Source organism: Ranitomeya variabilis, chromosome 2 (assembly GCF_051348905.1).
Source record: "Ranitomeya variabilis isolate aRanVar5 chromosome 2, aRanVar5.hap1, whole genome shotgun sequence".
Lineage (NCBI taxonomy): Eukaryota > Metazoa > Chordata > Amphibia > Anura > Dendrobatidae > Ranitomeya > Ranitomeya variabilis.
The window spans coordinates 697,725,975-697,798,063 of record NC_135233.1 but is presented as its reverse complement, the minus strand read 5'-3'; the positions used below and the strand labels follow the sequence as shown (position 1 = coordinate 697,798,063).

At 42.3% G+C, this 72,089-nt stretch overlaps 1 protein-coding gene across 2 annotated transcripts; it reads left to right on the top strand.

Annotated features, from left to right (window-relative positions):
• Positions 1-25,503: 25,503 nt before the first annotated feature.
• Positions 25,504-69,587, top strand: HEY2 (hes related family bHLH transcription factor with YRPW motif 2). Of its 2 annotated transcripts, none has more exons than XM_077289433.1 (5): positions 25,504-25,810; positions 30,845-30,923; positions 36,225-36,308; positions 48,353-48,428; positions 68,834-69,587. In XM_077289433.1, the coding sequence occupies exons 1-5, from the start codon at positions 25,614-25,616 to the stop codon at positions 69,502-69,504; spliced, it is 1,107 nt and encodes a 368-aa protein (XP_077145548.1). In that variant the 5' UTR covers positions 25,504-25,613; the 3' UTR covers positions 69,505-69,587. The 2 variants fall into 2 exon arrangements, with proteins under 2 accessions (XP_077145548.1, XP_077145547.1); XM_077289432.1 differs by having other exon boundaries at positions 25,507-25,810; positions 48,353-48,434.
• The last annotated feature ends 2,502 nt before the right edge of the window (positions 69,588-72,089 follow it).

Here is a 72,089-nt window from a genome sequence, read left to right as displayed (position 1 = left end):
TGCTGAGGGGTGCCAGGCCTTTTGCTGAGCTTCGCAGACCCACCTGCTCTGCAAGTTTGCAAACCAAGACTGACACACCCAGCGCTTTGCTGCAGGGTTTTTAAATGTTTGAAATGAAATTTGTGGCCATGGGCCACTTTTAAGACCTGACCAGGAGGGAGAAACTGTGCCATTACCATCCTGTAGTTACTCCAAAAATAAAAGCCCATGCCGGGTTTTCTTAAATCTGCCTTGGGCAAATAGATTGCTCAAGGCCCACCTTCTTTTATTTTGCACTGCAATCACAGCTATGCCTGTGACTGCAATGCACTCCATAAGTGTTAATATGCTTCTATGCGCATCCTGGGGAACACATAGCGACCCTCGCATAAAACACCTGTCACTTCCTCACAGCATATACTGGGCTGGCAAAAAAAAACAATCTGTGCACTTTCAATTAAACCACAAGATCTTAACATTCAAGTGTTTTATTGTGGATATTTCATTAGCATTTTATCATATCACCCTTATATTACCTTTACCCTTACTGGCAACTAAGCCAGTTTTGCTATTAGACTGTTTTTGATTATCTTCCCCATTGTGTACACTTTTAAGAAGTGAAATCATGACACATATTTTATATGTAAAGGGGTTTTTTTTGCCACACAAGTGGCACTGTAACAATTGTGGTAGATAGACTCACTTAGTTGCTTAAAGAGATAATCACAGGAACACTTTTGTTTAAGTTTTCAACTGGTTTATTAAAAAATGTCCTGCATGGACCAGTCAAAAATTAGGTAAACAAACACAGCCCTTCTGGCATAACGGGAACACCAAAATAGCATACAGTAAGTCTGTGTGGCTGTAGTGACCTGCACGTTCAGGTAAACAAAAACAAGGTTCAGTTCTCTTTAGCACAAGCACAGCTCTGGAGATCTCATCTCCAGACATACTGAAAACTAAGTGAGACCAAAGGCTCCACATATACCTTCCGCATCACACCCTGGGGGTGGAGATATGGTGGACAGCCTCCCACCCACTCTTCAGCTGTCCACAAAAACCTAGCCCTTAATATGGCCAATTAGACCCCTCTCAGCTTAAAGTGTGCTAAAGCATTTTCCCAGGTTCATATCACTGAGGCTAACATCCTCAGTGACACATATCTCCCCTCCAGTATTTTACCAATGACTTTGGTACACACTCCATACCTTGTAAGATTATGTGATACATGGCCATGTTAATAAAGCATTATGGCATCTGATAAGTTAAGGATTTGCTACATTTGTATTTATGTTAGGAGTATTTAAGGGGCTGTCAGGTTTGTGATGAAAGTTTGTAGTCATTCTTTGCCACCGTATATTTCTGAATCCCCATAGCACACGCACTACAAGCTATCAGGATTCTACGCCACTGGTGGTGAGAGCAAATCACACAACTGCAAATATGTGATTTGCACACATGCGGTCACTAGACGTTTGCTTCTTTTCTGAATTCACTAGTATTAAGTGAGACCGCACACGTCTAGTTGGAATGTGGCTGTAAATATGGAAAATGCATAATTTCAGTCACATGACTGTCCGTTCTTGCCATAGGCACGAGAGAGTTCTGACAGTATGTGATGTGTGTGTGCTATAAGGATTTAAAATTCTGCATTTTCATAGAGTGACTACGGAAATTCATCACAAACCTGAAAAAGCTCTTTAATTATAACATTAAAGGGAACTGTTCACGTCCCAAAACGCTATTAAGCTGCAGTGTTCCAAAATTAAACTAAAAGCCAGCTACCTGGAGAAAATTAACTTTATTCCTCCCGGCAGCCTTCCGCTTTCAGTAAAGGAGGTGCGGCCAGCATGGTTTTAGTTACCACTCAGTACATAGTGAGACGTCACTGTAACTATGCCCTTAAAGGGAACCTTGTTGTGAACTCTATTTTTGGGCTCCCTCTAGTGGTCACAAGCGGTACTGTGTAGTGTTGTCTTTCTGCAGGTTGGCTTCATCACCTGGTTTGTTATCCTTGGTTGGTTTCCTATTTAACTCACCTGGATACTCAGTTCCTTGCCTGCTATCAATGTATTCAGTGCTCTTCAGATTCCTGGTGTCTACCTTGTTCCCAGTCTCTCCAAGACAAGCTAAGTTTTTGTTGATCATTTTTTGATTATCAGTGTTCATTATGTTTTTTAGTCCAGCTCGCTAAAATGTGATTTCCTCACTTGCTGGTTGCTCTAGGGGACTGAGTTTCTCCCCCCACACCGTTAGTTGGTGCGGGGGTTCTTGAAATCTCAGAGTGGATATTTTGTAAGGGTTTTTTACTGACCGCATAGATTCCCTTTTCTATTTTCTGCTATCTAGTATTAGTGGGCCTCATTTGCTGAATCTGCTTTCACCCCTGTGTATGTGCCTTCCTCTTACCTCACCATTATTATTTGTTGGGGGCTTCTATATCTTTGGGGATTATTTCTCTGGAGGCAAGAGAGGTCTTTCTTTCTCTCTAGGGGTAGTTAGTTCCTTAGGCTGGCTCGAGACGTCTAGGATTTTTTAGGCACGTTCACCGGCTACTTCTAGTGTGTTTGGATAGGTTCAGATTTGCGGTCAGTCCAGTTTGCCACCTCCCTAGAGCTTGTCCTATGTTTGTTACTTAGCTGGAGTAATTTGTGATCCTCAACCACTAAGGATCATAACAGAACCTGTCACCCCGTTTTTTGAAGATGAGCTAAAAATACCGTTAAATAGGGGCAGAGCTGGGCGTTACATTAGTGTCTTTGTGTGCCTTTATAACCTACCTAAGCTGCCGAAATACCTTTGTAAAGTCACCGTTTTCTGCTGTTACTCACGCTGGTCTGGTCATATGGGTGTGGTGACAGCGCTGTTTCTCCCCCAGAAACCTGCTCATCATTACGTTGGTGGCGTAGTGGTGTGCGCATGTCCAAAGCGAAGATCCACTGCCCAGGAGATTCAAAACAGCGCGGTCTTCGCTATTCGCCGTTTACCGGTGGGCGCGGCCATCTTTCCTGTGGCTGCGCGTGCGCAGATGGAGCGCTCTGCTGCCCGGGGCTTCAGGAAAATGGCCGCCGCGATCTCCATCTGCGCACGCGCGGAATCCCGCGGCCATTTTCCTGAAGCCCCGGGCAGCAGAACGCTCCATCTGCGCATGCGCGGCCACAGGAAAGATGGCCGCGCCCACCGGTAAACGGCAAATAGCGAAGACCGCGCTGTTTTGAATCTCCTGGGCAGTGGATCTTCGCTTTGGACATGCGCACACCACTACGCCACCAACGTAATGATGAGCAGGTTTCTGGGGGAGAAACAGCGCTGTCACCACGCCCATATGACCAGACCAGCATGAGTGACAGCAGAAAACGGCGACTTTACAAAGGTATTTCGGCAGCTTAGGTAGGTAATAAAGGCACACAAAAGACACTAATGTAACGCCCAGCTCTGCCCCTATTTAACGGTATTTTTAGCTCATCTTCAAAAAACGGGGTGACAGGTTCCCTTTAACATTGATGCACTGTTGACAGAGCTGCTACTCAGCGCCAGGACGTGGTTACAGCTGCCCTTCATGATAGATAGATATAGATAGATAGATAGATAGATAGATAGATAGATAGATAGATAGATAGATAGATATGGCATAGATACGATGCGAGATAGATGCGAGCAAGCAAATCACATATGAGTGGTCACATAAAGACTTCTGAAACCGATACAGCTGTACATAATAGCAGGCACCAAACTGAATTTTTGCCTCGGGTGCTGGAAAACTTAGATCCTCAACTGTGTCAATACTGTTGAAAAATAATATTCCATGCCAGTTGTCTCCAACTCTCTTCACCAATGAGGTTTCACTTGGTTTTTGGTGAGGGACAGCTACAAAAGTCATACGTTGGCAAGATCTTTCCTTCAGTGCACTAATCTCCAGTTTACAAATGTACCTAATTTCTCTTGTGTTTCTATTACTGGGTTGAAGAGGAAATTGAAGGGTTGATTTAGAAATATTTTTCATTTCGGTATAAATCTTGAACACTTTCCCAGCATTATAGTGCTGAGAAGCCCTGATTTACTCTATGGCGACATCTGTCCTCCTGTCACTATATACCGTATGTTGTGACTAGCAAATTAAACTTGTGTTAATTACTGTTGTTTAATGTATGTGGCAAATTATAGATTCAACTGAAGACTTACCAGAATCTTTCCCAAAGAATTCAGCTGTATATTTTTAGTTAAGAGAGACACTTGTTCACATCTTTATGTTCTGCACATTTGAAACATCCTAGTTCTAGATTTCTCCTGCAGTCATTCTGGAGATGTCACAAAACATTCTCTCATTATTCTGGCATTTGTCAAATATTAATAATTATGGTAATCCTAATTGACCTAAAATGGGTAAGGTTTATTCTGTTTCATGTCAGATATTGAGAAAAACATGCAGATGTGTCTTTTTATATAGTGTATGTAAACTTCTGGTTTCAACTGTATATAATACACATGTACTGTAGGCTCAGATAGGCTTGGAACGGGTCATTAAATTTAATAACTAATATAATAAAATAAATTCATATGCAATGCTATAGTAATAATTATAGCTAAAAATAATATAATACATATAATAAATAAATTGCATAAAATGGAAATTCAGAGTAGCCATGATACTTATGGCTCCATCTTGGCATCTTAACCCCTTTATGATCAATGACAGACATAGCACGTCATGAGCAGGTGTCAGGTATCTTCCTCTCCCTTCGGATCGGCACCCCCACGACATCAACGCAGGGATTTGATGAATGCCATGGTGACCAGGAGTCGTCATGACGATCCCCGGGTCACTAAGCTACGGAAAACCTCTTAGACTATGCTCAGAGCATGGACTGAGCACCTTCTGCACAGGTATAATGCATTGCAATACTGCATTTAACCTGTGATCAAAGTAAAAAAATAAAACAAAAAGTGAAAATTAAAAAAAATAAAAAATAAATATCTACATAAATAAAAATATTATACTAATAATCACACATTTTTGTGTAAAAATAAAAAAAACAAAACCGTACACATATTTGGTATTGTCGCGTCCGGAACAACCCGATATATAAACTGTCACATTAGTTAACTCCTTTGGTGACACCTGTAAAAACAAAAAAATGTAACAAACTATGGTTTTTAGCAAATTATGGTTTTTCATCATACTGCTGGAAAAAAAGGGGAATAAGATGCAATGAAAAAAACAAATGTAAATAAGAATGGTATTGTTGAAAATGTCATCTTGTCCCTCAAAAAACAAGCCATCATACAGCTCCATCAGAGGAAAAATTAAAAAGTTTTTTTGTGTGAAAGCACCAAAACATAAAAAAATGACATAAATGTGGTATCGCTGTATGCGTACTGACCCGATGAATAAAGCTGCCTTATCAATTTTGCTACATGCAAAACAACATTATAAACAAAAACAATTCCTGAAATGCTGGATTTTGTTCATTCTGCCTCCCAAAAATCAGAATAGAAAATGATCAAAAAATGTTATGTGAGCAAAAATGGTACCAATAAAAATGTCAACTCGTCCCACAAAAAACAAGCCTTCACATGACTCTGTTGGCAGAAATATAGGAAAATTATAGCTCTCAAAATATGGCAATGCAAATAGCAGCCAAACAGAAAAAAATTATATAAATCTGGTATCGTTGTGATCGCACCGACCCAAAGAATAAAGTTGTCTAGTCCCTTATACCGCACAAGGAATGGCATAAAAAATGAATAAAACCAACTATTCACCTGCTGTTGATTTGTTTATTCTCACTAAGGCTCGACTCACATTTATCCCGGGCTCTACGCTGAGCTCTTACAGCTTGGTTCCATGTAAATCTCTGATTTACGTGATTAAGACGAAACCCCAACTTTAAGGATTACCTATAATAAGGCAGATAGAGGCACTGTGGATGCCATCTGACTTGTGAGCTTTCGGTCTGTGTCTTTTTAGGCGTGCATAAAAGCGCGGTCGGCCACAGTTCACTTCTGAAAAGAAGAACACCGCTAAACAGAAGCCAGGCAGAGTCTAAAGTAACTCTTCTGCCTCATTATAGTGAATGGATCTCTCAGGGGTTTCATCTGAATCACGTCACTGGGAAATTTAGATGGAAACCCCGATGTAACTGCTCAGCGTAGAGCACCAGATAAATGTGATCCCAAATGTTGTGTAAAATATTCCCAACAAAAGCTTCAACTCAATCCACAAAATAGCAATCTCCACTCAGGTCCTTCATCTGTCAATGGAAATATAGGGACCTTACATGTTACTGGTAGTACAAATATGCTAGAAAAACACTATGGCTGTTCACCCCTAAAAAGAAATCCAGAAAATTCATTAATTGAGAGGTGAAGTTTGTAAAATGGGGTCACTTATTCAGGGGTTCTGCCAATGTGACATGGCACCGTCACACCATTCCAGCAAAATCTGAACTCCAATATGCTGCTTCTTCCCTTCTGAGCTTTGCACTGTGCCTCAAAAGTAGTTTTTGACCACTTATGGGGCATTAGTGCACTCAGGAGAAATTGCAGAACAAATTCACTATGCATTTTCTCCCATTACCCTTGGGAAAATAAAAAATTTGAGGATCAAATAACATTTTTGTGAGAAAAATGTGTTTTTTCTCTCTCTGTTATAAACTTCTGTGAAGCATATAGGGATTCAAGGTGCTCACCACACATCTATATACATTCCTTGAGGGGTCTAGTTTCCAAAATGGGGTCGCTTGTGGGGGGTTTCCACTGTTTAGGCAAATCAGGGCCTCTCCAAACGCGACATGGCGTCAGATCTCGATTCCAGCAATTTTTGCTCTCATAAAATAAGATGGTGCTCCTTCCCTTCCCTTGCACCCAAACAGTAATTTTCCCCTACATATGGGGTATCAGCATATTCAGGAGAAATTGCACAACAAATTTTGAGGTGCATTTTCTCCTGTTACCAGTATGAAAATTAAAAATTTGGAGCTAAAGTAAAATTTTGGGGGAAAAAAGCTAAATGTTAATTTTTTCCCTCAGCATTGCATTAATTCCTATGGAGCACCTCAAGGGTTAATAAACTTCTTGAATGTAGTTTTGAGGACTTGGAGGAGTGCAGTTTTTAGAATAGTGCCACTTTTGGGTATTTTCTGTAATATAGGCCCCCACAAAGTCACTTCAAATGTGATGTGGTTCCTAAAAAAATGGTTTTGTAAATTTTGTTGGAAAAATTAGAAATTGCTGATCAAATGTTAACCCTTCTAAATTCCTACTCCCACAAAATTATGTTTCAAAAATTGTGCTGATGTAAAGTAGACATGTGGGAAATGTTATTTATTAATTATTTTTTTGAGACATAACGCTCTGGTTTAGGGGCATTAAAATTAAAAGTTTGAAAATTTTGAAATTTTCAACATTTTTGTCAAATTTCAGATATTTTTACATATCGAACAAATTTTACCACTGTCATGAAGCACAATATGTCAAGAGAAAAGATTCTCAGAATCACTGTGATCTGTTGAAGCGGGCCAGAATTATTATCTCATATTGTTACGCTGATCTGATTTAAAAAATGAGGCTTGGTCATTAACGTACAAAGGGTCTCAGGCATTAAAGGGTTAAAAAAAAATCCTCGCTTTTAGGAAGGCTTTCTTACAAGAATTTAGAGTGTGTCTCTTTTGGATGAATGAGCAAAAAAAATTCCACATATTCCAAAGTCTTGTAGAAAACTTTCTGAGAAGAATGGAGGCGTGCCCCCCAGACAGACTAAAGGTATGGCGCGCAAATTATAAAAAGTTATATTGCAGCGCTGGAAGGGACAACAAAAATAAGAGCCACCTTCACAGAATGCTGCATTAGGGCTGCACAAGTGGCTCTTTTAGTTAAAAACGCCAGGGGGGGTGATAGGTTCCCTTTAAGAAAGATATACCAAATTTGGAGCATTTTTTACACCAGCTTACAGATTTCTGATATCAAAGTTTTACATTTTGTACGGCGTTCCCAACCAATTATTTTAGCAACTGCCAAGTCACAATTTTTATACAAAGCACGATTATGTAAAAATGTATGATTTTTTTCGGCAAGAAATATAGTGCACAAGGGATTTTTAATTCCGTCTGTGTTTGTAGGTATTTTTCTTTGGTTTACATTCTAGAAAAGCTCTTAAGTAGAATTTCATTAAAAAAAGTTAAAATTTTGATTGCAGCCTAGCGGATAGTAGGAGGATAGTGACGGTAATAAAAGAGTGAATGCTTTCCATCACACACAACATGCTACTTGCTACTCAGCTGGGCAAGTTCTGCTGCTTCTCCAAACATTTCATTCTGCGGCTAATGAATGAAGGTATTTACCACCCCATGAATATTGATATATGATCCATATATTGGCAGTGCAATCAACGAAATTCCCTAAGCAAAGAAACCTAATTGAGTGCGCTCTATGATTCTCTGCATACATTCATCTGAAAGGCCGCCATGTAATACCGCATTTGCCTTGTAGTGACCACTGGTGGGGAAATGCTTCTTAGACATAATAAGGCTAACAATTCCATCAACAGTCAGATGGTTTCCAATTAGCAAGTGCTACACAGAATAAATAGAGTCACTGTTAATCATATGTGGAGCGTCACTCTGAAAAGCACAGACAGACACAATCTCTCAGGAAGAAGGATGTACTACTGTCCACCACTATGTGCCATTCTTTACATTCATGACAGTGTCCTCTTTTGGTCACTTCCTGCTAAAGGAAGAACTCCAGACTTTATTTCTGGAAACGTGTTGACAGCCATACTGTATATATATATAGACATACAATACCAAGCACCTGAAACTGTGGATATAAAGGTGGCATCTAGTAATTCTTCCAGTGTTCTAGCACTTTTGGAGAACTTCGAAGGCCGATTCATCAAAGTGTTTATGCCAGTTCTCTGTCATAAAACACTTAGAAAAGTTGCAAATTTTTTAGCAAAGTTTTGGCAAAGTTTCGAGACTTTTGGTGCTTTCATTCCAGTACTCCAGTAGAAATATATTGCAACACAATGGCTAAATAGTTTTGGAAAGGCTGACACTTTCTAAGTTTGAGAAAGTACTGAAATTATTAAATATATATACTGAACAGTAGAATTTCTTTGATTTAGCTCAGGCCTATTTGGCAGCTAGCCAGACTTAGTGGTCTTCTGCCACCTAAACTGGCCTTACCTGTGAGCCCTGTGATTGGCTGTAGTAGTCATGTGCTATAGCCGTAGTTGTAGTTACAACAGCAAAGAGGCAGCTCTGCAACAGCAGGGGCAGAATAAAACTAATATTGTTTTATTTGCACAGAGTAAGCCTGTAGATGAAAAAAAAAGTTGTATGTAGAAAACCCTTTATCTTATCTGCTCTATTTGTATCATTTTCCAGTTTCCATAAGTAGCTACTTAGCTCCTGCGCTGCTGTGTTCAATGTGTAGCATCCGCTGCTGAGTACAGCAGAACTGCTCTTATTCATGGCAAGTGGCCGCTACACACTGTTCACTGTTGTCATCTGACCACCACAGGAGCTTCTAAGAGCTGATCAGTGAGGGTGCCGAGTGTCAGACTCCCACCAACCTGATATTGATGACATATTCAAAGGTTAAATCATCAATATCAAATGTCCAGAGAACCCGTTTAAATATGCTCAGCTTCCTACTTCTGGTTTTCTGAATTTCTATAATAGTTTTGTGCAAGACGTTAGAGGTAGATCATTAGAATGAACTCTTGGATGCCGGATTCAAGCAAGATAGGCAGACAAATAGTCAGTGCTTACGTCTGACAACGGCTGGTGTTGCAAACAGTGATAGAGGTGACGTGTTGGACACCTACCAATTTAAGACCAAAAGTAGCCATTCATATCAAGTAAGCATCAATTTAAAAGTGGGAGACAACCCCTTTAAGCAGGGAATATGGTGGCTTTATAAGAAGAGAATGGAAGAGAAAACCACTCTGCTGTATAAGGTAAATCCAGGACATCGCATAGATGTGGGAGCACTCGCAATGTAAGGCTTCAGTCCGCCAGCCCCGATAATGCGCCAAAAACATAGAAAGGACCGCAGCACTTCAATGGGTATAGTATCAAAAATGAATTTTCTGTATTAATCAAATACCATAAAAGTTCGCTAACCATTATTTATGGTATTTTATTAATAAAGATTTCCTTTTGATATAATATTCATTGAAGTGCTACTGTCCTTTCTATAATTTTGTAGCCATACTGGTAATCACCCAGCTTTCATCTCAATGGAGAATACTATAATTTACTAAATAAATATTGTGCATTTTAGATAGATAGAAACAAAAAAGGGGAAGCAGCACTCCAATAGTTAACAAGGGTTATGGTGGCAAGGAAGCAGGGAGGAGTTGGAAGCACAGCCATCCAGGTAAAATAAAAAAAAGGTTTTGCTTAGATCTCAAAAAAAACATAAAAAGGTGAAGGTTTAAAAAGAACCTGGCGTGTTTCTGGCACATCATTAACCTTAGTCATAGGTATATGGGCCATGTGGGGCAAATAAAGTCCAGTATTACCTTTGGTAACTATTGGAGTGCTGATTCCCATTTTTTGCTTCTATATGTTTGGCAAATATACAGATAATTTGCTGAGGAGACCTGTGCACCCACTGATCTAATGGTGTGCTGTTCCATTTTCTTCTAAGAATAGATGGGTAGATATATGGATAGATAGATGATAGATTAAGGGTATGTGCACCCGTCCGGATTTCTTGCAGAAATTTCCTGAAGAAAACCGGAAATTTTCTGCAAGAAATCCGCATTCACAAGACAGTGACGTCATCACAGGTCCTGAACCACACCATCTATAGGAACGGAAGAGAGAGCATGCACCGGAGAGGTGGGAACACTTCGGGGGCCATCAGAGGGTGAGTATAGGACTATTTTTTATTTTAATTCTTTTTTTTTGACCAATTATATGGTGCCCAGTCCGTGGAGGAGAGTCTCCTCTCCTCCACCCTGGGTACCAACCGCACATGATCCGCTTACTTCCCGCATGGTGTGCACAGCCCCGTGCGGGATGTAAGCAGATCAATGCATTCCTAGGTGTGCGGAATCCCCGCAATTCCGCATTTTTAATGAACATGTTGCTTTTTTTTTCCGCGATGCGATTTTTTCGCGGAAAAAATCGCAACATTTGCACAAAAAATGCGGAATACCCTGTAAATAATAGGAGGCATATGTAAGCGTTTTTTTTCGCGTTTTTTTATCACGTTTTTATAGCGAAAAAAACGCGAAAAATCCTGAACGTGTGCACATGGCCTAATAGATAGATAGATATGGGAAGGATAGATAGACAGACAGACAGAGACAGATAGATGATAGATAGATAGATAGATAGATAGATAGATAGATAGATAGATAGATAGATAGATAGATAAATAGATAAATAGATAGATAGATAGATAGATAGATGGATGGATGGATAGATAGATAGATATGGGATAGATAAGATTCAGGGGCGGACACAGACAACTTGGGGCCCATGTGCAGGAAATGTGTCTGGGCCCCCCTCCTTTTAAGGCAACAAAGCTATATATCTATATATATAATTGTCTAAGGGTTTTTCCGTCTGTCTGTCTGTCTGTCTGTCTGTCCTGGAAATCCCGCGTCTCTGATTGGTCGAGGCCGCCAGGCCTCGACCAATCAGCGACAGGCACAGTATCGACGTAGATGTCATAATGGTTGCCATGGCGACGATGATGTCATAAAGGTTGCCTCGACCAATCAGCGACGGGCACAGTCTGCCGCGAATTCTGGAATATACTACGTAACTGGGCAATATACTACGTGGCTGGGCAATATACTACGTCACTGGGCAATATACTATGTCACTGGGCAATATACTACGTGGCTCTGTGCTGTATACTACGTCGCTGTGCAATATACTACGTGGCTCTGTGCTGTATACTACGTAACTGGGCAATATACTACGTGGCTGGGCAATATACTACATAACTGGGCAATATACTACGTTACTGGGCAATATACTAAGTGGCTCTGTGCTGTATACTACGTCGCTGTGCAATATACTACGTGGCTCTGTGCTGTATACTATGTAACTGGGCAATATACTATGTAACTAACTGGGTAATATACTACGTGGCTGGGCAATATACTACATAACTGGGCAATATACTACGTCACTGGGCAATATACTATGTCACTGGGCAATATACTACGTAACTGGGCAATATACTACGTCACTGGGCAATATACTACGTCACTGGGCAATATACTACGTAGCTGGGCAATATACTACGTGGACATGCATATTCTAGAATACCCCATGCGTTAGAATCTAGTATATATATACAGTATATATATATATATGTCATGATCTCTGCAGGCAGAGATCATAGCAAGCCTATAGAGGGACAAGCTCTCGGAAGATGGAACTATACTGACCATGAACTAAACCTGCCACGCAACTAGAAATAGCCAGGTAGCATTTCCTATTTATCGCTAGATGCCCAGCTCTGGCCTAAGACCTAAATAGCTAGCAGAGGGAAATATAAGACCTGGCTCACCTCTAGAGAAATATTCCAAAGAAGACAGTAGCCCCCCACATATAATGACGGTGAGTTCAGATGAAACAACAAACGCAGCAGGAAAATAGTCTTAGCAAATTTGAGGTCCGCTTACTAGATAGCAGAAGACAGATAGTATACTTTCATGGTCAGCAGAAAAACACTAACAAAACACCATCCAGAGATTACCTTAAACTCTGGCATTAACTCATAACGCCAGAGTAGCAATCCCTGATCAACGAGAGCTTTCCAGACACAGTAACAAAACTTCAGCTGTGAACTGGAACAAATAGGCAAAACAAAACATGGACAAAAGTCCAACTTATCTAGTAGTTGTCTAGAAGCAGGAACAAGCACTGAGAGGCATCAGATAACATTGTTGACCGGCAAGAAACCACCAGAGAAATGAGCTTAAATAGCGACACCCACTACTGATGGAACCAGGTGAAACAGGAAAGAGGATGACAAGTCCAATTCCACAAGCGGCCACCGGGGGAGCCCAGAATCCAAATTCACAACAGTACCCCCCCCTCAAGGAGGGGGCACCGAACCCTCACCAGATCCACCAGGGCGACCAGGATGAGCCCTATGGAAGGCACGAACAAGATCAGAAGCATGAACATCAGATGCATTGACCCAAGAATTATCCTCCTGGCCGTAACCCTTCCAGTTGACCAGATACTGGAGTCTCCGTCTGGAAACACGAGAGTCCAAAATTTTCTCCACAACGTACTCCAACTCACCCTCAACCAACACCGGAGCAGGAGGCTCAACTGAAGGCACAACAGGTACCTCATACCTGCGCAATAACGACCGATGAAAAACGTTATGAATGGAAAAGGACGCAGGGAGGTCCAAACGGAAAGAAACAGGATTAAGAATCTCCAATATTCTATAAGGGCCGATGAACCGAGGTTTAAACTTAGGAGAAGAGACCCTCATAGGGACAAAACGAGAAGACAACCACACCAAATCTCCAACACAAAGCCGAGAACCAACACGACGATGACGGTTGGCAAAACGCTGAGTCTTCTCCTGGGCCAACTTCAAATTGTCCATAACCTGCCCCCAGATGTGATGCAATCTCTCCACCACCGCATCCACTCCAGGACAATCCGAGGATTCCACCTGACCGGAGGAAAATCGAGGGTGAAACCCCGAATTACAGAAAAACGGGGACACCAAGGTGGAAGAGCTGGCCCGATTATTGAGGGCGAACTCTGCTAATGGCAAAAAAGCAACCCAATCATCCTGGTCGGCAGAGACGAAACACCTCAGATATGTCTCCAGGGTCTGATTAGTCCGCTCGGTCTGGCCATTAGTCTGAGGGTGAAAAGCAGATGAAAAAGACAAATCTATGCCCATCCTAGCACAGAATGCCCGCCAAAATCTAGACACAAATTGGGTACCTCTGTCAGAAACGATATTCTCAGGAATACCGTGCAATCGGACAACATTCTGAAAAAACAGAGGAACCAACTCAGAAGAAGAAGGCAACTTGGGCAGAGGAACCAAATGGACCATTTTAGAGAAACGGTCACAGACCACCCAGATGACAGACATCTTCTGGGAAACAGGCAGATCTGAAATAAAATCCATCGAGATGTGTGTCCAAGGCCTCTTAGGAATAGGCAAGGGCAACAGCAGTCCGCTAGCCCGAGAACTACAAGACTTGGCCCGAGCACAAATGTCACATGACTGCACAAAGACTCGCACATCTCGTGACAGGGAAGGCCACCAGAAGGATCTTGCCACCAAATCCCTGGTACCAAAAATTCCGGGATGACCTGCCAATGCAGAAGAATGTACCTCAGAGATGACTCTACTGGTCCAATCATCCGGAACAAACAGTCTATCAGGCGGACAACGATCCGGTCTATCCGCCTGAAACTCTTGCAAGGACCGCCGCAGATCAGGAGAAACGGCCGACAAAATTACTCCCTCCCTAAGGATACCTGTGGGTTCAGAATTACCAGGAGAGTCCGGGTCAAAACTCCTAGAAAGGGCATCTGCCTTAACATTCTTAGAACCCGGTAGGTATGACACCACAAAATTAAAGCGAGAAAAAAATAAAGACCAGCGCGCCTGTCTAGGATTCAGGCGCCTGGCAGTCTCAAGATAAATCAAATTTTTGTGGTCAGTCAATACCACCACCTGATGCCTAGCCCCCTCGAGCCAATGGCGCCACTCCTCAAACGCCCACTTCATGGCCAAAAGCTCCCGATTCCCAACATCATAATTCCGCTCTGCGGGCGAAAATTTGCGAGAAAAGAAGGCACAAGGCCTAATGACGGAGCAGTCGGAACCTTTCTGCGACAACACTGCCCCAGCTCCGATCTCCGAAGCGTCAACCTCAACCTGAAAAGGCAGATTCACATCAGGCTGACGCAACACAGGGGCAGAGGCAAAACGGCGCTTAAGCTCCTGAAAGGCCTCTACAGCATGAGGGGACCAATTAGCAACATCAGCGCCTTGTCTGGTCAAATCAGTCAGTGGTTTAACGACATCAGAAAAACCAGCAATAAATCGGCGGTAAAAATTGGCAAAGCCCAAAAATCTCTGAAGACCCTTAAGAGAGGAGGGCTGAGTCCAGTCACAAATAGCCTGCACCTTGACGGGATCCATCTCAATGGAAGAGGGAGAAAAAATATACCCCAAAAAGGAAATTTTCTGGACCCCAAAAACGCACTTAGACCCCTTCACACATAAAGAATTAGACCGCAGAACCTGAAAAACTCTCCTGACCTGCTGGACATGAGAGTCCCAGTCCTCAGAAAAAATCAGAATATCATCCAGATATATTATCATAAATTTATCCAGAAAATCGCGGAAAATATCATGCATAAAAGACTGGAAAACTGAAGGGGCATTAGAAAGACCAAAAGGCATGACCAAATACTCAAAGTGGCCCTCGGGCGTATTAAATGCGGTCTTCCACTCATCCCCCTGCCTGATCCGCACCAAATTATACGCCCCACGAAGATCAATTTTAGAGAACCACTTAGCCCCCTCTATACGAGCAAACAAATCAGTAAGCAATGGCAATGGGTATTGATACTTAACAGTGATCTTATTCAGAAGCCGATAATCAATACATGGTCTCAAAGAGCCGTCTTTTTTTGAGACAAAGAAAAACCCAGCTCCCAAGGGAGAAGAAGATGGACGAATATGTCCCTTTTCCAAAGACTCCTTTATATATTCCCGCATAGCAGCATGTTCCGGCACAGACAGATTAAACAAACGACCCTTTGGATATTTACAACCCGGTATCAAATCTATGGCACAATCGCACTCACGGTGCGGAGGTAACGACCCAAGCTTGGGTTCGTCAAAGACGTCTTGATAATCAGAGAGGAACTCAGGGACTTCAGAGGGAATGGACGAAGAAATAGAAACCAAAGGTAAGTCCCCATGAATACCCTTACATCCCCAGCTCAACACAGACATTGCTCTCCAGTCCAAGACTGGATTGTGAGACTGCAACCATGGCAATCCCAGTACCAAATCGTCATGTAAATTATACAGCACCAGGAAACGAATAATCTCCTGGTGATCCGGATTGATACGCATGGTTACTTGTGTCCAGTATTGTGGTTTATTATTAGCCAATGGGGTGGAGTCAATCCCCTTCAGAGGAATAAGAGTCTCCAAAGGCTCTAAATCAAAACCACAACGATTGGCAAAGGACCAATCCATAAGACTCAGAGCGGCGCCAGAGTCAACATAGGCGTCCGTAGCAATGGATGACAAAGAGCAAATCAGGGTTACAGACAAAATAAACTTAGACTGAATGGTGCCAATGGAAACAGACTTATCAAGCTTCTTTGTACGCCTAGAGCATGCTGATATAACATGAGTAGAATCCCCACAATAGAAACACAATCCATTCTTCCGTCTAAAATTCTGTCGCTCGCTCCTGGACAGAATTCTATCACACTGCATACTTTCTGGCGTCTTTTCCATAGACACCGCCAGATGGTGCACCGGTTTGCGCTCCCGCAGACGCCTATCAATCTGAATAGCCATTGTCATGGACTCATTCAGACCTGTAGGCACAGGGAACCCCACCATAACATCCTTAATGGCATCAGAGAGACCTTCTCTGAAAGTTGCCGCCAAGGCGCACTCATTCCACTGAGTCAGCACAGACCATTTACGGAATTTTTGGCAGTAAACTTCAGCTTCGTCTTGCCCCTGAGATAGTGCCATCAAAGTTTTTTCTGCCTGAAGTTCCAAATGAGGTTCCTCATAAAGCAAGCCCAAGGCCAGAAAAAACGCATCCACATCGCGCAACGCAGGATCCCCTGCTGGCAATGAGAAGGCCCAATCTTGAGGGTCACCCCTGAGCAAGGAAATCACAATCCTAACCTGCTGAGCAGGGTCTCCAGCTGAACGAGACCTCAGGGACAAATAAAGCTTACAATTATTTCGGAAATTCTGGAAGCTAGCTCTATTCCCTGTGAAAAACTCCGGCAAAGGAATTCTCGGCTCAGATACCGGAGCATGTACCACAAAATCTTGTAAATTTTGTACTTTCGTGATGAGATTATTCAAACCCGCAGTTACACTCTGAAGATCCATTATTGTCAGGTGCACACAGAGCCATACAGAGATTAGGAGGAGAGAGAGAGAAAAAAGACTGCAGCAAGGCAGACTGGAGGAAAAAAAAAAAAAAAAAAAAAAAATTCCAGCAGACTTCTTATAACTCTCCTTTCTCAAGCTGGGTCTTTAACACTTTTCGGGCCGGTCAAACTGTCATGATCTCTGCAGGCAGAGATCATAGCAAGCCTATAGAGGGACAAGCTCTCGGAAGATGGAACTATACTGACCATGAACTAAACCTGCCACGCAACTAGAAATAGCCAGGTAGCATTTCCTATTTATCGCTAGATGCCCAGCTCTGGCCTAAGACCTAAATAGCTAGCAGAGGGAAATATAAGACCTGGCTCACCTCTAGAGAAATATTCCAAAGAAGACAGTAGCCCCCCACATATAATGACGGTGAGTTCAGATGAAACAACAAACGCAGCAGGAAAATAGTCTTAGCAAATTTGAGGTCCGCTTACTAGATAGCAGAAGACAGATAGTATACTTTCATGGTCAGCAGAAAAACACTAACAAAACACCATCCAGAGATTACCTTAAACTCTGGCATTAACTCATAACGCCAGAGTAGCAATCCCTGATCAACGAGAGCTTTCCAGACACAGTAACAAAACTTCAGCTGTGAACTGGAACAAATAGGCAAAACAAAACATGGACAAAAGTCCAACTTATCTAGTAGTTGTCTAGAAGCAGGAACAAGCACTGAGAGGCATCAGATAACATTGTTGACCGGCAAGAAACCACCAGAGAAATGAGCTTAAATAGCGACACCCACTACTGATGGAACCAGGTGAAACAGGAAAGAGGATGACAAGTCCAATTCCACAAGCGGCCACCGGGGGAGCCCAGAATCCAAATTCACAACATATATATATATATATATATATATATATACTTACTTACTAAGGGACTGTGCTACACATAAGTGAGTATACTATATACTAAAGGACTGTGTTAGACATAATGATCGATAATAATAATGTCTTCCTCCACCTCCACCAATCCCCCACACACCCATCCCATGATTGCCCTCTTCACCACCTCCATTATTGCTTTCTCCCCCACCACCCCATTATTGCCCATTCACCAGCTCCATCATTTCCTCCTCCCCCACCACCCCAATCATTGCCTTCTGCCCCATCACCCCCATCATTGCCCTCTCCTCCACACACACAGACACACACAGCACCATTCACCTCTCTGCATACACACACACACTCACCTCACCTCTGCGCACGGTATCCTGAAGTCGCACCATCGCCGACAGCTTCCTGTCTCGCACAGCCGCGGCGCTGAATGATAATGTCATTCAGCCGCTGCTGTGTGAGACAGGAAGCGCGGCAGGAAGCAGGACGGATCCATTCCCTGCAGCTCCGCTCCGCTGCCATTTTCTCTTGCAAGCAGCGGAGCTGCAGGGATTGCTCACTGCCGGCCGCACATGAGGGCAATTTGGCCAGGGCCCCCCCCCCCCCCGAAGCCTCGGGGCTGGATAAACTGGCCAGATTGCCATCAATATTAGCAGCCCTGCTGGCAGGGCCAGTTTTAGGCAAAGTGGGACCCTAGCCAAAGTTTAAAATTGGGCCCCAAATGCTAACATATTGCACATCACACAGAAGCACGTTGGTTGTATTTACATGCGCTGAGTTCAGGCCACTAAACGAGTGTGATGACAATATTGAAGTCGTTCAACGCTTGTTTTCCGGCCTCTTTACACCAACTGAGAAAGAATGAAGGGAACAGAACAATCACAATTAGATCAATCTGTCCCCACACAGTATCATGTTATATCAGCAGCACATCTACAGTTTACACCGGCAATGTGCTGCTGAGAACAAGGATTTCTGTTTCGGCATAAACAATCCAATCACTCGATGAATAGGCAGCATTTTGCTTGTTTAGTATAATACACCCCATAGTCCTCCATATATTATAATGTGCACCACAGTCCTCCATATTGTAAAATGCACACCCCATAGTCCTCCATATAATATAAGCACCATAGTCCTCCACATAGTATAATACACACCTCATAGTCCTCCATATATTAAAATACACTGCTCAGCCCTCCACATAGTATAATACACTCCTCATAGTGCTCCATATAGTATATTGCACATAGTCATCAATGTAGTACAAGTCACTTCCCATAGTATAATGCACCACATAGTTCTTCATATAGTATAATGTATTCCCCATAGTCCTCGATACAGTATAATGCAGCCCACATATAGTATAATGCAGCCCACATATAGTATAATGCAGCCACTCCATAGAGCATAATGCAACCACCCCACAGAGTTTAATGTAACCCCCCTAAAATATAATGCATCCCCCTCATATAATGTAGCCCCCTCATAGAGTATGATGTAGTCACCCCTCATAGAATATAAATATAATACAGCACTCCATAGAATATAATTTAGCCCCAAATAGAATATAATACAGCCCACCTCCCCATAGAATATAATGTAGCCCCATCAAAGAGTATGATGCAATCCTCCCTCATAAAATCTAATACAGCCCCCATAGAATATAATGTAGCCCCCATAGAATATAATACAGCCCACCTCCCCATAGTATATAATGTAGCCCCCCCATAGAATATAATGTACCCCCATAGTATATAACACAGCCTCCCCCATAGAATATAATGTATAATGTACCACCCATAGTATATAACACAGCCACATAGTATATAACACAGCCTCCCCCATAGAATATAATATACACCCCAATAGTATATAACAGCCACATAGTATATAACACAGCCTCACCATAGAATATAATATACCCCTCATAGTATATAGCACAGCCCACGTAGTATATAGCACAGCCCACGTAGTATACAGCACAGCCCGCATAGTATATAGCACAGCCATGTAGTATATAACACAGCCCACGTAGTATATAGCACAGTCATGTAGCATATAACACAGCCCCCGTAGCATATAGCACAGCCCACGTAGTATATAACACAGCCCACGTAGTATATAACACAGCCCACGTAGTATAGAGCACAGCCACATAGTATAATACAGCCCCGTCTCATCTGCTCACCGGGCCCCTACCGGCAGGCTAAACCGGGCCCTTAGCGGCGCTGCGCCAACACTATTAACGTGCGGGTGCGGGCCCGCACGTCAATAGTTAACAGTCGCCAGCCAATCGGAGGCTGGCAGCTGACGTCAGCCGCAGCGCACACATTGCCGGCGTCTGACGTCAGTGTCAGTTGCCGGCAAGTGAGCACTGCGGCTGAGTGGAGGGAGCTTCGCCGCAGGAGCGCGGTCAGGTAAGAACTTCTTTTTTTTTAATTATTGAGAGAGGCGATCCGGGGGGCCCGAGGCTGATTGCTGGACACACTGGGGGCAGAGATGCTGGACACACGGGGCGGGGGCAGAATGCTAGACACACTGGAGGCAGAATGCTGGGGCAGAATGCTGGACACACTGGAGGCAGAATGCTGGACACAATGGAGGCAGAATGCTGGACACACTGGAGGCAGAATGCTGGGGCAGTATGCTGGACACACTGGAGGCAGAATGCTGGGGCAGAATGCTGGACACACTAGAGGCAGAATGCTGGGGCAGAATGCTGGACACACTGGAGGCAGAATGCTGGGGCAGAATGCTGGACACACTGGAGGCAGAATGCTGGGGCAGAATGCTGGACACACTAGAGGCAGAATGCTGGGGCAGAATGCTGGGCACACTGGAGGCAGAATGCTGGGGCAGAATGCTGGACACACTGGAGGCAGAATGCTGGGGCAGAATGCTGGACACACTGGAGGCAGAATGCTGGGGCAGAATGCTGGACACACTGGAGGCAGAATGCTGGACAGACTGGGGCAGCATGCTGGACACACTGGGGCAGAATGCTGGGACAGAATGCTGGACACACTGAGGCAGAATGCTGGACACACTGGGGCAGAATGCTGGACACACTGGAGGCAGAATGCTGGGGCAGAATGCTGGACACACTGGGGCAGAATGCTGGACGCACTGGGGCAGAATGGTGGACACACTGAGGGCAGAATGCTGGACACACTGAGGGCAGAATGGTGGACACACTGGGGCTAAATGCTGGACACACTGAGGGCAGAATGCTGGACACACTGGGGGAGAATGCTGGACACACTGAGGGCAGAATGCTGGACACACTGAAGGCAGAATGCTGGACACACTGAGGGCAGAATGCTGGACACACTGGGGCAGAATGCTGGACACACTGGGGCAGAATGCTGGACACACTGAAGCAGAATGCTGGAGCACTGAGGGCAGAATGCTGGACACACTGGGGGCAGGACTGGAGACAGGTGGGGCAAGAATGGAGATACAGGGCAGAATGAAAGACATGGGGGCAGGATTGGATCATGGGGCAGGATGGATACGATGGAGAAAGATGGGGCAGGATGGGGAGATCATATGGGGCAGAATGGATACTCATGAGGGCAGGATGGGAGAACATATGGCTGAAGCCAGGAACGAGACACACAGGGGCAGGATGGGGAATATTATTACCATTCGGGCTAATTAAGGGATATTATTACTGCAGTCATGTATTTATTTTATTTTTTGAGGATACTGTTTTAAATGGGGGGCGGTCCTGTTACTGTGTAGAGTGACAGTATGTCGCCTTTTTTTCTTCATGTGGTGTAATGTAGAAGTTGGGAAAAATTACCGGTAAGTAATGTGTTCTGCAAGCAGAGCTCGAGATAACTGTGTTATTTCCTGCAGAGACGAGTCCTGGCTGGAAGAACTGATGGCGGTCTGTGCTGGATGAAAGATGAAGGACTTCACCTAGAGACATCACTGGTGAGTCAGTGTGTTACCTATACACTGACACTATACACTGTATACTATATACAGAGCTCCTGTGTACAATGTCACCAGTGATCACTGTATTACCTGTACACAGACACAGCATACTAAGTACAGATCTCCTGTGTATAATGGCACTTATGATGATATTAGTATTGTGTTTTTTATTACTGATCAGTATTATAGTATTTAGTCACTATGTGGTGGTAATATGTGGTCTGGTCATGGTGTGGTGGTATTTGTTTCTTGTATGTGGTATTATGGGTCACTATGTGGTGGAAATATGTGATCTGGACGTGGTGTGGTGGTATTTGTCCACTGTATGTGATATTTGGTCACTTTGTGGTGGTAATATGTTGTCTGGTCATGGTGTTGTGCTATTTATTCCCTGTATTTGATATTATTCGATCACTGTGGTGGTAATATGGTGACTGATCATGGTGTAGCGGTATTTGTTCTTTGTATGTGATATTATTCGGTCACTGGTGGTAATATGTGGTCTGGACATGGTGTTGTGGTATTTGTTCGTTGTTTGTGATATTATTGGTCATTTTAAAAATTGAAAAATAAATAAAAATATACCTAAATTGTATGGAATATTTTAATAAATATTTAGTAGGTTACAGTAGAGTAGGGCCCGGCCAAAAGTGTCTACCGTGTTATGGTGGTGGCTTAAAAAATCTTTTGGCCAAATCAAAAGCTGCTGGCTATATGGTGATGGGAATTGTTAGGGTACGTGCCCACGTTCAGGATGGCCGGCGGTTTGGATGGAGCGGCAAACCCGCTCCGCCCCCTTCTGCAGACGAGATGATGCCGGATGTGTTTGCAGCGCCCCCACTGCCGCAGGGCCGAGGGGTACCCGGTACCGGGCCTCTGAGTCTCTGCTCTGGGATTGTCACGGCGGCTAGGCCCAGTCCGTGACCCTGCCGAGGGGCGCTCCAAATAAATGATAGGATGGTGAAGGTAGTGGTGATGTTAAAGTGCCGGTCGCAGTAAATAACGAGGACACCAGGTTGCAGTCTCTTTACCTCTTTACTGAAGGTCTCTGGGTCCTCAGTCCGGAATACGGTTCACCAGGCTGCGCAAGTCCGGCCGGTCCAATGGCACCTCCAGAGTTCTCTTTGCAGGTGGAAATCTGTGCCTTCCTGCTAGCGCTATGTGTTGTGGTCCTCCCCTGCTGTGCTTACGGGATAGTCCCCACAACTGTTGTGTCTGTTTCTCGTGTTCCCTCACAACTCGATTAGATGATGTTCTGCTAATCCACCGTCCCTCCCTGATGTTACGGTTGGGACGCACCCGTATGACGGGTAGGCTCGGAGATCTTCCGGGACCCTAGAGTCGCCCCTCTCCACAGGTTGCCCCCTATGTCTGCGTAGGTGATTTAGGTGAGACAGCCCGCCTGTGACTGACTGTCCTGCCGTTGGTTTGAAGTATGGCTTAGAGCTCTGTACTTCCTCGGCGTTCCGGCCGCCGGTTGTTTGCGCCTCAGTAGGATGTTGCCTTGATCTTACAGCACGACTCCTACTGGTATTCTCCTTCTTGCTTTGATCTCGTTTCTCACTCAGCACAATAAATCTCGCTTCTTATCCTTTCTTGGGGCACCGCCGCTATCCTGAGCAGGCACGGTCCCGTTGACGTTCTTTCTCGTTGCCAGGCCTCTGTCAGGATCCCACCCCTGACAGGGACCCTACCGAATCTTCCCCCACAACACCCTCTGCCACAAGGTGTTGCCTGGTTCCAACCCAGTCAGCTTTCTCCCTAACTTCCTGCCTGACCCCCAGTTTTACCAGACTGTGAGGAGTGGCCTAATGAATAGTACCCTTAGCTCCCCCTGGAGGCCAGACTGTGAAATGTATTGGTGTCTGTGATACCTGGTCAGATGAACTCCTTCAGTGCCATCAGACGTACCATAGCCCCCCTTAGCGGCGGAGCCACAGTACTGCAACGACCAGGACTCTGGGGCGCTGCATGTTCATTGCACACATCCGGCATCATCGCACCCCACACATAGGGCCCTGTGTTTTACCTTGCGGCGGCGCAGCGGTGCCGCAAGGTGAACGGACATGCTGCGATCTAAAAAGACGCGCTGCATGTCCGGAATCGCAGGGCCGCCGGATGCGTGTTACCACGCATAGTGGAGATGGGATTTCATAAAATCCCCTCACTATGCTGTAACATCTGGACGCTGCGTGTTTGACTCTGCGGCTCTATGCAGCGTCAAACACGCAGCGTTTCCTGAATGTGGAAACATACCCTTAATGTGTGAGCGGTGGGACTGTGGACAGTTCGAGGGGTGGAGGCGGGGCTGGGGAGGAGCTTGGGCGGAGTGTCAAGGGGGCCCCGAAAAATTTGCCAGTATGGGGCCCCGAAATTTCTAGTGGCAGCCCTGTGTAGCATAGCCATGTAGCATATAACACAGCCCACGCAGCATATAACACAGCCCACATAGTATATAACACAGCCCATGTAGTATATAGCACAGCCACGTAGTATGCAACAGCCTGCATCTCCCCCCTTTCAGAAAATGGCCCCACAGTCCAGTACTCACTGTTATAGTAAAAAAAAAACCACACTCCTCATCTCTCCTCGTGCCCGCGCTGCTCCCTGCTCCTGTCTCGGCAGCTGCTGCTGCACTGCCTGGCACACAGTGAGTGCGCGATGACGTCATCACGCACTCGCATTGTCAGAGGCAAAGTGGGGAATGATGGGAGAGGGAGTGTCAGGTGACGCTCTCTCCTTCATCATTGAACTGTACCGGCAGACGCCAATATAGTTCAATGCGGCGGGGGAGTCGGTGCTGGTGGAAGGCGGGCCCCCCTGCCTAACAGGGGCCCCATAGCGGCTGCGTGATGTGCCGCTAGCTGAGGGCCCCTTTTCGAGCGGTGGACCTATGCAGCTGCGTGCCCCTAACGCCGCCACTGCCTGCAGGGGCCCCCCGGAGCCTCCGGGCCCCGGTGCTGTTGCACTGGTTGAACCGCCCCTGTTGGAGCGGTGGACCTATGCAGCTGTGTGCCCCTAATGCAGGGGCCCCCCGGAGCCTCCGGGCCCCGGTGCTGTTGCACTGGTTGAACCGGCGGTATGTCCGCCCATGGATAGATAGATACAGATAAATAATAGATAGATAGACAGATAGATAGGAAAAAAGGAACAGCATATGCAATCAAGTGAGTGCACAGACCTCCTGGCAACTAATCCATATACTTGCCAAACATATTGGAATAAAAAAAAATGGAAGGCAGCACTCCAGACATGGCAAAAAATGTATAAGTGGACTTTATTGTACCTACATGGTGTGGTGCCACGCCATGTGGGCTCAATAAAGTCCACTTATATATATATATTTTTGCTATGCCTGGAGTGCTGCCTTCCATTTTTTTATTCCTAGATAGATAGATATAGATAAATAGATAATTAGTTATATGATAATTAGAAAAATAAACAGGCAAATAGATAATTAGACACAAATGACAAATAGAATTCTATCAGAATACATTGTTATTATTATTCCTGTTCTTCGTGGCACTGCCATCTTCCACAGTGGCCAGTGACGGGGGTGGCGGGGAGGCGTGTGCCGGTGCTGAGCCCGGTGACAGGGTGGGAGTGGCAGCCAGGGGGCGTGCTTGCTGCGGAGCTACAGGCTGAAGCGTGGGAAAGCAGCGCAGAGCGGGCGGCTAGATGCGGAGTGGCCGGCAGCTGCTCCCCACACCCGGGCACCGCTCTGCGCTGGACTCTGCCGGACTGTGCCGCCCTCCCTGTGGATACGGGATTCCCACCCGCTGGTCCCTGACCATGAAGAGGCCGTGCGAGGACAGCAGCTCTGACAGCGACCTGGATGAGACCATCGATGTGGGCAGTGAGAATAACTACTCCGGGTGAGTGCTCAGCAGTGAGGGGACTCGGGAGCGGAGGCTCTGCGCACAGACACGCGTGGGTGCTCCACGGGCAGACGGAGCAGTGCAGGACGTGGCCGAGATATCTCCTTATCACACATCACCCAGCTCAGACCGCATACTAGATTGCAGTCCCATGTAAAACCCTACAGTAACTATGGCACAATGAGTGGGTGGAAATAAATCTCAGCTCTGCTACATCTGCATGGATCAAGTCTGAGGCAACTTAGAAACCCAGATTGTTGCATTTAGTTGTTTTATGTGTTATTTACAGATTTTCTTTTTACTTTATGATAAAATAACATTCAGAAATATGACTTATTTATGAGGAAATGATAAAGTTCTGTGGTCACATCTCTACTGCGCAGATGAGGCAGCAGAGCTAAGATGCTGCATAGTGTGCAGAGAACGGTTTGGTGCTGACATTTAATGACAAGTTTACATCCTTTTCATGTATCTGATCATTGCTGAAACATTGAAGGGATGTAGATACAGTCCCTACACCTATTCCCTACTGCTTTGGCAAATCTAATGTGTGTTTGGTCCTGCCAATAAACTTTCTTTCAATTTGAATTTAGGTAGATAGTTACATAGAAGGATTTACAAGAGATAGATATGGGATTGATACAGATAGATAGATAGATAGATAGATGAAAGATATGGGATAGATAGATAGATAGATGAAAGATATGGGATAGATAGATAGATAGATGAAAGATATGAGATAGATAGATAGATAGATAGATAGATAGATAGATGAAAGATATGGGATAGATAGATAGATAGATAGATAGATAGATAGATAGACATGGGATAGATAGATAGATATGGGATAGATAGATAGATATGGGATAGATGATAGATAGATAGATAGATAGATAGATAGATATGGGATAGATAGATAGATATGAGATAGATAGATAGATGGATGGATAGATAGATAGATAGATAGATATGGGATAGATAGATAGATATGGGATAGATAGATAGATATGGGATAGATAGATAGATATGGGATAGATAGATAGATATGGGATAGATAGATAGATATGGGATAGATAGATAGATAGATATGGGATAGATAGATAGATAGATAGATATGGGATAGATAGATAGATAGATATGGGATAGATAGATAGACATGGGATAGATAGATAGATATGGGATAGATAGATATGGGATAGATAGATATGGGATAGATAGATAGATAGATAGATAGATAGATAGATAGATAGATAGATAGATAGATAGATGAAAGATATGGGATAGATAGATAGATAGATGAAAGATATGAGATAGATAGATAGATAGATAGATAGATAGATAGATAGATAGATGAAAGATATGGGATAGATAGATAGATAGATAGATAGATAGACATGGGATAGATAGATAGATATGGGATAGATAGATAGATATGGGATAGATAGATAGATATGGGATAGATAGATAGATATGGGATAGATAGATAGATATGGGATAGATAGATAGATAGATAGATATGGGATAGATAGATAGATATGGGATAGATAGATAGATAGATATGGGATAGATAGATAGATAGATATGGGATAGATAGATAGACATGGGATAGATAGATAGATATGGGATAGATAGATATGGGATAGATAGATAGATATGGGATAGATAGATAGATAGATAGATAGATAGATAGATAGATAGATAGATAGATAGATAGCAAATTTATTTGGTGCTTTTGGGACCTGACCTATTATATTATTCCAAAAAACCAGTTAGTTATGAAATGTTGCTGTGATTTGGGGATTGTGTATATTTAAAAAATAATTTTAGGATATGATCCTTCCATAGAATGTCACTAAATGCCGCTCATGAGTTTTTCATTTTCCATGTTCCACTTACATCATATGGTAAGTTAGTTCTTGCTGTAACCCTGGTGTGACAGAAGGGCACCTGTGCATGGCCACTTTTTACACTGACATATTTTGATCATTTTGTATCAGAGAGAAAAAAAAGCAATAAAGGAGCTATTCGCCCCTCGGTGTTGTGCAGCATCTTGTGGCTGTGACTTCTAAATGTCGATGCTAAATACTGCCGTGTGAATGAGGCGAAACCAGCACCGCCATATGACCGTCTGCTTGTGAGCTGTGCGCAGGGTTTCTTGCCAAAACCAGGCTCGGATCCCATGAGAGGAAAGCAGGGAATCCTGTCTCAGGCAGGTCTTTTGAGGAGGTTTCCCCTGCGCTCCTCTGATGGGATCCGATCCTGTGTTGGGCATATGAGACACTCGGGTCATTGTGATTACAGAAGCTACAATAGAAATGATTAGGAATTATTCAGGAAACGTATAATTAGCCCCTTTTCTGGTGTACAGATAATGGCTTACACTCTTAGTTCCTGACGTTACATGATCGGGCTGCATTCACATATAATGTGTTATAGCAGTGTTTTTTTCTCCCATATCCAGGATCCTCTAAGTATGGGATTTTTTCTGCTATTTTTCGCAATTAAAGACGCAAGAAATAATGTTTGTTAAATGTCCCGAACTAAAAATGCTACATAAAGCTGTTGTAGAAAAAGCTCTGAAAGACCCTTTACCCTCACGAGGTTCATCTAGTGTATAGAAACGCTGAAAAAAGTGTGTGTGAGCACTGAGCAGAGCCTAACATGCCCATAGCCATCAGGCACCAAAACTAGCCTTCAGTTGTCCCAAACAGTGATTAAACTGTTGGCCTTCAGTGCAAGCTGCAAGAGGATAAGTTCATATTGTATTCACTATGTATCTTGTCAAAATTCTGCAATGTGAACTCAGCACAGTGATCAGAAATATATATTACACTACCGCTTCCCTGTGTCCCACACTTGGGTACTTACTCCTCCTATTATTATAATTTACTACTACTGGTTTAATTATTAGTTTGATTGGTAATTTCTCTATTCATGTCAACGATTATTATTAACATACAGTATATGTACATATATATATCTATGTATAGATATACTGTATGTATATAATATATATATATATATATATATATATATATATATATATATATATATATATATATTTATATATATTTATTACACACACACACACACACATATATGTCATGTGTATTAATACTGCAAATTCTTGGACAAAAATATAGAAATATTAAATTCTGGGAGCTTCCTGAGTATAAATGCAAAGTTTTTAAAGTTACCAACACGGGCAGTTTCACATGACCATTTTCTTGTGCACATAGCGGTCGCAGGATCCAGACCCCCGGAGTTTTCACCTATATAAATGTCCTTCACTATAACATTCTTTGGAGGTCTACATATGGCTCAGTAGGACCACGTGAAGCAGGAATCTTCCACCATATAATAAAATGCATTCCCATATATTACAGATATGTAAAACTTACATCCCTCCATCATCTATAGCTGCGTGGCCAGCCAAGCTGAGAAGAATCCCTAGCGTAATGCCTAGTTTTATCATACAGATGTAGCAGAGCTGCGGCCGTGCTTTCGCATTGAGAATGAACCATTCTGAACTGTCCTTTACCAAAGTGATCACAACTTATTAGCAACAATGTGGCCACAAGGAGCTACATGATAAGTTTGCACAATCTGTATGTGAAGTGTAGAATCATATACATTTTATCTATGCGCCTGACGACGAGTTCATTTTTTGGGTGTAGTTTTGGGGAAAAAAAATTTGCGGCAGTGATTACATTTTTCCTGTTCTCTACAAGTTGCAAAATAAATAAATGTGAACAAATACATTCTAAGATATTGCGCGTAAGACGAATAATCAGACAACTTTTCAGCTGTTTTATTTAGGTTTTTAAGATATTCTGTGGTTTTGTTTTTTGTTTTTTTGCCAATTGTTTACTTCTACTAATGAGATACAGTCAATATGCCGTACATTGAAATTCAGTCTGTCACCTCCTCTTGTATGGCGGGAAGTGTTAATTATTTCAAGACGTACTACGCTGTGATCTATGTCAGTCAGACTAGAGGGAAAGCTCCCATGTAATAGGCCATTTGTTCTGGGCATGCCATCCCCCAATTAGCCATATATCCATTACCTACTAAATCGTACTTAACCCTTTTAAGGTTAGTTTGTTACCGGCGGCGTAAGGACTCGGAAAACTCGAGCAAGAAACAGAACATTATCTGACGGGCGCAAACATTGCCAGAGTGGCACCATTGACTAGAATTAAGTTTGTCGGGTCTTTTATTTTACCAGGAAAAAAACAGCGCAGTGAAAATACTGGGACCTGTGGTGCTAACGCAGGTGTAAATGGGGCCTATTACCTTTCTCTTCTGTGTTCTGCACCTCTTTTAGATGGTTTGCCATTCTTGTCTCCGATCTTCTTACAGTTTCCTTATTTCAGGCATAGAGCTCCTTAGACTTTACCATTTTCTAAAATTATGTCATTTCTATGCATCACTCTCTATGGGATCAGATGTGGTTTTATGTTTAGGAATAGTCATTGTAGAGATCACTGCCCATTTTTTATTTCTTTCTGCACTAGGGAAACGCTAATTTGTTGTTAGGTCCTGAAGTCTTGCCATGCTCATGAGAAAGTCCAGCGATAAATGAAATCATTGTTACTTTGGTGGTACTGATATATTGTTTCTGGACTTTCTAGACAATACCGGTCTCCTGTGTGAAATGTCATATCTCTGAATTTGTACTTGTAATTAATAGAGCTAATCCATAGTGGTAGCTAACACTTGCGATGGATCACTAGATTATGTAAATAAAGGTATCCAACACAAGGGTCAGGTACATCGATGATTACTAGATTGTGAAACTGTCATTTAGCCACATAAACTGTGTAGCGTGTGTATCTTTGAGATGAAATAATGCATTAGGTTCACCTGCAGTCCTGTGTAAATCACAAAAACTGACATTTTTGGCATCACCAGAAGCTGTGCCAATCTCAGTTCGGCTAAAGATATATTGTGTAAAATGCACACATGTATAGGTTTGCGTCACTTAGTCTGACTGACAGTGGTGCCTGTCTTTTTCATTTTTTTTTTCAGTCATAGCAGTGGATCAATAATTCGATCACATTCTCCGACAACATCATCACAGATCATGGCCAGGAAGAAGCGGAGAGGGGTAAGATTTTCACTTTACATATCACTTTGTGAAATGATCCTTTAGAGCAGCTTTTATGAAAAGTTCACTTCTGGACATTACTTCTGATAGCAGCGTAGCATAATGTCTGCCATATTTTCAGATATTACTCATGCAAGTGGCTTGAATTACTTAAATATAATAGCTAAACTCTTTAAATACCTGGAGAGTTTTTCATTTTAACACTTTCGATTCCCCAAACTCCCTATTTTTCCAAGAGCCATAACTTTTTATTATACCGTTCACATCATATGAGGGGTTGTTGTTTTTAGTTGAGTTGTAGTTTTGAATGATATTCATTTTACTATTTGATGTTCTGAAAAATGGGAAATAAAATTTCAAGTGAGGTGAAACGTTAAATAAATGGAATTCTGCCTTTGTTTTTGTTTTTACATCGTTCATTGTTTAGTAAAAGTGACCTGGCAATACGATTCTCCAAGTCTCCGATTATGGCAATTACCAAACTTATGAAGTTTTTTCAATTTATGTTGTGAAAAGAAATTCAGAAATTTGTAAGAAAAAATTGGTTTGTCTTGTAATATTCTGAGACCCATAACTTTTTTATTTTTCCGTCCATGGAGCTGTATACTGACTTATTTTTTGGAAGCTGAACTGTATTTTTTATCCATACCATTGTAGAGTACCGTACATAAGACATTTTGAATGTTTTTTACTGTATCTTTATTTTTTATGAAAGTGCAGCAGCTAAAAAACAGCAATTTTGCTCCTTCATATTTTTTTTTATTTTCAGCATTTAATATGCGGAGTAAATATTTTATATTCTAATAGATGGGACTTTTGCAGACACAATAATACCAAATATGTTTATCTTTAAAATTTCCCTAAGAGACTTGAACTTGAGATCATTTGCGGGTCTCTTATTAAGTTAAACGTCCGTACGAGCTTGATAGGAGGACTAAGATGTCAGGCACAAGGTCCTTCAGCAGGTCCTCAGCAGCCAGGGTAACCCATCAGGTTACTACGGTCAGGCCGCAGGGGATCGGATGGGAGCTAATGTGTGTGACATCAAGCAGGCCATTTAAATTCTGCTGTCAGGGATTTACAGCAGCATCTAAAAGGTAAACAGCAACAATCAGAGCAAGCTCTGGTCACTGCTGATATAGGTAGATGCTGGCTATGTAGCAGACTATTGCAGAAAATTGGCCTATTTGTATTAATAGTTATCTCTCATATTGTTTCTTATGAGAGGATAAGTAAATGAACACAACAATGACTGCTGAATTTACATTTGTAAATCCCATGCAAGTATTTAAAGGGCTTGTTCAATTTGGGATGAAAGTCTGCAGTCACTCTATGTGACTGCAGACTAGTGAGTCCTCACCGCTCGTGCACCGCATGCTGTCAGGATTCTCCAATGTCGGCGTGAGAGCAGGCGTTCATGTGATCACAAGTATATGATTTGCATACATGTCTCGTACTGACTAGCCTCACTCAGTACACTTATATGGAGCAAGGCTGCTCATGTCTAGCTGGAATGTGGCCGAATTTATGCAAATTGCATACTTGTGGTCGAGTGAGGGCCCATTCTTGCCTGCTGTAACCCAAGAATCCTGACAGCGAGCAGTGTGCTCGCTGATAGAATTCTGAAGTCTATAGTCACATAGAGTGACTGCAGACTTTCATCCCAAACCTGGATGACACAGTGCTGATTGTATAGTCCATACAGCTGAATTTGTGTATTATAGACAAGTATGTGTATAAACACTCTAGAATAATGTGGGATTTCTCAATATTTTCATACTTATTGCCTATATGCCTGCCCCATAAACCTGCCAGCCTACCTTTTTCATATAACTGTAACAAATTTTATTTGATCTGATCAAAAGTTATTGATTTTAGTAATAATTGGTGTGCGCCAATGAGCCAAGGAACCTTTCCACAGGTCTGAAAATGACCAGACCTGATAGTACATTAGAGTGCTTATATTATAGCAGTGGAAAGGAATGAGCTAGGAGACAGAAAAGCGCAATAGGATCTTATCCGATGATGCAGAAGAGTAAAAAAAAGTGAGACCACTCACCTGGTGTGGTTGCAATTCAATATCATGAGACAAGCATATATTACAGCTGCTGCAGAACACCGGTCACATATGAACCCAGGGAAAATGAAGAGCAGGAAGGATGCGTCATACAGTGCGCTGCTGATAAAAGCTCAATGGCCGGATAAAATCGAAAGGAATTTTATTGGTTTGTTATATTATATATTTTAGGAATATTATAACAATGGACATACTCTGTACAATATGTTTGGATCATAAAAGTTTGACGGGAAATTGTAAGTGGCCCTTAGGCAATTGTCCTGGCATCTTAAACTGTCTGCCCTGTTGTTTGTAAGGTTATACAGACGACTTTACCGAAATTCTTCAGAACTCGGATGAAAACAAAAATTTCGACTGACAGGGATTCCAATAGTCCATAGCTGGAATAACACTGAAAACTCCACTGGCAGAGCCATCCTGCTGGTTAGGTCATCTGTCCATTTGCACAGCATAGCCCGAACCTTGCATCTGCCCAAGCGTGTAAGTTGCATTTATGTCTAGAGCTCATTTTGCAGGATTTCGGTGGGAAAACAGGCACTGTGGCTCTGCTTGTCATTTACTTTTACTTTTGAAGACAGTTGCATTTAGCATGTCCGACCACTGCACAATTCAAACTGGAGACATGAGACCCCTGTTCTTATGATCGGTGGGACAACAGCAATCTTGTCACCTCTCCTGTAGATAATGAATAAATTGTGATTCAGGGACCATCAGAACACAATTTGATTTTGTCTGTCCTAGTTTTTAATCCCATGGGTAATTTACATTGTAAATTTAGAAAATGAAATCACAGCCACTGATTTTACCAGAGACATAACTTTAGGGAGTTAGTCCCAAAACTGCGACATTGTGGTCCTGGGCTTCAAACCTACTCAAGGACAAGATCTGCATGGACTTCGTATGTTCTCTGAGTGTTTTTGCAGGTTCTCGGATTTCCTACTACTCATGATCATAGTGTATTTGTGTACCTGAAAAATTAAATTGTGAGCCCTAATACACACAGGGACTGACGTAAATGGTGTCACTCTCTGTATAGCCCTGCTGACTCTGTTCACCCAAAATAAGCAATAGATAGTAAAGAAAAAGGACTCAAGAATTTATTACAGGTTTGTACAACATTCAAATCTTAGAGAACTGTAATATGGCATGTAGAAAATTAAATGGAGCCTTACTGACCCTCCTTTATGTGAAAGTTTTGATTTTGGATTCCATATGACTCTGAGAATAAAAAAGTATAGAGCTCTTTTTCCAGAGAATCGTTTATTTTATGGAAGAATACCTTAAGGAATACCAAGAACTCTTTGGGACTTATTAATTATTGTATTTGCACCTGTTTTTCGTCAAATTTTTGTTCTTCTGTGCCTTTTTTTTTTTTTTTTATTTGCACCAAATTGACCTTTGCATTTCCTCTTTTTTTATGTGTATTTTATATGTGTTTGCTTGGTTTTTTTTTTCATCACCACCAAAGGCAGAATTAGGGTTTCCAGATATTTTTGTCTGATTCATTATTTGTGACTTTTCACAGTCACAAATTTTGTCACAAATATATTCCATTCTCCCCTCTGGAGTGATTCTATGTACACCAGAAATTTGTAAGCAATTTTTACTGACATTGTGCAACACATGTAATTTTACACTAAAAAATGGTTAACCCCTTACTGACCTCGGACGGGATAGTACGTCCGAGGTCAGCTCCCCTGCTTTGATGCAGGGCTCCGCGGTGAGCCCGCATCAAAGCCGGCACATGTCAGCTGTTTTGAACAGCTGACATGTGCCCACAATAGCGGCGGGTGAAATCGCGATTCACCTGCTGCTATTAACTAGTTAAATGCCGCTGTCAAACGCAGACAGCGGCATTTAACTACCGCATCCGGCCGGGCGGCCGGATTTGAGCGCATCGCCAACCCCCGTCACATGATCGGAGGTCGGCGATGCTTCCCCATTGTAACCATAGAGGTCCTTGAGACCTCTATGGTTACTGATCTCCGGTAGCTGTGAGCGCCCCCCTGTGGTCGGCGCTCACAGCACACCTGATTTTCTACTACATAGCAGCGAACAGCAGATCGCTGCTATGTAGCAGAGGCGATCGTGCTGTGCCTGCTTCTAGCCTCCCATAGAGGCTATTGAAGCATGGCAAAAGTAAAAAAAAAAAAGTTAAAAAAAATTTGAAAAAAATATAAAAGTTTAAATCACCCCCCTTTCGCCCCAATCAAAATAAATCAATAAAAAAAAATCAAACCTACACATATTTGGTATCACCACGTTCAGAATCGCCCGATCCATCAATAAAAAAAAGCATTAACCTGATCGCTAAATGGCGTAACGAGAAAAAAATCGAAACGCCAGAATTACATTTTTTTGGTCGCCGTGACATTGCATTAAAATGCAATAACGGGCGATCAAAAGAACGTATCTGCACCGAATTGGAATCCTTAAAAATGCCAGTTCGGCACGCAAAAAATAAGCCCTCAACCGACCCCAGATCATGAAAAATGGAGACGCTACAAGTATCGGAAAATGGCGCAATTTTTTATTTTTTTTAAGCAAAGTTTGGAATTTTTTTTCACCACTTAGGTAAAAAATAACCTAGTCATGTTAGGTGTCTATGAACCCGTAGTGACCTGGAGAATCATAATGGCAGGTCAGTTTTAGCATTTAGTGAACCTAGCAAAAAAGCCAAGCAAAAAACAAGCGTGGGATTGCACTTTTTTTGCAATTTCACCGCACTTGGAATTTTTTTCTTGTTTTCTAGTACACGACATGGTAAAACCAATGATGTCGTTCAAAAGTACAACTCGTACCGCAAAAAATAAGCCCTCAAATGGCCAAATTGACAGAAGAATAAAAAAGTTATGGCTCTGGGAAGGAGGGGAGTGAAAAACGAACACGGAAAAACGAAAAATCCCAAGGTCATGAAGGGGTTAAAGATAGAAAAAAAGACTATTTTTTACTTTGTTTTTAAAAATCATAAACTTTGTGCGCCATTGTTATGAATTTCTTGTAAAAAAAAAAGTTCAGTGCATACCACAAAATGAAAAATAAAAAAAGTGACTTTAGAAAAACCTGGAAATGATGAATTGGGCCCTTTATTTCTCCACTCCTATGTAGCCAGTATTACTTAAAATTCCACGTTACAATTTTGCCAGATGTGAGGTCTCATAGACATACGTGTACCATAATGAGATAGCATGGTACTTATTTTTACATCTTTTTTCTTCTTGTAGATTATAGAAAAACGCAGACGAGATCGCATCAATAACAGCCTGTCCGAATTAAGGCGGCTTGTGCCGACTGCTTTTGAAAAGCAAGTGAGTAGTTTCCTACGATTCCCTTTTACTACACTTCTGATCTGATTTTGCTGGTTCTCTTCTAGGCTCATTAAAATAATATTGCATGTGGCCTTATCTGGCACTGAGCGCGCTTCGCAATTAAATGCTTTGTTGTGGCAAAACTATTAAAGCATAATCCGATCATGAAAGTAGGAAAGAAATGTTTCCAGTCCGGTTGTTGTTTTCCCTCAGGGATAACATTGTTCATGTTGCCTCAGCTCCTCTCAAGAAATAATTCTGTTTTTTTATGACAGAAAAAAAACTATCACATTTCATAAGAGAGATTGTATTTTATATTATATTATCGTATTCCAGAACGATGTTTTAGTATTTAAGATTCATTTCTAGAAAAACAAATGTATATTTATTTTGCTCTACGCCGACTTCCTAAACATCATTGATAGAAAAACTTAACTCAATACATATTTTCTAGATAAATCTCTGAATAAATGGCATAAAATAGTTAAAATAATACTGTAAAAACTATAGAATAGTAAAAAAAAATTGTAAAAAAAAAGCCCTATTTTTAATTATTCCAAATGTGGATGAAAAATAGTCGTATAGCTAAACCACGGACCCCTGTAAAATGCAGCTGGCACAATTCCTAATTAGGAAAATATGTGTCATACAGAAAACAGCCAATAGTTTCTATACCGTGGAAACCATATTATTAACCATATTATTAGCCATATAATTGTGAATACAGGGGATGTAATATGCAATTTCAGATTTTACAGTTGGAAAAACTATGTGATAGCAATTATTTAATTTTTGTCTTGTATCGTATTTTTTTTTCCTTTATATTTGCATATTATTTGCTACAGTTGTCTTATTTTAGCCAATAATAGACCCCATTACCTGTGTGTAGATGTGAGCGTTTTCAGATGATTTCTTTGGATTAATTGTAAGTCTCTGAGTTTTCATATTTCAGTTTTGGAGGACTGATAAGAAATAAATATAGAATTATTAATTTGCTTTTTAGTATGTTTGGGATATTGTTGAACCCAAATCTTTGCGTTTTATTATGTTTTTCAGATAACATTTAAAACATAACATTTAAAATGTTAATTCACTTGGTACAAAACCTAAGGGATTTCTTTGAGATGATTGGGGAATACTTAGCATGTTAAACTGCACAGAGTTATGAGTTAGTTGCCAAATATGTTCGTTATTATTTTCTTTTCTTTACAGAGTTATATTTGTATTACATTTTGAAATTTACACTTATTTTCTATTATTATATAGTATCGAATTATACAACTTGATGCTATGTCAAAGTTGACATAAAAAAAAAACTTAATCATAAAGCAAATAAGTTACAGCAAAAATATAATTTATGAAGAATTTTATATAGCTGAGATGTGCATGTTATTAGAGGAGGGAGACAGCTGCCAGACACTTGTAGTGACGCTTATGTCTGGGGGCACAACGACCCTGTTTCTGCTGACAGGAGATATTCGAGACCTATCCAGCAGTTCCGGCAAACATTAGATTGTCAGTAAATCCAGCTGCAAGTGATGATGTCTCCCATCAGAAATCTAATGTATATGGCCTGGTTTGCCTTTCTTCTTCATGTCTTGTTGAACTCTAGTTAAAGCATACGTCTGATGTAGATGGAACATTTTTCATACATGAGCCCTCAAAGACTCTGACCATAAGCCCACATGTACTGGCCAATATGTCTATAACCACAACCATAACCCAAGGCTCTAAATAAAGCATAGTCACATACTACTACACCTATACATGTAATCTCTAATTTAGTTTGTTATAGTTGAAGAAATAGTGGATAAATCTGTTTTATGAGGTACGCACTGATCCTTACCCGAGTTATGCAGTGTTAGAGGTGTTTTACAGTCACTCATCTCCCTCCAACCTCTTATATTTATGGGGTTTTCCACTTTCAGGAAAGTGGACCCCAAATGCTCCTAATTACCTAAAATAACACACAGAGCAGGTATTTACCCTTCCCAGGTCAAGCGCCAGCCTCTTGCTGCTGCTTGTATCTTGTTTTGGCTTCAGTGGTCGTGTCACTTCAACAACGCACATCACCACTGTAGTTAATTACTGTACTTGGTGGCTCGTTTCATCAGCCTCTGCAGAGCCACTAAGCTAAATGATTGGCTACTGTGGTGATGCGTGCTGTTGACATGACTTCACTAGGATAGTAAAAACACCAAACCCAAGCAGGGTCAGGGAGCTGGCATTGGACAAAGGAAGGGTAAGTATCTGATCTGTTTGATATTTTAAGTACCTTGGCGTGATTGGGGTCCTAAAAGTGTAAACGCCCTTTAATTTGTACATGAATTGAAACTGACCATCTGTTACATGTTCCTTTTTTTGCTTAAACAATTATCTTGCATCCACAGAGGCTTTATTAGCCACAATAACACAAATTGGAAATGATTCAGCAATGTGTTGTTTAAAGGGTTAGTCTTAAACCCACAAGTAAATTTCAATTGATAAATCTTTAATAAACTTCCCATGACGATTCGTTTGAAAATCCCAGTGCATGATGGGATATTAAAATTAATTGTCATCTGCTGGCTGAAACTGCTGTCGCTCCCTTTTCTGCCCCGAAACAAAGCATCATCGGGGAAGGCTGCGACATCCCAACATTCCTCTTGCTACGTTTTACACCCTGAAATGAAATGTCATCAAAGACGCTTGTTTCAGGGGCTGGTCCCTGCTCTATGCCTGAGTGTCTCCCTTGTGCAGTGTCTCCCCTGTGTGCAGACTCCCCCAGTGCTCTGTCTAATGACATAAATGAATAGTAATAAGCCAACATCAGAGCAGTGTCACTATGCCTGACAAGCATGAGCGACGCCACCTGAGTGACACCGCTCTACTGCCGGCTTATTACTATTCAGCTAAATAGACAACAGAACGAACACTGCACTCATCACACAGGGCACTGGGAGAGACTGTGCATGGGGGGAGACAATGTAGGGACAGACAAGGGACCATCCGCTGAAACGAACGTCACTGATAATGCTTAGTTTCATGGCGGCAGGAGAGTCTTGGTATGAAAATGGTGGAGGTGAAAAAGCAGGAGAAGGCTATATAAATAGAGCAAAGTGTTTTCAAGTTGCCCTCAGTTCGAAATGTAGTTAAGAAATATCAATTAACAGGAACAGTGGAGGTAAAGATAAAATCTGGAAGACGAAGTAGAATTTCAGTTAGATCTGCTTGTAGGATTGCTAGGGAGGCAAATCAGAACCCCTGCTTGACTGCAAAAGACCTTCAGAAAGATTTAGCGGACTCTGGAGTTGTGGTACATTGTTCTACTGTTTTGAGACATCTGCACAAATAAGGCCTTCATGGAAGAGTCATCAGAAGAAAACCTCTACTGCTTCCTGACCATAAAATTAAGCATCATAAGCATGCAAAAGAACATCTAAACTAGCCTGAGGCATTTTCGAAACAAGTCCTGTGGACCAATGAGTTTAAAATAGAACTCTTTGGCCACAATGATCAAAGGTATGTGTGGAGAAAAAAGGGCACAGAATTTCAGGAAAAGAACATCTCGACAACCATTAAGCATGGGGGTGGATCAATCATGCTTTGTGGTTATGTTGCAGCCAATGGCAAGGGGAACATTTCACGGGTAGAAGGAAGAATGGATTCAATGAAATTTCAACAAATTCTTGAAGCAATCATAACACCATCTGGAAAAAAGCTGAAGTTGAGAAGAATATGGCTTTTACAAATGGATAATTATCCTAAACCCATGTAAAAATCCACAATAGACTACCTCAAAAGGTGCAAGCTGAAATTTTTACAATGGCCCTCAGTCACCTGATCTGAACGTCATTGAAAATCTGTGGCTAGATCTGCAGTGCATGCAAGACGATCCAGGAATCACAGAACTGGAAGAATTTATCAAGGAAGAATGGATAAAAATCCCTCAAATAAGAATTGAAAGATTCTTGGCTGTCTGCAAAAAGCATTTACAACCTGTTATACTTGCAAAAGGGGGTGCAACTATAGGTACTAACCAAGCAGAGTGCCCAAACTTTTGCATTGGCCTATTTTCTTTTTTGTAATTTTAAAATGTAAAAGATGAAATTATATTTTTTTTTCCTATAATACAAAGGAAATGTGTAATTTTAACTGTAGGCCTTTTAGAGATAATTTAATCTTCAACTTGCTTAATTGTTCACAGTAACAGAAATTTTGACCAGGGATGCCCAAAGTTTAAATGCCACTGTACATGACTTACATTCAATGTCTTTTCCTTAATCCTTTAAAAGGCAGCATAACCACTTTTTGCTGGTAATGCAGGTACTCTAGAGGGGGTTCTTTACACGTGACATGCAGTGTATCACAGATACAGTGTATCACGGTGGCAGGGTACCACAAGGAATACACTTATATAAGCTTTAGTTATCTATTACACAATATTACAATTATTGTGAACTTTTCCTGAAAATATGGAAATGTAATATATGATGCACAAAACTGTCCACCGTTGGAGTTAGGAGACTTTTATGGAATGATCCCTTAACAACAGCTTCTCCACAACGGCCTCAGCCGCACCACTCCCGCAGAGACCTAAGCTCAGTAGGGACCCACTTATAACTGTAGTAATGACCTTGCACTACATGGGGGTCACCCGTCCCTGTACTGGGTTCTCCCCCGTCCTTGTGTGCAATCCACCTTCCAAGACCCTCCCCCATTTTCCGCAACAGTGAGCAGGCATGACTCCTTATGCATGCGAGTCCCGCCACAGACCTAAAGACTTCTGAACACCTTCCATTAGTGCCAAATGAACTCCATCTGACCTAAAAAACTTCAGAGAAGGGACATCCAATTCATGATGCCATACCACCACCCCACCAAACGTCGCAAGTTTGACTTTAATGTTTGCCTTTTCAATCCCTTCCACCAACCCTTTCCGTGTGAGGTGCTCTACAATGTCAGACCAGACCCGGATGGGATGACAAAAGCCTAAGGTAATCATACTTAATGTAATGGATCAAATCCCTCGAAGTCCTAGAACCCAAATCATTCCCACGCGCATGCAGCACAAGAATATCAGGTGGTCTGTCCAAAATAATATGAAATTAAAATTCGAGCAATACCTGGCTCCAGAGCATACCCCTAACCTCGTTCCAACAAATTGACACAACCTCTCTGGCAAAACCAAATTTTCATCCAACCAGCCTCATGTTGGCTCGAAAGGCACCCTAATTAACATAAAAATGTCGTAACACCCAGATCAAAAGATTGGTTCCTGAAATACAGAAAAAAGGTGTGATACTACATAACTTAATGGAATCGGTGAAGCGCATACATTTAAAGAACAGATATCATCCATGAATATCACAACTCACAACAAGTGAGGTCTAACATTGGAACGATATCTAGCAGACTCCCAGTGGCCAATCTTGTGCAGAGCACGCATATCCAAACCCCAAAGTACCGCTTCTGTAGCAGCCCCGATCTGAAAACAAGACCCAAAATCTGCACAATTTAAACCACACTGATTCAAGCAACACCGAAATATACTCACAAACTGATAAACCGACAGTGCAGACCCATTCTGATGCATTAACAAAGAACCAGGGCCAAAACCTTTTACAAAAATTACAAGACCTATCTAACCACTCTTCCATTCCTTGAACTCCCCAAAGCTCAACAACGCATCCCTAACCAAAAAGATCTGTCCTTGAATTCCTTAAATGACACCGAACCACATCTGCCTTGCAGACTACATCCTTGTATAATAAATCACCATGACACTTCACATTCTTAATTAAAAGTTCACCCACTCGAAAAGCTCAGAAAAACGCCAAGACAACAGCTGCCCCAAACAAACGACATTTATCTTCCGATTTGCACACCCGTTTAAGTCAACTTAAGAACATACTCAAAATCGAAAAAGATATTGGATGATGCCAATCCTTCATCACCCGACTCTTCAGAAACGCTTTCTGCGCTTGATGAACCAAGAAATCTTTCGTAACATCCTTCCAACCCATTAACTTAAAGAAAAACGCCAATCCTGCGGGAAAAAACAGTGAACGACAAACCCTCTTCAAATGTTTTCCTAATCATTTAATGTAACATATAAACCCTGTCAACCCCTCAGACTTGCTCCCTTAGCGCATTCATAAGCGTCTGCCACTGATGCAAAGATGTAAAATTCGAGACTGAATTTCTAACCAATTTCATAGCTGAACCGAAACCAGATCCCACAACCGATGAGGCCAAACAGTTTCTTGGTGCTCTACATCCGGTGCCAGCCCTCAAAACTGTTGCCACTGGAAGTGAGACCATAATAGGAAACATTTCCAGCAGGGCCATGTTCCTAATCTCACACGAAGCTCTCCTTATGTATGGGCATTCACCAACACAACAACGACCACCAAAGTAGGCCCCAAAACCACCCAATCCAAGTCCACATTGGATACCACTGGCTCCCACCACATTGATTATCCATTATACAATTGCAAGAAGTCAGCTCAAACCTTCAGATCCGCTTTATGGGTCCCCATTCAACTGAATAAAATCCTGAGGGTGCTTAACACCCGCTGTAGCTCATGCCATCCTGTGTAAAACCACACCCTACCCATGGGCAAAATTCTGCAAGTAAAAATAAGTTTACCTAACAGACTTTTCATCTAGTACAGTCAACACTTTTTGTCCTGAAAGACCTCCTGTACGGTGACCTTCAAATCCAACAACCTGTCTGCTTCAGAGTCAATCTCAATGCCCATAAACTTAAACACCATTGACGGTCCCTCTGTATTTTCATGAAATGTTGGGTCGGCTGTTCTATAGTACTGAGCAGCGCCATACAAATTGGGGTCCAATACAAAACAAATCATCCAAGCAATGCAAAACTGAATCCAAACAGGACTCTTCATACTACCCATTCAATGAATCATATAAAATTCTCAAAATAAGTGCATGAAATCGAACAACCCATAGGCAAACAACAATCCAAATAAAAGCCATAATTCCACAAACAGCCTAGCAAATGGAAACTCTATGAATGCACCAGAAACAAACAGAATGCGGATTCAATATCCGTTTTAGTCATCAACTACTCTTGTCCAAGTCTAAACAACCACTCAACTGCCTTATCAAAATGTACATAGGAAACCGATACCAACAATGGGCTTATACCATCAGTAACCAACAAACGGGTCTGATATGACAAATGGTGTATTAGCCTAAACTTAATGGCTCCTTTTTAGGAACCACTCTCAAGGGGGAACCCCGCAGAATGGTCCACGGCGGAGAAATAAAAGGTCCAGCCATCCTGCTGAGCGCAACTTCTTTCTGCAACTTGTCCCTAACAAGATCACTGCATACAGTCCAACCGTAAATTGTCCTCCTGCATCAGGGCCGGCCCGAGAGATTACGGCGCCCTAGGCGAAACTATTTTGTTGCGCTCCTACTACTTTTAACATACCTCCCAACTTCTGAAGATGGGAAAGAGGGAGAAAGTTTGCGGTGCGCTTCGCGCGCCGCGGCAGATTTTAGGCCACGCCTATAACCACACCCATTCATAACTAGCCACACCCATATCCACATCCCAACCACACCCATTTAGCACTGCTGATCACACTGTTTCATAAAGAATAATTATAAACAAAAAAATATGGCCACACAGTGCTCCATACTGTATAATGGCCACACATGATGCTCCATACTGTATAATGGCCACACATGATGCTCCATACTGTATAATGGCCACACATGATGCTCCATACTGTATAATGGCCACACATGATGCTCCATACTGTATAATGGCCACACATGATGCTCCATACTGTACAATGGCCACACATGATGCTCCATACTGTATATTGGCCGCACATGATACTTCATACCGTATAATGGCCACACATAGCTACTCCTACACATGCGGCTGCACGCCATACACACGCGCTCCGCTCCATACACCTCGTACACACGCGGCTCCGCTCCGTACACCTCGTACACATTTAGCTCCGCTCCATACACCTCATACACACATGACTCTGCTCCGTACACCTCATACACACGGCTCCGCTCCGTACACCGCATACACATTCAGCTCCGCTCCATACACCTTTTGCCTTTTGAAAAGATTTTTTATAATTTTTTCTATTTTTTCTCTGGCGCCCCCTTAGGGTCGGCGCCCTAGGCGGCCGCCTAGTTCGCCTATACGTTCGGGCCGGCCCTGTCCTGCATAGTACACGATTCAACCAAAGATGGGATTTTAAAATCAAAACTGAAATCCTCGCACAACAAGCAGGCGCTTCCCTATCAGGATACCTACTTTAAAAAAGGAGTTTTCCCTTTTTTCTGAAGACTTGCTGACTTTGCCCTTTCTCTTAAACATTTGGTATGGCTGTGGAGTCCCCCACATCTGGAGCATTCATGCTTAAACTTGCATGCTGATCCAAAACAGCACTGTTTTTCACTGAACACACACTTTCTCTTGTACCGGAAGAGAATGCTGCAGTGTGATAACTATTTTGTGGCTGCCATTAGGCACAGCAATCAGCTAATATCCTTATGGTCCCAGATCAAATTTAGTCATGCTGTACTGCCATAAATGTACGTCTCCCCGATCGAGTTTAAGTAGCAAAACAGAGCCGAACAATTATCAGGTGCCTTCTCGCTTATCACACTAGCCAATATAGTAAACACTTGTAACAAGTTATAAAAGGTTCAAGGAATGAGGTGATAACGTCTCTGTTCCTCCTTGTCTTTCTTGCTCTCATTCGGCTTAACCCTAAAGGTACCTTCACATTAAGCGACGCTGCAGCGATAGCGACAACGATGCCGATCGCTGCAGCGTCGCTGTTTGATCGCTGGAGAGCTGTCACACAGACCGCTCTCCAGCGACCAACGATGCCGAGGTCCCCGGGTAACCAGGGTAAACATCGGGTTACTAAGCGCAGGGCCCCGCGCTTAGTAACCCGATGTTTACCCTGGTTACCAGCGTAAAATGTAAAAAAAACAAACACTACATACTTACATTCGCGTCCCCCGGCGTCCGCTTCCTGCACTGACTGAGCGCCGGCCCTAACAGCACAGCGGTGACGTCACCGCTGTGCTGTACTTTCACTTTCACTTTACGGCGCTCAGTCAGTGTGGGAAGCGGACGCCGGGGGACGCGAAGGTGAGTATGTAGTGTTTGTTTTTTTACATTTTACACTGGTAACCAGGGTAAACATCGGGTTACTAAGCGCGGCCCTGCGCTTAGTAACCCAATGTTTACCCTGGTTACCAGTGTAAAACATCGCTGGTATCGTTGCTTTTGGTGTCAAACACGACGATACACGCCGGTCTGACGACCAAATAAAGTTCTGAACTTTAATCAACGACCAGCGATATCACAGCAGGATCCTGATCGCTGCTGCGTGTCAAACTAAACGATATCGCTAGCCAGGACGCTGCAACGTCACGGATCGCTAGCGATATCGTTTAGTGTGAAGGTACCTTTACACAATTGAATTTATCCAATGGTAATTCAGAAAAAATCTCAACATATTCGTCCTTCCAGATTTTCTCTCTCACTTCCTGCTACAAATGAGCCCAAATTGGACAATCAAATCAGACATAGACTTCTCCCCTAGCTTTGTCATCCAAGTGAATCAAATCTGCTCAAAGTAGACATGGGAGTGACGGGGACCTCCAAAGTAACACACTTGAAAGAGGCTCTGCTGAGCCGGCCGTTCCAACTGTAGGAACTCTACCTTGCCAAACACCTCTAGGACCTGCACCAGCCACTGGAGATAACCAACCCCTTACCATCTAAAAAAATTATGTTGCCATGTCCTCTCATTACACCACCATCACTAGCACTTATCCTTGAACAGACATTCGCAACATTCATATGAGGTGCACATGAACCTTGTGTCCTACCAGGCTGACTACGAGGAACCCCTGAAACAGCTGTCACTTGTCCTCCGCGTCAATCACTGCTCCAGTCCTCACTTTCGATGACTTATGGCCCTCTTCTTCTGATGCAGACTCAAGCCTGGGTACATTGCCAGGAGAACCTGGTGTAGTCAACCCACAGCCCGATCTAGTCGTGCTGGTGTGAGTTAGGTAAATAAACTGGGACTTTAGCTGCATGTCTGCAGCTAGCACTCCTGGAACCACTGCTGCTCCTTGGCCCTGTCGAGTTGCTTCATAGCACCAACTGCACTACTGGCTCCTAGCCTTCTGACCATTCTGCTTCTATGCCCTAGTCTGCGGTGCAGTGTCCCTGCCACTGATGCCTGCCACAAATCTTCTCCCGGCGTCCCAAGATGCTGGGCCCTGGGCATCAGCTTACATGACGATGACTGCATTTTCATGCTGACCTCATTCCGCAGCCCGAAAGGGGAGGAAGGGCCAGTGATGTCACTCACCTCCTCCCTGGTACCAGCCTGGTGCTGTGGACTTCTAGAGTGCCGTGCTGGCGATGAGGGCAGAGGCAACACTGGTGACCCTGGAGGGTCTCTGCTGGGTCTCTGGATCCTGTGTCTTGAATGAGGAGTTAAATTGGGTTTGAGTCTTCCGGAGGCTGGGCCCTCCTCGAGTGCCTCGGAGGTACCGGTTCTTCAGTCACGTCACTGACTCCTCCAGCTGTAGTCCACTGCTCCATCTGGCTCAGGAGCCACTGCTGGCCTCTCTGTTCTGTCAAAGACCTCATCTCTTGAATCAAGGCCTCCGTCTTAACAGATGTAAATCCGTGATGTAAATTCAGTGTCCAGTTGAAAATCTAAATCCGGCGTCCAGGTGAAGAATGCCCGCCCCTTTCGTGATCCTAGCCTATATAATCCCCACATCAGTCCCTCACACAAACCAATCCAAAAATACCCTCAAAGCCCCTCTGCTACGTTTACCAACACAAATCACTCCCCAAAAAATGAACCCCTTATACACCAAACCGAGCCTAACATCCCTCCTGGAGCCCTCCCATAAGCCCCGTGGGGGGCATGCGGTTTGGGCTATTACTTGATGTGGTTAGTCTTGTGTACACAGCCTTGGCTTCACTAGAAAACAGATTCATCCTTTTCTTCTGTTATACATAAAAATGACTGTCTCCATTTACATATCTGCTTTCTAGAGTGCGCTCTTTCACTTTGTTTTACTTTATGCAATTTGATAACATAAAAGAGAAACTGACCATATTGTACAATAAATAGACCATTTATAAAACATGGGTTTAATGAACATGGAGTCACCACATCCTTGTCATATGGCTATCTCTTCAAAAGAATAGTAGCAACTTAAGAGGCGACTGATGAAGCCATTATTAACTAGTGCCACAAATCAGATCCTCCAATCATCCAGCTATCTTATGTGTATGGAGATCTTGACTTTCCCATAAAGACAAATGTCGGAAGAAAGAAGGATCAGGCATATTGCATTTCAAGATTAATGACCCTTTGATCCTTCAAAAGAGATAGATGGCTGCCGCCCTAGGAGTCTCAGCAGCTTTTACCCTCTATTACATTGTAGAAACATGAACACTCATCCAAGACAAGTGAAAGAGTCAAGGAATAAAACTGTTGGTTGCATGAGCGAATCTTGAGCATGTGGCCTATTTCTTATTCTTTACTACAGCTTTTCCACTGGTAATTAAAGGCGTTGTCTTACATGTTGAAAATTACAGCCAACCACAGGGATGCTTTTAAAGTAACAAACCGAGCCACACTCACAAGCTCATACCCCATAAATCCAGCCACTTCTATAGTTGTACCCAAAGTGATGACACCCAGTTCTTCAGTCACCTGAACACTGAGGTCTGTGGTTAGCTGTAGTGGTGCCAGATTCATGTGGGTTAGAACTGGGGAGTATTGCTAAATGTTTTAAAATTATTCCTGTGGTTGGTTATTTTTTATTTATTTTTTAAATTCTTTAATTACAATGGACAGCCAAGAACTTATTAATGGCAAACTTCTTCTGCCTGGAAAGACACCTAGAAGTGAGTGTTGTTTTTATACAAGTTATAGAAACCAGAAGAGTTACAAATGACAGCTTATATCTTAGAAGTAGGCTCCATTAATGGATATGTGTTCTTTCAGGGATCTGCAAAGTTGGAAAAAGCTGAAATTCTCCAGATGACAGTAGACCATTTGAAGATGCTGCAAGCCACTGGAGGTAAAGGTAAGGCTTTTACTGTCTGTACTTTACACCGTAAATGAGCTTTGCAGTGTAAGCAAACAACCTTTTGACAAATGCTGGTAGGAGGATCCAGATAAAAGGAGTAGAAATCATTGCTAATGCTAGGATTGAACTCGTGGGAAAGAACTACAGGGACAAAAGAAGCACTTGACCCTGGGCTTGTGTTTGCTTTCATAACACTGTGGGAGTAAAAGCTTCATTCACAGACAGTCCAGCCGCAGATTTGTTTGGGGTTTTGCAAAGCCGGCGAAAATCTGTGCACAGAGACAAAACAAACACACAAACATTGGAAAAAATAAACAGGAGCCCCGGAGGCCTACAATTGTACGACGTGGTGTCTGCCTGGAAGGAGGAAGTGCAGGAGGGGAGCTCCATTTATTGCCCACACATTTTTTGAGGGGCACAAAGAAGAACAGAGTGATGTATGTACAGATGCACAATGGCCATGAAGGAAACGGAGAGAATAATTGTTCCTGTCATTATCACTGCATAGAAAGTCACTTCCTGATGCGTTTCTATGTGCAAAGGGTTTCTCGGTCACTTTTTAGACATTTATGTTCTGCAGAGAGGTTACAGTTTTTGTTTCTTTTTAACTCTTTTGCTGCCGCACTGGTTACTAGGTGCTTCTTTTTATGATTGTTCACAGACTTCGAGGCCATACAATTGATAATAATGCAGTTCTAACAAATCCCCAATGCTAGTGTTACATTAGTGTTCTTGTAAACATGAATAGGTTTTTGCTGTGGACAGACATAAGGAGGACTGAAGATTCCAGAATTGGAAGAGTAACCTGAAGACCAGGCCTTCTGTCGGTGAAGGACAAGAAGAACCTCATTGTAAAAATGCACTTTCACCTGTTAGAATTGAAGTTCCATTCATTTGTGGCTCCTCTAAAATTTATTTATCATCTAAATTAATTTGCTTGTAAAATGTCCCCATTCTAACAATCTTACCCAGCTAGTCATCGAACAGAGACAGACAGACTTTAGTTGCAACATGGTTGCCTGTGAGAACTAATAGGTCTCCAGCTGCCAGAATAACCGCCATTTAAATGCCACTGTCACTATTTGACAGCGCCATTTTAATGGTTACACAGCAATGACGTGACCGGAGCTATATCCTGTCGCGCTCTTATACCCAGCGCTGGTGCAAGCTGTGTAACACAATAGGCATCTGCCGTGTCAGTTTCTGAGTTCTCTTCATTCATGGGGACCCGACATAGGATGTACTATTACTTCCTATGTTGGGAAAGGTTTAAAGCATTTGGCCAGTTTATTTTAAATGAATTGTGGACGTGATTTTGTGACTTACTAATACATACGGTGAAAAAAAACAAAAAACTGAGCCGGAGTATGACTTGAAAACATGCATGATGTAAAAGCATGTTCACACTGGCGATGGAAACAAACAAAACCAAAGAATAGACAGTGTGTGCATATACCCTAATGAAAATAAATGAGTAAAAAAGCAAGTGCATGAAATTATTTAATGCACTTGCTTTTTTACTTATTTTTTTCATTAGGATATATGCACATATTGTCTTTTCTTTGGTTTTGTTTCATTGATATGGTGAGATGCAACATTTTTAGATAAGTATGGAAACATTTCTGCAATGTAAGAGTGCTTTGAAAAAGAGAAGCGTTATTGGTTTTATCAGTTAACAGAATGCAAAGTGAATGAACAAAAGAGAAATCTAAATCATATCAATATTTGGTGTGATCACCCTTTTTATCCAAAACATCATCAAAGCATTAATCCTAGGTACAGTTGCATATAGTCTTTGAAGGAACGTGGCAGGAAGGTTGTTTAAGACATCTTGGAGAATGAACCACAGATGTAGCTTGTGCTAATCCTTTTGTCTCCTCATGTAATCCCAGACAGACTCGTTGATGTTGAGATGAGGGATCTGTGGGGGCCATATCATCACTTTCAGAACTTCTTGTTAAAGTTACTTCTTGATGACATTGGCTGTATGCTTGGGGTCGTTGTCCTGTGGCAGAATAAATTTGGGTCAATCAGATACCTCCCTGATGATATTGCATGATGGATAAGTATCTGCCTGTATTTCTCAGTGTTGAGGACACCATTAATCCTGGCTTAATCCCTAACTCCAAACTTGCAAGCAACCTCCACCATCCTTCACTGTTGTCTGAAGACACTGATTATTGTACCAGTCTCCAGTCTTTCGGCGAATATACTGCCTTCTCTTGCAGCCAATTTTTTCACATTTTGACTTATCACTCCAGAGTATCTTCTGCCATTTTACTTCATCTGAGTTCCTATATTTTCACGCGTAGTTGAGTCACTTGGCCTGGTTTCCATGTCAGAGGTATAGGTTTTTTGCTACAATTTTTCCAACACTTCTAGACAGACTTCTCCAAACAGGAGATTATTGTATCTGAATGTCACTGGTTGCTGCCAGATCTGAACTGACGGCTCTGTTGGATATCTTCTGATTCCAAAGGGAAGTAAGCATGATGTGTCTTTCATTGTCTGTACTAAGTTTCCTTGATTAACCATTGTGTATACGGTCCTAAACATTGCCATTTCTTGGAGTCCTCAATGCTGAGTAAAATAAGCAGATAATTAAATATCATGTAATACCATCAGGAAGACATCTGATTGGCACCAAAATTCTTCTACAGCATGACACCGATCCCAAACATACAGCTAATGTAATTAAAAACGATCCTCAGCATGATGAACAAAGGGTCCTGAAAGTGATAATAAGGCTCCCACAGATCCCTGATCACAACATCATCTAGTTTGTCTTGATTATATGAAAAGACAAAAGGATTTGTGCATGGTTATATCCACAGATGATCTGTGGTTAGTTGTCAAATACTGCTGGCTTTATTCAAAAACTGTATGCAAGTGTGTCTAAAAAAATGTATGCTTTGATGCTCTTTTGAAGGCAAATAGCAATCACAAGAAATATTGCTATGATTTATACTTCACTTTTTTCACTCACTAACTGATAAACTAAATGCTAACACTTCTATTTTTGAAAGCATTCTTACTTTACAGCAGTATTATCACACCTGTCTAAAACCTTTGCACCGTACTGTATTACAGAGTCTTCTCCTGTGTTTGTTACTGTAGTTACCTCTGATGGAGTTGAATGTGACCAAACCTGTCCATAAACATCATCCAGTTGAAAAACGCTTCTCATGGACAGCTGCATTTCACTTGGAGGGGACTAAAGGATAGATCTTAACTCATAAGGGGCAGACACTTACTTCTTGGGAGCCCTGTACTAGGAATGCATCTGGGCCCCTGTTTTTTAATGGCAGCTAAGCTATATAGTGTGCATGTATATATTTATTATATAGTTTCCTGCCTTATTATGTAATGCACTGTGCCTTATTACAAAGCATACTAACTTGTTATGTACAACGCCATCCCTTACTATGTAGCATCCTCTGTTGCTATATATAGCTCTGTTCCTTACAAAATGTATTCTCTCGTTATTTACGTTATTCATAGTACCCTGCCCTGTTCTATAATGCATAGCATTCTCCGTTGTTAGATACAAAATAAAATGACTGCTGAAGGAATATGGGAAAACTTTTTTTTTCTGATGGAGGAGGCTGATGGACTGGTCTTCTGGTCAGATGCCACTCCATCAGCAGTCATATTATTTTATATCTAACAAAAGAGGACTATGTAATAAAGAGAGGGCTGTGAATAACTAAAATAATGAAATACGCTATGTAAGGAATGGTGTTATAAATAACAAGAGATGATATTATATAATAATGGAATGATGCTATAAAAAGCAACAGGAGGCGCTATATAATGAAGAACGGCGCCATACTTAACAAGAGAGAATGCTATGTAATTATGAACGGTGCTATACTGTACATAATAAGAGGGAACTATGTAATTAAGGACCGTGCTATACATAACAGGACAGTACATTGTATATTAAGGGACAGAGCTATACATATCAAAAGTAGACTATATACTAAGGGACGGTGCTATACATAATAAATGAGTACACTATGTTAGGGCTAGCGGAACGCACCAAATAAAGGGATAGATACGAGGTGCGTTCGCAGCCCGAGGTCCACCGTGCAGAGATGGTACCTGCTGCTATGTAATGACGGATGGATGCTGAACTCACACGTAGGTTCGACTTCACCCCGTGTGAAATAGTAGCGAGCTCTGTTGCTTCACAGAGTCGCAAGATACTCAGAGAGTAATACCCTAACTAGGGTTGTGCTTGCTCTGGAACTCTTCTGTGCTAACCGCACACATGAGGGAACCAGATGCTAAGCCAAGTGGCTAATTGCCCCCACTGATGCTAGCTGCCTGCCTGAGTGTACAGTCCCAGATCTAGACACACCACATGTAACCAGAGTGGTAGAGCATCCACTGGCATTAGCCATAACAAATTATACTAGCGCATGGCCGTGCGGCCATGCAAACCTTTTATAGTTGCAGCTTCTTCAGGACCTTCCTAGTGGACCAATAGGAGCTGCTACAGGACCTGAGCATGTGACCCCGACCTCCAATGAGAGGTCTTTCCTTGGGCATGCTCAGAAGGAGAAAAGCAGGACTTAGTCCCAGAAGCCTCTGCTCGCCGCTGACCAGTACTGGCTACAATGGCTGAGCCTGGAAGGGCAGCAGTAACCAAGCGCAGGGTATCTGCCTGAGCCAGACGATGGGATCGACGTCTCCGCTGAGCAGGCTCCACTGCGGCTGGAGAAGAATGGGAGACTGCAGCGGAGGTGGTTCGAGATTCCCCCTGTGCGGGAACTCGACACCTAACATACTATATGCTAAGATACAGTGCTATATATTATAAGGATACATTTGAACATTCCCCTGACGAGTTGATGTTTCGCCGTTTTTTTTTCCTCGGACAGCACACAGACTCATTATGTCTTATACTGATTCTCAAAACTGGATCAGAATAGGACATGTCCAGAGTCCCTTGGATCTCTGATTTTCACTGATGTGTGAATGGATCCATGAAACTCTATGGATGTGGGTGTCGGCCTCAAATGGACATTTCACATGAATGTGTTATTGTTCCCTAAGGGAGGTGGTTTAAAAATAGTATTACTCCTATCATCTGTCTGCAAGCTATATAGTATTGATATAGAATAAATATTTACACCCAATGATTTACCGGAGACATCTCTGTTCTCTGTTGTTTCTTCTTCATCTAGTCCGAGCTTCATGTCAGTATTTCCCAGCTACTACTTGCTTTGTCACACTGATCATTGCGGTCCAGAAAATAACAATGTAACATATATTGTATACAGTGGCACGTAAAAGTTTGGGCATCCCTGGTCACAATTACGGTAATTGTGAACAGTTAAGCAAGCTGAAGATTAAATGATCCCTAAAAGGTCTAAAGTTAAAGATGACACAGTTCCTTTTGTATTTTAGGGAAAAAAAGGTATATTTTCATCTTTTACATTTTAAAAATTACAAAAAGGAAAATGGGCGATACAAAAATGTGGGCATCTTGCATGGTTAGTACCTAGTAGCACCCCCTTTTGCAAGTATCACAGCTTGTAATTTTTAATTATGTTCATATTAGCTGACTTTGAGAGCCATTGTAAAACCTTCAGCTTGCGCCTTTTGAGGTAGTCTAGTGTAGATTTTGATGTGTGTTTAGGATCATTTTCCATTTGTAGAAGCCATCCTCTTTTCAACTCCAGGGTTCTTTTTTACAGATGGTGTTATGCTTGCCTCAAGAATTTCTTGAAATTTCATTGAATCTATTCTTTACTCTATCCGTGAAATGTTTCCCTCACCATTGGCGACAACACAACACCAAAGCATGATTTATCCACCCCATGCTTAGTGTTTGTAAAGATGTTCTTTTCCTGAAAATCTTTGCCCTTTTTCTCCATAGATACCTTTGATCATTGTGGCAAGGAGTTCTATTTTAATCTCATTGTTTTACAGGATTTATTTCCAAAATGCATCAGGCTTGCTAAGATGTTCTTTTGCATACTTCTGACGCTGAATTTTATGGTGAGGACGCAGGAGAGGTTTTCTTCTAATTACTCTTCCATGACGACCATTATTTTTGTGCAAGTGTCCCTGAACAGTAGGACAATGTACCATAACTCCAGAGTCTGCTAAATCTTTCTGATGGTCTTTTGCAATCAAGTGGAGGTTCTGATTTGCTTCTCTAGCAATCATACGAGCAGCTCTCACTGAAATGTTGCTTGATCTTCCAGATGTTATCTTGACCTCCACTGTTCTTGTTAACTGCCATTTCTTAACTACATTTCAAACTGACAAAAGGGCCACTTGAGAACGCTTTGCTATCTTCTCATAGCCTTCTCCTGCTTTGTGTGCCTCCATCATTTTCAGAGTGCTGGGCAGCTGCTTAGAAGGACCCATGACTGCTGTGTTTTGGCACAAGGTTAGAGGAGGCTGAATTTTTATAAAGCTGTGAAATTTCCATCACCTGGCCTTTCCTAAAGATGATAGTGAACAAGTCGTAACCCTAACAAACTAATTAAGGTCTGAAACCTTGGTCAAAGTTATCTGACCACACAAATCTCCAAGGGTACCCAAACTTTTACAACAGCCAATTGTTCCTTTTTGTAATTTTTAAAATGTAAAAAAATAACTATATATACAGCTTTGGTAAAAATTAAAAGACCACTGCAAAATGTTCAGTTTTTCTCTTTATAAGTATATTTTGAGTAAAATGTAAATTGTTCTTTTAGTCTATAAACTACTGACAACATGTCTCAGAATTTCCAATCAATAAATTTTGTATTTTGTTTCTGAAAAGGAGAAATGGTCAAACTAAAAAAACAGTGCTTTCAGACCTCAAATTATGCAAAGAATACAAGTTCATAATCATTTAAAAATAACAATACTAATGTTTTAACTCAGGAAGAGTTCAGAAATCAATATTTTGTGGAATAACCATGATCTTTAATCACAGCTTTCATGCGTCTTGGCATGCTTTCCACCAGTCATTCACTCTGCTTCTGGCGCAAAAATTTAATCAGTTCCTCTTTGTTTGATGGCTTGTGACTATCCATCATCCTCTTGATTACATTCCAGAGGTTTTCTATGGGGTTCAGGTCTGGAGATTGGGCTGCCCATGACAGGGTTTTGATGTGGTGGTCTCTTAATTTTTGCCAGAGCTGTATATTTTTTTTTATAATTTTTTTAACCTAAAATACAAAGGATATGTGTCATCTGTAACTTTAGGCCTTTTAGAAATGATTTAATCTTCAACTTGTTTAACTGTTAACAATAAGAGTAATTTTTACAAGGGGTGCCCAAACTTTTACATGCAACTGTATATACATAAAAAATCCTGCATGTTTCGCCCCTGAATAGAAATGCACTGTGTGGAGAATTAGTAGGCAAGTTGTATTTTAGAGGATTATTTTTATTATTGATCAACAACTATGTTCTCAATCAACCCAAAAGACTCATAGATATCAAAGCTTAATATTTTTGGAAGTTGGAGTGGGGTTTTTTTTTAGATTTGGCTATCTTAGGAGGATATCTGTTTGTGCAGGTAACTATTACTGTGCAGAATTATTAGGCAACTTAATAAAAACCAAATATATTCTCATCTCACTTGTTTATTTCACCAGGAAAACCAATATCAGTGCACAAAATTTAGAAATAAACATTTCTTACATGCAAAAACAAAACCCCAAAAAATTAGTGACCAATATAGCCACCTATCTTTAAGATGACACTCAACCGCCTTCCATCCATAGATTGTGTCAGTTGCTTGATCTGTTTACGATCAACATTGCGTGCAGCAGCCACCACAGCCTCCTAGACACTGTTCCGAGAGGTGGACTGTTTTCCCTCCCTGTAAATTTCACATTTTATGAGGGACCACAGGTTCTCTATGGGGTTCAGATCAGGTGAACAAGGGGGCCATGTCATTATTTTTTCTTCTTTGAGACCTTTACTGGCCAGCCACGCTGTGGAGTAGTTGGAGGCATGTGATGGAGCATTGTCCTGCATGAGAATCATGTTTTTCTTGAACCATACCGACTTCTTCCTGTACCACTGCTTGAAGAAGTTGTCTTCCAGAAACTGGCAGTAGGTCTGGGAGTTGAGCTTCACTCCATCCTCAACCCGAAAAGGTCCCACAAGTTCATCTTTGATGATACCAGCCCATACCAGTACCCCACCTCCACCTTGCTGGCGTCTGAGTCGGAGTGGAGCTCTCTGGCCTTTTTCTGATCCAGCCTCTGGCCCATCCATCTGGCCCATCAAGAGTCACTCTCATTTCTTTTTTTTTTTAATCAGATATTTTTATTAAACAGTAAGGGTAATACAAGGAAATTACGTTACTGTAAACAGTACACATATATAGTTTACTTTTTAAGAAATTTTTAAACCCCAAACCAAACTCCCACCTCCCCTCCCCCCAACCTTTAGAGACCTGACAAAAACCGCCCCAGTTTGCTACATCGTATATAGATATACAAGAAAAGAAAGATGACTTGTCGATACTGCTCACAAGAGGACAGAAAACCCAAGAACAGAAACAGTCACTTAAATCACGTTGACTCGAGCCACTGATTCCACAACCTGCTGAAGAGGTCCATCTTGTTTCTCTTAAGGTAGATACTCCTCTCCAAAGCGATAATGTGATCCACTTGCGTCATAAAGTCTCTTCTTGTTGGTGGCTCTTCCCTAATCCAGAACTTGGCAATCAACTTTCGTGCAACAAACAGCAATCTAGCAATAACCATTTTGTACAGATTATCAGTTACAATCTCCTCTACGTAACCCAGAACACATACCAAAGGGTCCCGTGGCGTAGAGCAATTATATGTCAATCCCACTTTATTCAGTACGACAATCCAAAAGGAGGACAGCCTGGGGCATTGCCACATCATATGGAGGATGCCCGCCTCGGATTGTGAGCACCTAGGGCATTCTGAATTAGGTCTCAGACCGGCTTTGAATAACATGTCCGGAGTTCAGTAAGCCCTATGGATAACAAATAGTTGTGACAACCTCCCAGGCTCGCTTATTGAGATCCTGGGCACGTACTCCAATATTGAGTCCCAACGATCGTTGTCAGTCACCCCCAGGTCAGCTTCCCATTTCGCCCTAGCTCTAATAGGGTGCCCCTCTAAGAAAGAGAATAGAAGAAATTCGTATAATCCCGAGATCACCCCTTCGTGCCTCCCCCCATAAGAATAAAATCCAGCATGAGATCAACCTGAATCTCCACAGGCCCTCTCTTACACTGTGCCTGGTATGCATGTAAGATGCAGCTATACTGATACATCTCAGAGTTTGGCAGTAGAAATTCTTCCTGCAATGCCTCGAAGTTCCTAATCCTACCCTGATATAATATTTGGGCTCATCCAAGAGATGCCTGCCTCCCTCCAGACATGAATTCCCGCCATCTGTCTGAACTCTTGTAGGAAATAATTATTCCAAATAGGTGAGAACCTAGTGAGTGCCCTCACTCCCCTAATAACCTTTACTGTGTCCCAAACCTTGTGAATAAGCCTAATAGTGCAGAATTTAGAGCCCAACTCACGGAAATGCCCACCTTCCAGGCCATGACTCAATACCTTCGACCCAATCAGTGTCCTCAGGCTACAGGGTATCCGCTCCCCACCCGAATCCACACCCCATCCCCTAAAGTGCTGACACTGTGACGCCAAAAAGTATAGTCACGGATTAGGTAGTGCCACCCCACCCTCCGTTTTTGACCTTTGTAGAATTTCCTGTTTAAATCTGGGGCTCTTCCCACCCCAGATCAGCTCGCCAAACAAGGATCTGATCCTCCGAAATCTGCTCCGTGATATCCATACAGGAGGATTGTGTAACACATAAAGAAGTTGCGGCATCACAATCATCTTTCTCAGGTTGAGTGCCGTTGATTTGTTGGGCATAAAGCCTGATTGATCAGGGTGAACCAGTTTGTCAATCACCATAGTCAACCTATTTGCCAAGGCTTTTGCCAAAATCTTTGTCGGCCGTCAGCAGCGAGATTGGTCTATAGGATTCTGGTAGCTGTAGGTCCTTGTCGGCTTTAGGGATAACCACCACAACAGCCTCTCTCATTGACAAAGGTAGCTCCCCTCTTTCCAACGAACCATTGTACACCCCTACCAGTTTGGCCAACAGAGTATCTTTCAAAATCTTATAGATCTCAGCTGGAATACCGTCCGCCCCCGGAGCCTTACCCCCAGCTACGCCCGCTAAAGCAGCCCCCAATTCTTCCTCCCCTATCGGCTCCTCCGACTCACATTCCTCCCTACTCAACCTAGGCAGATCAATCCCCTCCAAGTACCTGGTCATATCCTCAGACCCCCTCCCCATGCTAGAAGTATATAATTTACCATAGAATTTTCTAAACATTTCCAGAATTTTCTCCCCCCGAGTAACCAACGTCCCGTCCTCAGTTTTTATGGAGTAGACATGCGAGGAGCCTCTCTGCGCAGATGCCACTTCAGAAAGTAAGTGTCCCACCTTTTCCCCTTCTGAATAGAAAGTTTCTTTTTGAAAAGCCTGTGACCTCTCCGCTTTCCTCAAATATAACTGGTTAACCTCCTGCTGAGCTACCCTCATACGGCTCTGAGACTCCTTAGTGCGGTGGGCCCCCAATGCCGCCTCAGCTGCCTTCAGTTCCTCCAAGACAGCTTGATCCTGTGCTTTAGTCCTTGTCTTATGTCTTGAGATGTCACGAAACAGAATACCCCTTAAATACGCCTTCATAGTGTCCCATACTACATGGCTTTCTGCACCACCTTCATTGATCTTAAAAAAACTCCTCTATCTCTTTTCCTACCCTTTCCATATCCAAAAGTTGTATCCAGGAGGGGTGAAATTTCCAACCCATCCTCCCCGATCCAACCTGACCTGATAACTTCAGAGAGTCCTGAACTGGGCTATGATCTGACAAAATCCTAGGACTATATTCCACCCCACTTAACAGTTCGTTCATCCCATCATTACCCAAGGCGACATCGATTCGTGACATAGAGCCATACGTAGTCGAGTAGCAGGAGTAAGAATATGTATTAACATTGCGAACCCGCCATAAGTCAATCCAACCTATTTCTCTAAGATAATTTCCAAAAGGAGTGTCATTGCCGTCCCTGCGCAGCGAGGCGTGATTACTCTTGTCCCAGTGGTCATCAGCTATATTGTTCACATCTCCCACCACTAGAAGGGGAACCCCATCCCATCCTCTCATAGACTCCAATATGTCCTGAATTTTCTTACCAGAATATGGCGGGGGTATATATAATGAAACAATGCAAATCAAACGATTAAAGATTTTACACACTAAAAAAACATATTGACCATCCTTATCAATTTTAACCTCAATTTCCTCAAATGGAGTATTTGTATGGATTAAAACTGACACCCCCCGTGCATAATTAGAGAACGTTGAGTGATATGCCTTGCACACCCATCGCTTCTGTAACATATCAACTTTTTCTTCCACTAAGTGGGTTTCTTGCAGGCAAATCACCGAGGGCCTCTGTTTCAGTAGGTACTGAAATATTGCCGCCCGTTTAGTAGCGTCTGCTAACCCCCTGACATTCCAACTTATATTAACATCCCCTCCCATTTCCTTAAAGAAAGATAAGACGTGAGAACAGTCTCCCCCAGGTCTCCACCGATACACGCCTCCCCCCTCCCCCACCCCCCACAACCGAACCATCCTCCCCCATCTGAAACTCAACAAAATTCAGATAAACCAGACTTTCTTTCTCTATGTGAGAACTGAGAGCACTTGGTACAACCTAGAACTATGCCCTTTACCATCCATCTCTTCCCCTCCCACCGCGACCAATATGAACTATTCATTGCGCCGCCGAACACAATACTTTAACTTTTGGGTGCATTCTGTCAGAAAACACAAAGCACGTTCAAAGACCAAAAAGAGGCAGAACCAGTGGAATTACGAATCCTCAGTATCAGACTCAACGGTTCCGATCCGTGCCAATATTATTGGCATTAATATCCAGCCAATGCGTAGCCTCCTCCGGACTTTGGAAAAAATGAACACGATCCAACGCCACCACCCTGAGCTTAGCCGGGTAGAGCATCGAATATTTTAGGTCCAGTTCTCGGAGCCGTCGCTTGACTTCACCAAACTTCATTCTGAGTTTTTGCACCGATGCCGAATAGTCTGGATAAATGGAGATCCGATTTCCGTTTATGCTCAGGCCGTCACTAATCCTGGCCTTTCTTAATAGGGTTTCCCGATCCCGGTAGTCCAAGAGTTTTGCCAGTATAGCTCGAGGGGGGAGCCGGGTGGCAGGGGCCGAGTGGGGACTCTATGAGCCCTCTCCACCGAGAAGTGATTTGTAAGGTCGTCACCTCCCACCGAGTTCTTAAGCCATGCCTCAAAATATTCAGTGGGATTATTCCCCTCCACCTTCTCCGGCACCCCAATTATTCTTAAATTATTCCTTCGGGAACGGTTTTCCAAGTCGTCTGTTTTAAATTCCAGTTCTGCAATACGTTAAATGTATTTCTTTTCTATTTTTAACAGTTCGTTTGTCTGATCCTCTACACTGCCCACACGTTCCTCCACCACCTCCACTCTCTTCTCCACCTTGCGCATAGCAGAGTTAAGGGACTTCATTTCAACTTTTAAATCATCCACCCTTATGTTCAGCGCAGCCAGGGCAGATTTGCAGTGTATAACAACAGAGAAAATGTCCTGCAGTGTTGGTTCCCCCATGCTTAAGTGCTGCACACCATCAGAATCATTAGTCAGCACTGGGCTGGCGGCAGGTGTCACATTGTCAGCACTATGCGTTTCCTGTGTCCTCCCTGGGGAACGCTGTTCCTCCCCCACACTGAGAATGTCTTCCTCTCCTCTGCGGGGTTTCCTTCTCTCCAAGCCCCTCAGGATCCAGCAGCAGGGCACCCCCCTCCTCCGTGCAGGCAAACTGCTCCAGCCGGGCGATTACCTCCAGCCTCCGGCGGTATGAAGCACTGGCTCTGGCCACCTCCTCCTTTGCCACGGCGCCATCTTGGATTTTCGCGCCTGCCGCAGGCGCCAACTGTTTTCGATGTGGCATCGCCGCTCCTCACCGCCCGATATCTCCGGTGCTTTCTTCCGTGCGCAGGGGTCCTGCGGTGCCTCTCTGCCCAGTTTCAGCGTTCGGCGGCGCCTTCAAGGGTGAGTAATAGGAGCGGTGCGGGGAGAGAGATCCATCGCACGTCCGCTCACATCGCTCGCTAGGCCACGCCCCCGAGTCACTCTCATTTCATCAGTCCATAAAACCTTTGAAAAGTCAGTCTTAAGATAAAATGACAAGACTGGGCCAAGAAATATCTTATGTTTCTTGTTCAAAGGTGGTCGTTTTTCAGCCTTCCTTACCTTGGCCATGTCCCTGAGTATCGCATACCTTGTGCTTTTTGTTACTCCAGTAACGTTGCAGCTCTGAGATATGGCAAAACTGGTGGCAAATGGCATCTTGGCAGCTTCACGCTTGATTTTCCTCAATTCATGGGCAGTTATTTTACGCCTTTTTTGCCCAACACACTTCTTGCGACCCTGTTGGCTATTTGCCATGAAACACTTGATTGTTCGGTGATCACGCTTCAAAAGTTTGGCAATTTCAAGACTGTTGCATCCCTCTGCAAGACACTCCACAATTTTGGACTTTTCAGAGCCCGTCAAATCTCCCTTCTGACCCATTTTGCCAAAGGAAAGGAAGTTGCCTAATGATTAAGCACACCTTATATAGGGTTTTGATGTCATTAGACAACACCCCTCCTCATTACAGAGATGCACATCACCTGATTTACTTAATTGGTAGTTGGCTCTCAAGCATGAAGAACTTGGAGTAGGACATGTATAAAAAGTATCATGTGATCAAAATACAACTTGCCTAATAATTCTGCACACAGTGTATGTAGAACATCATTATTATACAAATAACCATGCACGTTGCAAAATATAAATTTATAAACCAGTACTGTGTCCACCATTATCTACCGTATTTTCCGGCGTATAAGACGACTGGGCGTATAAGACGACCCCCCAACTTTACCAGTTAAAAAATAAAATCTTCTTAAAAGTCGGGGGTCTTCTTATACACCCTATGTCGTCTTATAGGGCCGGTGAATATGTGCCTTTTGGGGGGGGGGGAGTGATCCTGATGAGGACGAGGGGGCGTCTCACAGGAAAGTGAGTATCCCCCATTACCTTATCATAGCGCTGCAGCGTGGGGTCTCTGTGCTGGGAGCGGCGGCTGCTGTGCTGTGCTGTGCTGTGGCGGCTCCTCTTCTGCAGTGTGGGGCCTCTGGTGCTGTGGGGCGGTGGCGGCGGCGTATCTTCATACAGTCGGGGCTCCTCCGGCATCTCAAAGACTGGAAGCCCCGCCGGCAACTCCATGGGTACAATGCGGTCAGGTGGCCTCCGGGAAAATGGCCGCTGCTCAGATTCAGATCTCGTCCCGAGATCTCGGGAGACGAGATCTGAATCTGAGCAGTGGCCATTTTCCCGGAGGCAGCTCAATAGGTGCGATGCGGTGGCCCGGCCGCTGGGGGCTGCGCATGCTCAGATTCAGATCTCAACGAGATCTGAATCTAAGCAGCGGCCATTTTCCCGGAGGCCAGCGCATTGTACCGATGGAGTTGCCGGCGGGGCTTCCAGGCTGAGATGCCGGAGGAGCCCCGACTGCATGAAGATACGCCGCCGCCGCCACCGCCCCACAGCACCAGAGGCTCCACACTGCAGAAGAGGAGCCGCCACAGCACAGCAGCCGCCGCCGCTCCTAGCACAGAGACCCCACGCTGCAGCGCTATGATAAGGTAATGGGGGATACTCACTTTTCTGTGAGACGCCCCCTCGTCGTCATCAGGATCACTCCCCCCCCCCACCCACCATATACACCCGGCGTACAAGGCGATTCCCGGCGTACAAGACGACCCCCGACTTTTAAGAAGATTTTCAGGGGTTAAAAAGTCGTCTTGTACGCCGGAAAATACGGTACATTTTCCGCTGCCCAAAAAATATAAATTAATCACTGTGACTCTTCCCCCAATTAATTCCAGGTACCTGTATAGCGTCATAATTAATTGGTGAGTGAAAAATAAAGCTATACAGGGACTTTTAATGAATTGAGGTGTGAAGGGGAATGCTATAAGGGACTTATAATGAATTTGAGGTGAGACAGCATGATATCAGGGATTCATAATAAATTGGGCGTCGGAGATTTGTCCCTAATATCATTCTCCCACGCCCCCGAAATCACTCTAAGTCTATCCCTGATAGCTTGATAGCATCCAACCCCCACCCTCTAATTCATTATAAGCCCTTGATAGCATCATATCCACTCTCCCATCGTACCCTCCCTATCCACTGTGTTTAAAAAACAAATAATTACTCACCTCTCCGGATGGTCCCTTGCAGCATCACTTCCTCTTTTTGCTAGGTACTTACTATATGATGCAGGTGGAGTGCTGATATTATCACGTTGGACGTGCCTGAGGAATACACAAAGCGCTGGGCAGGAAGCTGAGGACTGTTTCCTGAGACTTCACTGCCCTTTCTACAGTCTTTTGGCAGTGGAGCAGCAAGATCACTCCCTGTCTGACACGACTATACTGATGAGGGCAATCTGGCAATGGGCCCCCGAGCAACAAGCTATATTGTCCTCTTTATAAACCACCCCTGTACTGGCCCCCTTCACCTCTTAGCCCACTCATGTTTGTATATTGGAGATACAAGTGGCACCGAAGAGTTAATACAGATTTTGTCTCAAAGATTGGGTCTACAGTTTAGGGTCCAGAAGACTACGAGACAAAAGTTTTGGATTTTGAAACACAGTATGACCAGTAATATATATATACATCCTCTTTAGATTATAATTCTAAACATATATAATTATATGCAGAATTGTACACATGATAAAGTTCTATAGCTCTTAAGTCAGGAAATGCATCACTTGAGTTGGATATGTTTATTGCATATACTATATATTTGTTCTATTAGATTGTTACGATGAAGGAATGCCGCAGAAAGATGTTCTTAGTTTTCAGTTAAGTGACAAAACATGTCCTAGATCCTGCAATATAGCACTAAGCAGATCATATGTTCTTCTCTCCCAAACGGTCCCGCCATGAAAATCAAGTAAATATCAGCCTGGTGGAGACAGAAGAGTGGGAGCTTCCTTCATTCAGAGCCTTTAATCTTTGTGTGTGTGTTTGTGAGCAAGCCAGGGAGGGACACTGTAGATCAGAATTACCATGGGAAAACTTCTCAGGAATGTCCCTACCCCACAAAACAAGATGAGAGGCACCACCATACATTTTTAGGAGTTTTGGGAACTGCTGTTCTTAATTTTTTCTGTGCTGTATTATTTAATTTCAAGCACAGTAGTGTATTGTTACCAAACCCTCTGATACATTATATTAGTACATCGCTCTCCATAGCACAGTGCTCTACTCTCATCCCCTCTCATGTTAATTGTCTTGACCTGCAGTAGAACAAAACTGGGTTATTTTTTTTCTTTATTTTATTCTCGTCATGGATTTGCTATAATTAAGGTGAACGTCTATTTTACGATCAAAACTCAAGAAAAAACAAAATGAGCAAATACACTGCAGTAAATAAATAGCAACCATGCATGAAAATAACATAGGGTACTTGGTTAACTTATTTTTTATTAAAAAAAGCATAAAACCCATACTATAGGGTACATGGTTAACATATTTTTGCTCAAAAATATGATAGCCAAGTATCCTATATTATTTTCATGCACTGTTGCTATTTATTTATTTACTGCGGGGTATTTGATCATTTTGTTTTTCTCTTGGGTCTGTTTAGTGGCCAGTGTGAACGCTGCATGCACACCAACTTACATTCCAGTTCATAGTTTTTGCTTATTTCACTATGCATAGCCAAAGTAAAATGGAGCTATGTAGTTTTATCAGGGTCATTTAATTACAGGACTAATTTTGGAATTTACCTGGTAGTCTATTTCCAAAAGTTGTAAAGTCTGTACATATCAGAGCTGAAATAGATTTCATTTGGTCACTTAATGCCCCCCCCCCCCCAAATGAGCTATTATACTGTTTACTTGGAGATCAACGCTAAATGTCTAAGCTCGTAAAGAGTGAGACACAAATGGATTGTCATTTTTTAAAAACATCTGATTCATTAAAAGGGCATCCTAACTACAGTGAAATAAATAATTATTTGATCTCTTGCTGATTTTGTAAGTTTTCCCACTGACAAAGACATGAACAGTCTATAATTTTAAGGGTAGGTTAATTTTAACATTGAGAGATAGAATATCAAAAATAAAATCCAGAAAATCACATTGTATCAATTATATAAGTTTATTTGCATTTTACAGTGAGAAACAAGTATTTGATCCCTCTGGAAAACAAGACTTAATACTTGGTGGCAAAACCCTTTTTGGCAAGCACAGCAGTCAGACGTTTTTTGTAGGTGATGATGACGTTTGCGCACATGTCAGAGGAATTTTGGTCCATTCCTCTTTGCAGATTATCTCTAAATCATTAAGATTTTGAGGCTGTCGCTTGGCAACTCGGAGCTTCAACTCCCTCCATAAGTTTTCTATGGGATTAAGGTCTGGAGACTGGCTAGGCCACTCCATGACCTTAATGTGCTTCTTTTTGAGCCACTCCTTAGCTGCCTTGGCTGTATATTTTGGGTTATTGTCGTGCTGGAAGACCCAGCTACGACACATTTTTAATGTCCTGGTGGAGGGAAAGAGGTTGTCACTCAGGATTTTACAGTACATGGCTCCATCCATTCTCCCATTGATGCGGTGAAGTAGTCCTGTGCCCTTAGCAGAGAAACACCCTCAAAACATAGTGTTTCCAAATCCATGCTTGACAGTGGGGATGGTGTTCTTTGGGTCATAGGCAGCATTTCTCTTCCTCCAAACACGGCGAGTTGAGAATGCCAAAGACCTCAATTTTTGTCTTATCTGACCACAGCACCTTCTCCCAGTCACTCACAGAATCATCCAGGTGTTCATTGGCAAACTTCAGACAGGCCTGCACATGTGCCTTCTTGAGCATGGGGACCTTGCAGGCACTGAAGGATTTTAAACCTTTACGGCTTAATGTGTTACCAATGGTTTTCTTGGTGATTGTGGTCCCAGCTGCCTTGAGATCATTGACAAGTTCCCCCTGTGTAGTTTTAGGCTGATCTCTCACCTTTCTCATGATCAAAGATACCCCACTAGGTGAGATTTTGCATGGTGCCCAAGATCGATGTTGATTGACAGTCATTTTCTATTTCTTCCATTTTCTTTCTATTGCACCAACAGTTCTCTCCTTCTCATCCAGTGTCTTACTTTTGGTTTTGTAGCCCATTCCAGCTTTGTGCAGATCTATGATCTTGTCCCTGTCATCCTTATAAAGATCTTTAGTCTTGCCCATGTTGTAGAGGTTAGAGTCTGAGTGATTAATTGAGTCTGTGGACATGAGTCTTTTATAAAGGTGACTTAAGTAAGGCAGCTTTCTTTAATGCAGGCAACAAGTTGATTAGGAGCATCTAACTGGTCTGTAGGAGCCAGAACTCTTAATGGTTGGTAGGGAATCAAATACTTATTTCTCACTGCAAAATGCAAATAAATTTATATAATTTATAGTATGTGATTTTCTGGATTTTATTTTTGATATTCTGTCTCTCAATGTCAAAATTAGCCTACCCTTAAAATTATAGACTGTTCATGTCTTTGTTAGTGGGCAAACTTACAAAATCAGCAAGGGATCAATTAATTATTTCCTTCACTGTATGTGGGTTTTTTTTTATTGCAGCGTTGTAGTGCTACTACTAATCTAAGTTCCCTGGTCCTAGTCTCCTATTTACCAGCCGCTGTCTTCATCTTTTATCAGCGCCTCTGCGGTCCAGCGGTCAGTGTTTGCTGAGCGATTCGGAAGTCACAACTCAATGTGAGTCTATGAAAGCCAGAACGAGGCCAGAACAAGGCCCTCATAGACTTTCATTGAGCACTTGTGCCGGAACCTCTGACTTTCAGTCAGTCAGAAGTTGTGACAATATGGCAGCACGGGACCTGAACAGCGCCTGGAGCAGTTGAAGACAGTGACTGGTAAGTAATATATTACTAGGGTCAGGGAACTTAGATTAGTGGCATCACCCCAGTGCTGAAATAAAAAAATAAAAAACACTACAGTGATCCTTTAAGTTCACAAGATGAGTTTTTGTTGAGGTTTTGATGCTGCATATTTTAACTACATCTTACAATTTCAGCAAAGTGAATGGGATTTATATAAATGTTGTGCCCATATTGCTTTATTTTTTCATGCAGCATAAATTGACCTGTGGTGCTGGTTTAAAATCTGCAAAATGTCAATTTCCCTTGCACATACACTGAGTATTATTGGGGGATTTTCATCAAAAAATTGCATTAGATATAGAAAATCTGCAGGTAAAAAACTTGTATGCATTTTTATTGCATTTTCAGAACAAAAACCAACTAAAAACGCTTGTAAACCATAGATGACAATTAATTTAGTTTTGTCAAAGCTAATTACCAGGAAGTATCAAGAACAAGCTATAATATATGTTACAGCGGCGCTAGTATGTGAAGTATCTTATTGCTGCAAATCTAGACAATAATCACAATGTTGTCAAAACGAAATATAATTAGCAAGTATTAGATTTGCGCAAATGAAACCAGAAGGGAATACTGTTTTTTCCCAAAAATGCGATTAACACAGTAGATGGGATCTAAATAGAAAAAAATATACATTTACTAAGGATATTTGCTCAAGGTTGTTTGCTGTAGGAGAAAAGGTGATAAAAATACAGTAAAAATACAATATAGAGACAACAATACTCTAGTTGTATATGAATAGATTGCACTATTCCCATAGAACCAGCAGCACTAAGTTTGTCACGCTGTGGAAGAAAAACATGTACGGTACTTATTTAACCAGCGCTGGGCACCTGTGGAAGAAATGGAAGAACTGTTCAAGGATGGGCTACTCCGCTTGCTAATAGTATCAAAAACAAGCAAATTTATTTAAAACATGACATACAAAAAAGAGATAAAACCCATAACATAAAAAACATGAAAAAAAAATGCAAGAAATATACACTAAAAAGGCAATAAAATAAAAATACAAGGAACCTAATTTACCTAATGGGTGCAGATATGCTGCAGAAAATCTGCAACTTCAAAAAATTACCAAATACTCATCTTGGGAATGTAGACTTAAACCATTCAATTCTTTAAATGTAAACAGTAATTTACTTATACAATCCTTAGGTCAATAAAACAATAACCTGATTAGTTGCTATGAGTAATTGCTTCATTTTTCCTTGACAGACATTCTTGATCATTGTCCTGCACATTTTTAGATTTGGTTATGTAGTGTGTACATAAACTACCATTTTTTTTTATTTATTTTTTTTGTAGGTTACTTTGACGCTCATGCCTTGGCTATGGATTTCATGAGCATTGGTTTTCGAGAGTGTTTAACAGAAGTTGCAAGGTATCTTAGCTCTGTTGAAGGCCTGGACACCGCAGATCCCCTCCGAGTTCGACTAGTCTCTCATCTTAGCACTTGTGCCTCGCAGAGGGAAGCAGTGGCTATGACATCAATGACCCAGCACCAGCATTCCCTGCATCCTCACCACTGGGCGGCAGCTTTCCATCAACTTCCTGCTTCTTTGCTACAACAAAATGGACTCTCTTCCTCTGAGAACATGCCTTGCAGACTTTCCACAAATACAGAGTTACCCCCACAACACAGTTCTGCCCTTCTCACAGCTACATTTGCTCATGCAGATGCTGCTCTAAGAGTGCCTTCTGTGGGCAGTGTAGCTTCAGGTGTTCCTCCTCTTTCTACCTCTTTGCTCTCACTGTCAGCCACAGTACATGCCGCGGCAGCCGCTGCTGCACACAGTTTTCCATTGTCATTTGCTGGAACATTCCCTTTACTTCCACCAGGGGCAGCGGCAGCGATGGCAGCTTCTGCTACAGCCATTACTTCTCCCTTGTCTGCAACTCCTAGTCCTCGGCAAGCAAGCACCGGTGGAAATAGCAAGCCATATCGGCCATGGGGGACTGAAGTAGGGGCCTTTTAACTTGCTGCTATTTAAATAGACTTATATAAAAACAGTCATGTGCAGGAACAGTGTCCTTAGTCAAATAAAATGTCTGAAATATGCAGATGACCTCTGGATTTAGAGATTACTTAACAATCTAACAATATTTGTTGCTTCTAGAATTTGGATTACACTTTTATTGTAACAGCTCTGAGGCAGTATTCATTGGCTTTGCATATAGACAAATACAAGGTGGGACAACCTCATATGTCCATGGTCACCATCATTTCAAGTAACATTCAATGTCTTCATCCAAAAATGTTGGTTCATGCAGGTCAGAATTGTCTAGACATGGTTTCAATGTCGATAATTAATGTTAATGTTTTTATTACAAATTTTACCAAATTTTATTTTCATGGAAAAAAAACAATGATAATCATTAGTGAGTCTTACATAGCCTGCTTGATTTATGGAACCGATAACAACACTGACCTCAGGATCACAATTTTGTCCACAAATTGCTGGAAATAGCATGTCACGTATGTTATTAAGCATATTAATAATCACCCTTTCTCTGTGTGAGCTTTAGACGACCTCTCTTTGTTAGATGGTACCTATGACAAAAATTGCAGGATGTATTGCAACCGGCAACTGTGCGGAGCAAGGACGGGATGGTGCGTGGTGAAGCCCATCTGGTGTTGGAGTGGAGTAACATTTCTGCCGAGGCGTTTCATACGCCATTCGTAATGATGGAGACATGCAACAGTAAGATGCACCTAATTCATTACGAAACACATGCCTCTTAATGAATTAGGCATATCTTATCACTGGTGTGAGCCTCTTAGTGAATTAGGCAAATTTTACTCCTGCATACCTCCATCATTAAGACTGGCGTATGAAAGGCCAGTTTTAATTCATTACGCCTCAAGTGTTCAGTTCTCCTGCAGCCTGACCACAGATAAAATTAGATATTATAAGATACCTATTGAAATTAATTCCCCTGTGCTAACTGTGAAATGCAGAAGGACATGCTACAAGGGTACTCCTTATTATTATTTAATATTTGAATACGAGTTTTCTAAATCAGACAACCTTTCAAACAGAAGAGGTCAGTCTATGGGTCAGATTGTTGTTTTCAGATCAGCCTCATTAAAAAAAACACACACATTTTGTGTGTAATATCAGGTGAGATGGAAACCTCCCATTTTGCTCTTTGGGTGTCATGTTGTGTAAAATAAATTACACCATACACTAGTTGATTCAATATATAGAGCATCATACAGAATCATTTTTAGTAAGGGTTTGTGCACACAATGTATTTAGGCAGGTGAACCACACAAAGTTTTCAAGCAGAAACTGCTTCAAGAAACATTGTCGTTTTTTCTCTGAAGGATATTTTTTTTAGTCTTTTTTGGTTGTTTCTTAAGCAATATTGTCATATTTTTTGGAAATGTATTACCTCTATTCAACAAAGAAGAAATCACTAGTGCTTTTTCGAGCAAATACATTGCCAAAATGCTCAAAATGACACTGTAGCGTCTTCCAGATGCCTTTTAAGCCTTCCAATTGATTTTTATCATAAGGATAGAGCATTTTCCAAGCAGAAAACACTTAATGAATGGTCAGTAGTGATGAGCGAATGTGCTTGGATAATGTGTCAAGGCACTAATGGTCAGGTCACTTCTTTTAACTGCTTGGCATTTTTGGAAACCTGAAGCAGAAAATATGCTCAAAAGCTCGAATATATTAATAGCAAGTTGGTTTTACATAGAAATGTATATGTTTATCATTTTGAGCTTTTTCTGGGCATATTGTCAGGTGGTTTTCAGAGCTGGCCCACTCTAAATCTGTATGAAAAAAAGTAGTGTGAACATATCCGAAGAGATGCCAGTCACAATATTTCCACTGACCAACATTTGCGGGCTAAAACATTTTCTCTAAAGTATGTTAAAATTGTACACAGCCCTTGTTCCATGTCATTTCAGTAGGTTACTCTATTCTGACCACAAAAAAGGTCCCCTATTTTTACATAAATAGTAGTGATGAGTGAATATACTCGTTACTCGAGATTTCTCGAGCATGCTCGGGGGTCCTCCGAGTATTTTTTAGTGCTCGGAGATTTCGTTTTTCTTGCCGCAGCTGAATGATTTACACCTGTTAGCCAGCATAAGTACATGTGGGGGTTGCCTGGTTGCTAGGGAATCCCCACATGTACTTATGCTGGCTAACAGATGTAAATCATTCAGATGCGGCAAGAAAAACGAAATCTCCAAGCACTAAAAAATACTCAGAGGACCCCCGAGCATGCTCGAGAAATCTTGAGTAACGAGTATATTCGCTCATCATTATTAAATAGGTGACATTTGTATGCAATGTCAAATTTTTCTGATCTAATTTTATTTCCTTGTCATTTTTGCCAACTCAACACTGGAAGCGCATCAAGGTTGATTCAATTGGCACAGATATACATGTCACTATAATGAGCAAACTACTGTGAAAATCTGCAGCACATAAGGCTCTGATATGGTTAACATTACCTGTGTCACTTGGACATGATCGAGATCGCTTTTAGCCTATTCTAAACAAGAATTTCTCAATTTACTAAAGCCGAGCAGATGTAATGA

Coding starts and splice junctions, on each gene's coding strand:
- HEY2 (XM_077289432.1), top strand. CDS start 25,614: ATGCGGAGTGGCCGGCAGCTGCTCCCCACACCCGGGCACCGCTCTGCG. Junction 30,924..36,224: donor CCAGGAAGAAGCGGAGAGGG/GTAAGATTTTCA, acceptor TTCTTCTTGTAG/ATTATAGAAAAACGCAGACG. Junction 48,435..68,833: donor GCAAGCCACTGGAGGTAAAG/GTAAGGCTTTTA, acceptor TTTTTTTTGTAG/GTTACTTTGACGCTCATGCC.